This window comes from Aedes albopictus, chromosome 3 (genome assembly GCF_035046485.1).
Source record: "Aedes albopictus strain Foshan chromosome 3, AalbF5, whole genome shotgun sequence".
In the NCBI taxonomy this organism is placed as follows: Eukaryota; Metazoa; Arthropoda; class Insecta; order Diptera; family Culicidae; genus Aedes; species Aedes albopictus.
Window position 1 is genome coordinate 124,372,350 of NC_085138.1, and position 60,948 is coordinate 124,433,297.

Genomic DNA, 60,948 nt, shown 5'->3' on the forward strand with positions numbered 1-60,948 from the left:
ACGCGTTACGCATTCTTCTCCCGACGTTCCAAAGAGTTTTCATCGAAGTCTCGCGCGACAAGCCCTCGACGAAGCGACGCCAATAACCGCTTTTCTTCGCCTTGATCAAGTTCTTAAACTTGCGTTCAAGGGAAGCGTACCGCTCAAAGTTTTCGACCGTACCGCGTTTACGAAACTCTTTAAACGCCGCGGATTTCTCGCGATAGATTTCTGTACACTCACTGTCCCACCATGGATTGGGGGGTTTCCTACGAACCGACGGACCTGGTACTGGCCGACGTTGTGCCTGAAGCGCGCTACCGATGATCAGTTCTGAGAGAAACTGATACTCTTCCCGCGGTGGAAGGACTTCTACAGATTGCACACCGTCGATGATTGCTTCCGCGTACTTCCCCCAGTCAATGTGTTTCGTGAGGTCATAGGTGATGTCAATAGATGGAGGCTGCTGTGGGCCATTGGAAATAGAAACAACGATCGGCAGATGATCACTACCATGGGGATCCTGGATAACCCTCCATGTGCACTCCAGCGATAGTGAGCTCGAACAGATTGAGAGGTCTAATCGGCTGTCTCTAGGACTGCCATCTTTAGCTGGAGGTGCCACTCGCGTAACTTCCCCAGTGTTCAAAATTGTCATGTTGAAGTCGTCGCAGAGGTCATATATCAAAGATGAACGGCTATCATCGTACAGTTCCCCCCAGCCTGTACCATGGGAGTTAAAATCTCCCATCAGCAGCCGTGGCTCAGGCATAACCGAGCAGATGTGAGCGAGATCTCTGCGAGATATCGCAGTTCTCGGTGGAAGATAAATGGAGGCGAAACTTAGGCTTCTCCCCCGGATAGTCACTGCACATGCGACGGCTTCAATGCCTGTCATCGGGTGTTTATCGACTCTATAAAATGAGTGCTGCTTTTTGATCCCTAAAAGCACCCCTCCATACGAGTCGGATCGATCAAGGCGGATGATATTGAAATCGGTAAAAGGTAGGGTCACATCAGGTGTCAGCCATGTTTCGGAGAGCGCAAAAACATCACATTGTAAATTGCTAAGTAAAAATTTAAAAACGTCTAATTTCGGTACTATACTACGACAGTTCCAGTGTAGCACAGAAATCATATCTTCGACCTCGGTGGTTAAATTAGCCATCGAAAGATACGATTGTCGCAAGAAGAGGCATTTTAGAAGCCAGCTGCTTCAAAAGAGGGGACACACAAGGAAGAAGTCCTTTAATAATGTTCTTCACTGAGTCGGGAGCATTGAAGAAGTTCAGAATGATGTCTACGATGCCAGACAGCGTAAACATCGGAGCACCAAGGGGTTGTTCCTGGTTCTCTGAATGCTGTCCCTCTGGCTGAGAAGTCGAAAAAATTGGAACATCTGGGATTTTTGATGTTCCTGGGAGCGAAGGAAAGTCCCGTTCATCTTGGATTTTGAATCCAGGAGGTGAACGTTTGGTGCCTTTCTTAACACTCCTAGAATTTGTCACGGTGGGTTGGGGGTCACTGCTAGGCAGATTCCGAGGTTTTTTGGTTGGTCTCTGGAGCCTCATCCGTTTCCTCGTTTCACCTTTGAAAACAAAGGGAACCCCGTCTCCAACCTCAGAGTCAGAGCCCTGATCATCGAGAGACAAAGACGAGTAGATGTTGCGTGATTCAACGACCGGAGCAGCTTTCTTCAGCATCTCGGCGTAGCTTCGCCTTGAACGCTGCTGCAACGACCGTTTTTGATGTTGTTTTTGCTGTATGTACTTCGGGCAGACATTGAGATCATGTGGACGGTCACTGCCACAATAAACACACTTGGGCGGCGTTTTACACGCACCGTCCACATGTCTCTCCCCGCATGTTGCACAGCGAGGTTTGTTGCCGCAGTACTGGGCAGTGTGGCCCAGCTGCTTGCAATTGGTGCAGTTCATAACCTTTGGTACATACAGCCGCACAGGTAGCCGAAGTTTGCCAATCACCAGCAGGTCTGGTAATGCTGATCCGGAGAAGGTCACACAAAACTCATCCGATGGTGTGTAAACCTTTTTCTCGCCCTCCTGGCAGACCGAATGCAGTTGCCGGCAGTCCAGTATCTGGACAGGAGGAAGAGAAGGGTTCTTGAAGCGACCACAGCCTTGCATGATCGTTTCGCAGGTCAAAGATCCCTCGGCGACCTTCCCCGAGATCTCGACCTGATGGCTTGGAATGTAAACGAAATATTCAAGTGTGAAGAGCTCATAGGCCACAATCTCATTAGCCTGCTTTCGGTCACCAACCGAAACCCGAAGCTTTCCTGTACCAACCATGTCAATGGCGATAACAGAAGAAAACCGCTTTGTCAAGTCCTTGCTAATCTGAACGGTGTTCAAACGTTTGCCTTTGGGTCGGAAGAAAACAACATATGGCCCGCCAAAGTCGGGAGGGTAGGCCTTGAGGCGGGGGGACGTCGAAACAGATTTACTGTTGGTGTCCATTGCAGAAGCGTCAGGGTGAAGGGAGACAAAGGGATTAGCATTTACATCGCCATGTTGGCTCGAGCAATCCGATGCCAATAATGTAGCTTCGTTAATGCGGTACGACGTACCCCCGCCATCTTCATCATCGCCCATTGTGGTAGCTAACTACCACCACGGGGCACTCAAAAATTAACACTATCACGGGGACGAGGAATAATCGAAAAACAAGGGACAAAAATAACGCTACAGGAAAAGTGAGAAAAAAATGCTTATATACCAAATTAAATCTAATCAAAGAGTCAGTGGAGAGGGGGAACAACGAAGGGTAACTTTATGTACTTATCTTTGTGCACTCTGTATAGCCACAGGCTCGACGACGACAGCGATCGGATCGCCCGCACTGGGAAGAGGCGAGCTGCTGCTGAGCGCCCGTCACGCTCTCTGCTCTTCTCTCGGTGGGCTGCTGCTGTCGACGACGATGAGCTTGGGTACTCACTGGAAGAACCCGATCACGGCCGCGCGAGCGGCGTGGTATGCGGGGGGCGCTGCACTGCTGTGCTCGAAAATCGGTCAATCCGCCACGTGATACAATAAAAACGTGAAATTTTCTCAAACTAACTGAACTTTTGCGGCAAAAATAGTGGCCTAGCCAACCGCACTCGTCCCACTAGGGATAACCACTTAAACACTTGATCACTCGGAAAACTAGCGCTTTGGAAATTAGCTACCGAACTGGGAATATCTGGAGACAAACCGGACGAACGAAAAGTTGCGACTGTCTCACACGAACGCTCGCCAAAGAGTGAATTTGAAATAGTATGATTTGATTAAATTGCTTTGATCATGATTTTGTTCTCTTGCATATATGAAGATTTTGACCAGTTGCAAATTCATGACGATGTTGAATTCGGAATTACAAGATCACGAGAGGAGTTAGACCTTTGATGTCAAAGAACGAATTGTAGAACGGAATAGGGGCCACAAATTTGCCTAGGAGAAAATTATTTGCTTTAGAAAACTAAGTTTTTTTTAACTAAACCAATAGATTCAAAGATCTTTTTTTTGGGTAGAAAATTTAATAATCCTTCGGATGAGGGCTAGAAAGCTGTGATAAGATTGACCATTTTCAAGTTATAGCCAATTTAAGCATGATGATTGACCAAAGCAATCGAAATTGCACAAGGAACCAATGAATAGGTTTTCAAGTTATAGTCAGTTTGAGGCATGCAAGCCAAAAACATGTAAAGTTCAATTACTACGTAACGGTTGAGATTTGACCATATGTGTAGAATTTTTTTTTCACCATTTATGATCCTCTATCACTCCTTAAAAAGTTTGCATTCATGAGCCTACCACCCTGTATGGTCTGAACCTATTTGCTTACTAACGTTCATAAGTTTATCAAAAAAGCCGCGCTTTGCTGTGTCGCATGCATAGGTTTGGTTCAATTTTATATGTGGCCGCTTTCGGAGGGACACCCGGAACTAGTTCCGGCACTAGCGGCAGTCCCTAATGTGATCTTAGCCTACTTCCTTGATAACCAGTCATCAAGCCGTTATTTGTTGTATCGCATACATGGGATTGGTTCTCTTTTATATAAGGCCATTTCCGGTGGGACACCCGGTAACGGTTCCGGAACAAGACCGGATCAGATATGGTCTGAGACTATTTTCTTGCTAACCATTCGTCAGGTTATCGGAAGAGCCGCTTTTTGATGTCTCGCATGCATGGGCTTTGTTCACTATTATGTTCACACACTTTCGACGAGACATGCGGAACCGGTTCCGGAACACTACCGGTTCAGATATGGTCGGAGACTAGTTTCTTGCTAACCTTTCATTAGGTTATAAAAAAAGCCGCAATTTAATGTGTCGTATGCATGGATTTGGTTCACTTTTATATTTGACCATTTCCGTCGAGACACCCGGAACTGGTTCCGGAACACAACCGGCAGTCCCCAATGTGGTCTGAGCCTACTTCCTTAATAGCCGGCCATCAGGTTATTGGAAAAGCCGTGATTTGATGTATCGCATGCTTGAGTTTGGTTCACTTTCAATTTGACCACTTTCGTCGGGACTCCCGCCGGAACCGGATCCGGAACACTACCGGTTCAGATATGGTCTGACACTATTTTCCTGCTAACTGTTCATCAGGTTACCGGAAATGCCGCTGCTTGATGTGTCGCATGAATGGGTTATGTTCAATTTTATATTTGACCACTTCCGGCGGGACCCCCAGAACCGGTTCTGGAACACTACCGGTTCAGATATGGTCTGAGATTATTTTCCTGCTTACCTCTCATCAGATAAACGAAAATGCCATGGTTTGATGGGTCGCATGCATGGGTTTGTTGCATTTTGCATGTCTGACCCCTTCCTGGGGAACCGGTCCGGAACACCTAAATGGCCATAACTCCGGAACGGCTGGACCGATCCGAACAATTTTCAATAGGAACCAATGGGACCAGATTCCGCGTCGAATGAACCATCGGTCAATAAAATCGGTTGAGGTTTACTGCCAAAAAGTGATGTGTACACACACATACACACACTTACACACATACACACACACAGACATCACCTCAATTCGTCGAGCTGAGTCGATTGGTATATGTGACTCGACCCTCGGGGCTTTCTATCAAAAAGTCATTTTTGGAGTGAACATATAGCCTTTCCAGTACACTTAGTGTACGAGAAAGGCAAAAACATCGAGAGGTCTTTTCGGTATCAATGCTACTACTTGCTCTAGAATTGCAGTAATGTACTATCACCGTCAATTTTCATAAAACAAAACACTTCTTCCATTCAAATCTTGCAAAGGTCTGTAGTTACCCCTCATGTAGCCATGCTTTGCTTTCAACGCATCGAACAACTTCATCTGAGCTGAGCTGATCGTCAGTGGTTCCTTCTGCACGATCCACGACACCGTCTCGTAACAAAGTGGAGTTGTCAAACTTCCCGGATAGTAGAAGTACGGTTTCACTTTTCTGCCGATAATTTTCTCCAAATTCATATAATTTGGATGTACGAAGGTGTACTTGGTCCCTGCCTTTTTCACCGACTTCAGCGAATCAATCCACCGTCGCGTTGCGGATCCAGAACGTACCTCGAAAAAGTGTCCCAGTACGGCCAAACCATTCGGCTGGAATTGTGCCTTGTGCACTGAGCCGTACTCCTGGTTGTAGAAGACCATGTGCATTTCAAGGGGAAAACGCTCCAGGTCGATCGTGTGTTCTGAATCCCAGTGAAAATGTAGGCTAGAGAATTTGAATGTTCCCTCCAGGGGACCTCCTCGCAGCATCACACCTTTTGAAGCTGGATACGTGAGGCTGAAAACAACTGAATTTTGTGAATCCCAAATGAAATATTTCATTGAATTGAAGCAAAGGCCATTACCTGTGTGACCATTGTTATACACTCGCACTTTGGTTGGATTCTGGCAAATATTCAGAAGTTCTAGAGGTTTTCCATCCGCTACAGTTTGCGCCTTCTGCGTGTCCAAATCGACGGGGCTTTGTCTATCTCCATCACAGAATTTGCTGATCAGACCCCATTGCTCGACTCCTGGCCCATATGTAAAATATACTGAAAAAAAAATATTTTCAATCTTTTTGAGAATCAATCGAATAAAAAACACCACACCATCACAGTCCACTGCAACAGAAAATAATGCGAGCAGTGCAAATGCTATCCAGCTCATATTTGAATCTACTGTTGGATGATGGTCTCTGGAACTGTAATTACATTGGTAGGAGAAGTGGAAGCTATTGCGCTAAATTGTAACTTACTGAGCTCTGATTGAAATTATCACTACTTGATAAGGAAGTGAACGTTTAAAGCGATTAGGCACACAAGTGAGAACAAATGCCTTTCGAAATAAATTTACTGTAGCGTATGTCAACGTTGTATGGGAAAATTGGAGTTTTGTGGGCTTGGAGGTAGGGGCTACCGCCCGACCATCAAACAGAAAACCAAACCGACCTCATTCTAATCGGAAGTAAATTCATCTAGGATATACTGCGCATTGCGCAGTTATAAGTGCGACGAGGAAGTGCGGAATCTCAAATAAAAGTGCGATTTGGTGTCAGATCGTTTCGGTGTCTTCACCGCACTTATTCATTAGCTCATGATGAATAAGTGCGGTGAAGACACCAGAACGATCTGACACCAAATCGCACTTTTATTTAAGATACCGCACTCTGTCGCAGTCCAGTTGGCTATGCAATAAACTATAATAAATGTCCGCAAATACCGCATAGCAAATATTGATTCGGATCACTACCTAGTCGCTGTATACAAGCGCTCAAAACTTCCGACGGTAATCACGACGCGTCGAAGTCGAACGCCGCGGCTCAACATCGAGCGGCTGCGGAACGTAGAAGTGGCTCAAGACTACGTGTAGCAGTTGGCAGCGGTCCTACCAACCGAAGAGCAGCTTGGCGCAGCTACACTTGAAGATGGCTGGAGGGACATCGGATCCACCATAGGTAGTACCTCGGTTGCAGCACTGGGCTTTGCGACTCAAAATCACAGAAACGACTGGTACGACGGCGAATGTGAACAGTTGGAAAACGAGAAGAATGTAGCATGGACGAGAACACCGTACGAGGGCGAATGAGGCACGTTATAGACAGGGGCGGAACAGGCAGAACTCTGTCTTCCGGATGAAGAAGCGCCAGCAGGAAGAACGAGATCGCGAAGCAATGGATGTGCTGTACCGCGCTAATAACACACGGAAGTTCTACGATAAGCTGAATTGCTCGCGCAGAAGCTTTGTGTCACAAATGGAATGTGCCGAGACAATCACGGGAATCTTCTCACGAGCGAGCGTGAGATGGTCAAGAGGGCAACAAGTTGGATTGCGGGAACTATCACGCGATCACACTGCTGAGCGCTGCCTACAAGATATTTTCTCAAATGTTATTCCGCCGTCTATCATCGATAGCAAGAGAATTCGTGGGGATATATCAGGCTGTATTCATGGGTGAACGCGCTACAGCAGATCAGATGTTCGCTATCCGCCAGGTGTTGTAGCAATGTCGCGAATACAACGTGCCCACACATCACATATCCATCGATTTTAAATCGGCGTATCATACAATCGATCGAGAACAGCTATGGCAGATTGTGCACGAATACGAATTCCCGGATAAACTGATACGAACGATTGATCAAGGCGACGATAGATCGAGTGATGTGCGTAGCTCGAGTATCAGGGACACTCTCAAGTCCCTTCGCAGAGGGTTACGGTAAGGTGATGATATTTCGTGCTTGTTAAACGCTTGTTACTTTGAACGCAGAACTCTACGATCGAACAAAGTCCGTCGTCACACGAAGTTGGCTATCTACAAAACCTTAATTACTGATTAGACCGGTAGTTCTCTATGGGCACGAAGCATGTACTCACGCAGTTCAAGCACACAACCACAGGCTTTGGTGAACCTGAAAAGTACTTTTTTGTTTTTATATTCATTTTGAGAAAGTTCCATCTGAAGCTACTTAGAAGGCTATCTAGCTTTCTGACGTGAACATTCAAGTTCCGTAAGTACATAAAAACGAAGCAGCTAAGAAGGCTAAAGAGCAACCTCTAGCAAGCTGCTTAGCTCATAAAGTACCCTCTTATCTGAACATTTGATTACTTGGGCGACCATAGAGTTTCCCCAAGTACCCTAGAGAATTGGAACTTCCAGGCTATAATATCAGCTACAACTTCGCCGTAGACCGCCTCATTAGTTGGCTTCTGATTTTTTTCCATAATGGATTTCATTGCTAAACTAGACTAATTTCATTATGTATATGATCTTACTTTTTATTTTCTCATGCTTTATCAAATTATATTCTATTATTGACTATATATCAGCTATGGCGTTGACATTTTATAACCCCAATAATTCTCTGCCATACCATCAAGGCCGTGAAAGGACTCGCCAGCGAATGATACTCAATCAAATTATATAGCTTATTTCATATCATTACATTTCATTATTTAATTATATTGATTATATAATAATTCATCATAATAAATTAAACTATTGACTACATAACTATGCGGGGTTGGGAGGGTGCATCAGGGCATCATTGAAGTTGTGACTGTACGACGGAGTGGTTGCCAACCGAAGTGAGGTGAGAAGTAACTGTAACATCCTTGTAGATGGGTTCTTCTATCCCAACAGTTGCAATGGATTTGACGCGCCCTTCTTATAACAAACCATCCCGTAGAAAGCTTGACAAGTAATGTAAATTTCATTATTCACCCTGTTGGATCATTCTGTTGGAAGGAGATTCTCTTAAACCCGCGGATTTCGCGTAAGTGTCTCTACTTGCGGGTCCGCCACACCCCCTTTTGGCCCTTCATACAGCGGTATGTTGAATTCAGAGTGGTAATGAAATTAATCTTTACTGTTAAGTGGAACTGCATGCAGAGCAAGACTCAAGCTAGGATGGTGGCTACCTACATACATACATAATGGATTTCATTGCTAAACTATTCGATGAGAATCACTGCTATTGGCAATGAAGCATTTCTTTGTGCTATATTTGACTCCATATGTAGCAATGCGGCCTGCTGGGAAGCTGAAAGACCACTACTAAAGCTTCTCCAGTTGAATGAAAATCGATTACTAATTAATGAGGCGTTTAGTGTAGAATTAGAAATTAGTTAAAATACAAAAAAAAAAAATAAATGAGACGTTCAATTTGAACGTGGTCTTCGCTAAAGTTCCAGCTGGAGTACCGTCGATCAAGAAACTCTCTAGGGCACTAGGGGAAATGCTACGGTCGATTGAATGAAAAACATCGTTTTCGCATAGTAATTCCCATACAAACTTTACAGGGCTTGTGCAGTCTCAATTTACGACCGAATTAACTCATTTTTTTGCAGAAGGCATAGAATATGGGTACGAATTGAATAAGCGGTGTGGACCAAAACGATTTTTTGAATTACGCTAGTAAGGATAGCAGTTGCTGCGAAGGAACTAATGATCTCAATGGGGTAAACGTGTATTTCACGTGACCCAGCCTTGACCGCACGGTTCAAACCTGATTACATCCAATGAAGCAAATTATCAACTCACGAGTGCTCATACAACTTATCAACCGTATTTTTATCGCGTGCGATTGAACTGTGCACTGATCATCGATGATCAGAGGCAAAGAGGTGGCGAAACGAACATGATGTAACTCACAAACGATTTTGCACACATTTGATAGTGCCGTCACAAGCTCGCACGAACAGCCGAACCACACCGAATGGGTTGGTTTTAGAAGCTACGGCACGAACGCTCGTCACGCACACAGAAGCAACATTCGCATGTTCTACCGATACCATACCACTAAAGTTTCCAGCCAACGATGCATCGCGATAAGTTATCAAAAAGCATAGAAAGTGATGAAAAGAAAGGCTTGGCTGGAACGCAACGGCGAAAAGGAACAGCCAACAATGCTGATCAGCGTTGAGTCTGTTCGTGTGCTATTCGTTTAGGAGGTTGATAGGATTAAGCGAGGAAGGGTGAAAACGTGTTCGTTGTCGAAAGCAAATCGCATAATTTCGCGAATGTTTTCACCAAATAGTAAGCTTGTTTACATCATTCATCTGCTTCTATTCTAGATCATTAATATGAATCCGACTACATTGTTTGCCTTATCGCAATTGCTAGTATATATTGCACTTGAAGCAAGTGTTTGTGATGTCCTGAATTCATGTTCTTCAGATATCTGAACCAAAGCCTTAGACAGAATGTAGCAGGGTGATGCTCTTTCGAACTTACTGTTAAATATATCTCTGGAGAAGGAGTAATAAGAAGAGCTGGTGTGGAAAGGAGCGGAACCATTAACACAGTGTCACACGGTCGCGAATGATATCGACATCATTGGGATCGTCCATCTGGCCGTGGAAGAGGCGTTCATATCTTTTGAAAGAAAGACTGCGAAGATTGAATTTACGGTTAACACCACAAAGACTAAGTCCATGATTGCTGGTGATCAACGTCGGTCTGGCCATAGAAATGGTGACGTAGTGATGTTAGGTGGTGAAAAGTTTCATGTTGTGGACGAATTTGTTTATCTTGGTACTCTAGTGACGCGCGACAATGAAGTTACCCGCAAGGTGTGTGTGTGTGTTGTTTACTTGCTATAGCTAGATGCTTCTTCTCTGTGATGTGGGCATAGTCCGTGATTTGAGTTGAAATCAGTAGCAATTAACCCGGTAGCGGTCGCGTCGTGTACTGAGTACACGCACCATGAAAAAAGTTCGCTTGTGGTTATACAGCGTGTGCGTGATGTCGCTGAGGGTGGCCGAAGACACGACTGCTCCAGGGTTAATTAACGGTTTAACTTTCCGTTGATGTTTAAACCTCATTCGCGGACGTGAATAATAAAATAAATAGCTATAAAACCAAATTACAAACGTTTTCATCGAAGTTTAAATTGCTTTCTACCGTACGGATTGAGAGCTACCGTGTGACGTATTATTGTTGTCTACATTGCCATTGTTCATGCTTCTCAGATTTGAGCGCCAAGCCATCTGCCGTCTAGTAGAAGAAACCGAGTTTCAACCAAATAGGGATTACGATAGCGCATTATGGTTCTCTCTATTTGCAATCAGTGTAAAGACACGATCTCGTGCAATGATCCTGTGGTTACCTGCAGCGACTGTGAGAATGCACTCTTATTTCATGCAGTGTGCGTAGGATTGTCAGTAGCAGAAGGAATCGCATGTATGAATCCAAATATTCTTTGGATATGCAACAAATGTTGCAGAGCCAAGGTAGAACGCAAATCTTCTCAAAAGGCGAGTATCATTGATAGATAGTACAACCACCAGTGACATCGCTGAGCTTAAAACGGAAATGGAAAGAACGAAAGTAGTGCTGGATGAGCTAAGTCATAAATTCGACAGCTTGAACGCATCCTAATTTCAGTCAGAAAAAAGTGGCGATAGTCAACACGTATTAAACTCCTCACTGTTTACATCTACAAGACTTGATCATTCCATCCAATATCAAGGACACTTCAATACGTCACTATTCGTCCCCAACCGACGAAGAATTTAAACGAATGGTCGAAAAAACTGTCGGACCTGGAAATATAGTTTCGTTCAAATGTTTGGTGCCAGCGTGGAAACAAAAATCAAGCTTGAACTACATCTCCTACAAAGTCTTCGTCAACGTCAAACACGGTACTGCATCAAATGCTGTTAAGGACAAACGTCTTGAAATCCCGCTTCAACAGTGCATCAAAACTTTAGACGCACAATTCTCAAGAAGCAAGCTTCAAACAACATTGCATTTTATTATTCTGTTCTTGCTCACTTGTAATAAGCTTAAAACAAGAAGCTCAGGTGCGCTTGTTTTGTTTACGAAGAGATTTGTGCCCTCAAAATCGTGAGTAGGTGCCAAAGTCTGCCATTGTGGCGGCCATATTGGGATTCTAACAAGTCTGTCCTTAACTGGCCCAATGGAGTGCGTTGCACAAAGTTTGTTAACCGTCTTAATGAATCGTGGCGACCGGCCCATCGTATCGTGTAAATTGATAAATTCATTTTTAGAAAATATGACTTTGTTGAATCTCTTGTTGTTAAATGTTTGTTTTACTGCAATGTTTCTATTCATGTATATCAGAGGTTCCCAAACTTTTTGCTACCGCGGCGCTTTTTAAAATTTTCAAAAATTTGGCGGCGCACCAACAACTGTTTACATAGAATTTTAATAATATTAGCATTTTCAGTTCAAAATTTCAAATATAAATCGTAAAAAAATCTTTCAATGTCATATTTTCTTATAATTAAAAAAAATAGATTTTTAAAATGCTTCTTAAAGAAAAATTGCTTGAAGATTCACAGAACTTAACACAAAGTTTAGGTTTCTGGAGGACTGCATTGCAAAGCTTTTAAATTTGTTAAATAAAGCACGTAGATAACCAAATTTTAGGGGAAATATATATAATAATGTATTCAGATTAATGGACAAAATCGACATATAAATTGTCTCAGATTTTGTTTTACGATAAGTGATATTTGATGTAAGTAAAATATCGTCCCAGAACGTTTGAGACAGCACGAAGACCTGGAGATTGACAGTAATTATAGATGATAATATTATGGAAAGAACTTCAAAAAAGTTTGTTGAAATATTTACTTTGAATAACAAATAACATCGAAAACTAAGCAAAATCATAAAAAGTTTAACAATTTGAGTCTTTACAAAACATTTTAAAATACCGGAAATTTAAAAACTTTGTAAAAGTCTAGATGTTTCATAATAATATTAGAAATTCGGAAAACATTCGTGGACTTTGAAATGTTTGCTTTTAAATTGATAATTTAGAAGAGGGAAAATCCCTTTGAGTGATTTTCTTTTAAAGTCTTCCTCAAAAAGACAGGACATTGGTATAGAATACAAAAAAGTCTGTGAGGTGACATAAGTTTTACTAAATAAAACATAAACAATAAAAAATTTGTTCTGCCTTTAATAATAAGAGTTTAATCTTTGTGTTTTGGCTCAAGAGCCTGCGGCGCACCTGAGAGATGTTCACGGCGCACCAGGGCGCCGCGGTGCACAGTTTGGGAAGCACTGATGTATTTTACTATCAATCATTATTGGGGCAAAACTATGTCTGTTGATGTAACCAATTAAATAAAGGTGAGAAGACGTATTGCAGCTGTGAATCTGGTCTTTTTCAAACTCAAAACTAAGGCAAAACTTGCGTTGTACAAGACTATGTTTCTTCCGCTCGCTTTATACGGCCATGAATCGTGGACGTTGAGAGAAGCTGATCGTAGAGCCTTTAGAGAGTCTTCGAACGTAAAATGCGAGTGCAAACAATATTCGGTGATAAACTGGAGGACGGTATCTGGCGTCGCATGTACTACAAATTATTAGTTTATAATGAAATAGATAAGACGAAGCGAATGAAACACGACAGGCTGCCATAGGCTGAACACGTAGTTCGTATACCGGAGGAACGACAAGCTAAAACTATATTCAGCAGAGAAACAAGAAGAGGCCGTCGGTTTTGTGGTAGGCCGCGCACACGGCTTTTTGCAGTTGAGGAGGCCTTCAGGACTCTAAAAATTGTGAGTTGAAGCGATTGGCCCAGGACCAAGACCAGTGGAGGCGAGTGTTGCATTGGTCATAGAATCACCGCTACAAGTTGTAGCCCATCAAGTACGTAAGACCAGTCTGGACTATCAACAAGGCATACAATTTTATCTACTGATCCATAAAAGCATGGACTAGGAACTTCTCAGAACGATCTCAGTTAAAGTGTTGCACGTTGTTGCAGAAGTTACAAAAGAAAGATTGGCTGCACAATATACTAATGCGTAGCACTTAACAATATAAAAACCCCATTTTAAATTCAAATTGAAGGTCAAATTTCACAACACCCTAAGCGTATAAATATATTTTAACCCATATAAATAAATAATACTTGCCATCTGGTATACGCGAGAAAATTCACAGTCATCATCGTGTACGAGTTGACTTGACTGATGGATGGCACGAGGCGTCATCAGGCCCAAGTCCTCTTCAACGTAGCTGTCGTCGGTTTCAACATCAAACAAACGAATAGTCGATCAAAATAAGAATGTCGAATAGCCTTTCCTCACCATCCCATTTGGCTTTGACCGTGGGTGCTGTGCTGACGCAAGATGGGAAAATTATAAACCTATGGGGTCCAAATCTGATACGGTCCATTCTCGTATTCAATCAGAGCTTTTGGATGAGCCAGCAAAACGGTAGCAAATAGGGCGTTGAAAAGAACGATACAAATGTGTTTTGGTTGGTTTGGTAACATATTGTTTGGAGTTTGGATGGGGCTTTTCAAAAACACAATTCAATTATTGGAATGTCTATCAGGAAAAATTAATTTACTACCTCTCATAAGAAAAATCGATCGTTCCATTTCAAGGTGCACCATTTCCCATTAGTCTTCTTTCCGGGCAATGTGTTTTGCGGCTGCATAAAGCTACCGTTAAGTGGCTACGAGAGCATTCGGTCCAAATGCATATTACGGTCACCATAGACCCGAAGCAAAAAAAAACCCTATCATCATTCCATCCATTTTAAGAGCATTCAACAACCTCATCATCACCTCTCTCGATCCACAGAGCTAGCGACGACAACGACGACGACTCCAAAGGCGGCTGCTGCGGCGGTATCGGATTGCATCAGGCTTTCAACGCACACGAGACTTGCTTGGCTCTTGCCAAGAAAATTCATTATCACGGCCATTTCCATCATTGTCCGTGGCATTGTGAAGCTCACCTCGTGTCATACTCACCACCCAGTTGCAGCATCTTAGTATCTGTAGTTTTTCATGGCGAGTGCGGTTCATTCTAATCTCACTAATTTGAAAAAAAAAAACAGTAAATATTTTATGTTGGAAATTGTCTCAAAATCTTAATCGTGAATCGCTTGAATGCTGGATATATTCAAACGCCTAGTTAAGAAACAGTGACATGATATCGACGAATTTGGTACAAATTGCGAACTCCTCAGTTTATAATCTTCCGTGTAATTTGAGACATGGTTTGACGGAATTCGTGATCTTCGAACCAACACTGTAGTAATGTTATTGAATCATTCTCGTGTCTTGGCATCGCGAACCGTTTGCTTCTCCTAACGAAGTCTGCTGCACATGCACAATGTGTGCACTTTCTTCCTGTGGTTTGGAGATGCAATTGCAACGCAAGTAAAAACTAGGTGCAGCAGACATCCAACTAAGCATTAGGTAGTGTTGTTGTTATTGCTGCTGCTGTTGCTGTTTCTGCTCATCGATTCGAAGTGCATTTTTGCGCATGACTCCACCATTAGCAGTAATATCGTAGTGACACACAATTTATGCGACGGCGGCATCCCCAGGGGTTAGGAGGCTAGGGAATTCCTATGCGGATTGTTTAGGATCGGTGTGCTGGGTTGGACCTCCAATCTTGCACATATGTGTCAAGTAGTTCAGTTAATTGGCTAGAAATAGCGCACCGTAGTCGGAGGTAATAATTAAATACAAACTAATGTACAGGTATGTCACTATTTTATAATTTAAAAATATTTTATGGAACATATACACAGCTTCTGTTTAAAATAAAGTTATAGAAGAATTGCCACACTCATTACAGATTCAAACAAGAAGTATTTTGCCCATCTAAAGCCCTTAATGAGATGCTAATGGAATTCCAGGGTGTTCATTCACATTTGAGACTTGAGAATTCCTTCAAGGATTCGTCCTTCAAATCCTTTGGGAATTCATCCTAGAATTTCTTAGAGAATCATTCAGGGATTCCTCTTTTGGGACTTATCATAGATTTCATTCGGGGATTGCTGGTGGAATTCCTTCCGGACTTCTTCCGGAATTTCTTGGAATTCTTTCGAAGATTTCCCTCGAAAATCTTTCGAGTATTGGTCTGGAAATCCTTCGGAGATTCCTGCTGGAGTTCCTTCGTAGATTCCTTTTGGAATTCCTTCGGGAATTTCACATGGAATTGCATCGGAGATTTCTCCTCGCATGCTTTCTGGAATTCATTCGGGTATTCCTCCTGAAATTCCAGATTTCTCCGGAAATTTCTTCTAAAACCCCTTCACAAATTGCTTCTGAAAATCCTTCGCAGAATCCAGGCATTTCTTTGGGGAATCTCTCTGGAAGTCTTTCCACCTGGAATTCCATCGGAGTATTTTCCTGGAATTTTTTCAGGGATTCCTTCGAATAATCTTCCTGAAATTCCTTTAGGGATTATTCCTAGAATTCCTTCAATAACGCCTCCTAGACTTCCTCCGGGGATTCCTCCTGAAATTCCCTTGGGGATACTTCCTGGAAATCCTGCATGAGTTCCTTCTGTTGGAGTGGAGTAGTGGCAGACCCCCGGTAGTATATGGATTGAATGAATAGTAACAACAGCAGTTGTAAATATATGTTTTTCCGCATCACGCAACCACAACGCACCATCACCTTCTAGAAATCCTTCGGGGATTTCTCCTGGAATTCCTTCGGAGCATTTCCTGGAATATATTCTGAAATTTCTCCTGGAATGCCTTCGGAGAATCCTCCTGGAATTTTCCGGAGGATTCCTCTTGCAATTCCCTCGGAGATTCATCCTGAAATTCATTCGAGGATTGTCTCTTGATATCTATCGGTGATTACTCCTGGAATTTCTCCTCGAATTCCTTTGAAAATTCCCGCTGGAAGTCATTTGGGAATCCTGCTGGAATTCCTACGGAAATTCTCCTGGACTTTTTTCGGGAACTCCTCCTTGAATTCTTTCGTGGATGCTTTCTGGAATTCCTCGAAAATTTGAATCAGAGATTTCTTCAAAAGTTTCAGCATGGACTTCTTTCATTTCATTTATTAAGTATCAAACATAGTATTAAATTCAAGATTAGACTGGATCAACAAACAATATTTCTCCACAATACACGGTTTGTGGCTGCCGTTCTCCATCCTCGGTCACACCCGATGCTCGCCTAGTCACGCTCCACCTGATCCGCTCTTCGTACTCTCTGCGCTTTACGCCTTCTTGTGCCAACCGGATCTGTCGCGATCACCAACTTTGCAGGGATGTTGTCCGGCTATTGGTTAGCTCTCAAAAGAGCTCAATATGATATGCTGATGTTGGCCAAGGAGTAAATTTTAGCTATTGTTTTCAGTACTTCTACTCTTATGTCAAACAAACCAATATCACTTTTTGATCTCCATATCAAAACATGCTTTCATTGAGTGTTTTTCCTCTTCTCGGGAAGCAAGGCTCCTTCCTGAGATTCTTATGGCGATTCCACTTGGAATTCTTTCGGCATGCCTCACGGAGATTTTTCAGAGATTCTTTCAGGAGTTCTTTAAGAGGTTCCTCTAAGTGTTCCTTCAGGTATTCCTACAGAAGTTTCTCCAGAGATTGATCCAGGAGATTGTTCGAGAATTTCTGGAGTATAGTAGTTTTTTTCAGGGATTGATACAGAAGTTTCTTCAACGTTCTCTCCAGGAGTGCCTTCAGGATCTCCTGGGTAGTTCCGTGAGGATTATAAGGTATGCCCCCAGGTGTTCTCTCAGCTATTCCAATCGGACTTCCCTCAGTTATTGCTCCAGAAGTTCTTTCACGAGGGTTCGGAAATGCCTCCAGGAGATCCATCAGAATTCCTCCAAAATTTCCTCCAGGATTTACTACAGGAGGGCATTTAGAGATAAGTCTAGGAGTTCCTCCGAAAATTCTTTCTTCAGTTCCTACGGAAATTGTTACAGCATTTCTCCAAAAGTTCCAGGGATGCGTGCAAATACTTTTCCAGAGATTCCTCCTGGAATTCTTTCAGGGATTCCTCCAGAAGTTCCTACAGAGACCTCTTCAAAAGTTCCTCCAGGATATCCTTCACATATTCTTACAGGAGGAATCAAGGATTCCTCCAGGAGAGTTCAGAGATTCCCCACACAGAAGTTTATTCAGCGTTCATTCTAACGTTCCTCCGGCAGTTCTTTCAGAGAATCAGGGATGCCTCTAGGATTACATTAGAGATTTACCAAGAAGTTCTTTCAGAAATCCCTACGGGAGTTTCTTCAAGGGTTCTTATAGATCTAGGAGCTCCTACAATAATTTCTATAGGACTATAATCAGACATATATCCAGAATTTCTTATAAGAATTCATCCAGATTTTCTTTCAGGGAATCATTTAGGTTTTCCTTCTGCAATTCCTCTACGAATTATTTCAAGGCTTCCTCCTGGAAATCCTTCGGTGATTCTTACTGGATATCATACGGAAATTCCCCCTGAAAATCACTCAAGGATTCCTCCTGGAAATCCTTTAGCGATTCTTTTTGAAAATCCTTCAGGGATTCACCCTGGAAATCCTTTAAAAATTCATTAAAAAAATCCTCCATGCTGAAATTCTTTCGGGAAATCCTCCTGGAATTCCTTTGGGTCTTCTCCTAGAATTTCTTCGGGGATTTCTCCTGGAACTCGTAACAATCGACAAGCTTAAACAGCCCTTCTTATTACTCTGGGTCGGCAATTTCCCGTGGTGTGGCCTATGGTTGACGGATCCAGTGGACTTGCAGTCCCAGATCGAGCAATGGGCTGTGGTAGTGGGGAAAAGTTATAGTTACGGCACTTTCCCACGTGTGCTGGTTCACCTTCACTGGGTCGGGCTATCACTTCCGATCTTTAAGGTTCCGCTGGCCGGGTCGGTTTTTCTTATCACTGGCACTCGCGGAATCGATTACAGACGGCTTCTTTGGGTTTCGAGGCGTTTTTCTACTGACGCTACAGAAACACTCAGAATTGGCTGAAGAATGATTACGGCGGCGACCGTCTAACTTCAAGCGTTTTCTGGCATCAACTGCCGAACATCTGTTTCGTTGTCTCCCTCGTACTGACAACTCTCCCCCGAACATTTCGCTCTCTCCGTTTTCGTTCGACATATGGAGCGGATATTGGGTTGCCTGATTGCTCCAACGGGGTGAACGTAGAGATGTCAGCCGTTTTGGGACGTTAGAAGGTACGAGGGATTTAGCCGCTTATTAAAATTTCAAATGAAATCCCCTTGCAAAAAATTTTCTTCATTGGTGGTTAACTGTGCTATCCTTCACATTGGCTTGTTACGGGTTCTGCTGGTAACAAATTATTTTGGAATTTCTCCTAGAATTTCTTCGGGGATTTGTCCTGGATTTCCTTAGGGGATTTCTCCTGGAATCCCTTCTGGAAATTCGCCTGGAAGCAGAGAGTTCCTAGAATTCTTCGGGGATTCCTCCTGCACTTGTTTCGGGATGTCTCCAGAATTTCTTCGGGGTTTCCTCCTGAAGTTCCTTCAGGAATTTCTCCTGGAATTCTTTCAAAGATTTCTCATGAAAATCCCTCAGGAACCAGGAAATTCTTCGGAAATTTCTAGTGAAATTTCATCGGAGATTCCTTCCTGGAACCATTCCTGAAATTCCGTTTCGAATTCCTTTAGGGATTCCTCCTACAATTCCTTTGAGAATTCCTCCTAGAATTCCTTCGATGATTCCTCTTGAAATTCCTCCGAGGATTCCGCCGGGGATTGAAATTCTTGAAATTCTTTCAGTGTTTACTCTTGGAAATCTTTCGGGGTTTCTTCCTGGAAATCCTGCATGAGTTTCTTCTAAAAATCCTTTTGGGATTTCTCTTGGAATTCCTTCGGATCTGAAAGTCTCTATAATATAGCTGAATCAATCGATCCTTTGGAACTTCTCCTGGAATTCTTTCGGAAATGCCTACGGTGTACCCTTCTGGAACTTTTTCGGGAATTCGTCTCGCAATTTCGGAGATTCATCCAGAAATTCAAGGATTCCTTCTGAAATTCCTTCAGGGATTTCTCTTGCCCTTGGATATCTTTCGGTGATTATTCCTGGAATGTATTCTCGAATTCTTTTGGAAATTCCCGTTGGAATTCATTCGGGGATTCCTACTGGAATTCCCATGGCATTCCTTGTGGGCTTCTTTTGGGAACTCCTCCTATAATTCCTTCGGGAATTTGTTCTGGAATTCCTTCGTAGACTCTTCCTGAAATTCCTCTAAAATTCCAATCAGGGATTTATTCAGAATTTTCTGCAGGAATTTCTGTAAGAGATATTCTATAAACACAAAAGATACCTGCCGAAGTTTCTTCGGGGTTTCATACATCAGTTCCTGGGATTAGTCCAGTAGTTTCTTCTGGTTTTCTTGCAGTTCCTTCAAGGTTTCTTCAGGAAATTATTCGGGGATTCCTAAATATTGCGGCCTTATTATCAAAATTGATAGCTTCTGAAGCTTCTAGAAAAACAGAAAAAACGTATCAAAATCGATACTTTATTTCCCTTTAGTGACAATGTAGTAATGCGACATGTACTACACTAAGGATTTGAGTAATCTCATAGTAGTTCTGATAACTGGTAGAAGTGACGGGCCCGAACAGAACGAAATATCTCCGAATCCACGCTCCACCTCTTTTGTAGCTCCAAGACGATGTGGGTGATAGCCAAACGTATCCCTACACATCCTCTGGACAAGATTGCCCGGAGCTGTGTCCACCCCGCATATGGCAAGCATGCAGCCACGCGATGTATCAAAACGCGGGCACACGAACAAAACGTGTTCCACCGGTTCCTCCAAACCAGCACAAACCGAACATTCAGGAGAACCCGCATGTCCGAAACGATATTTTCTTAAAAAGAAAATCGCGTTAAGTACTGTTCCTTTGAATTCCTCTAAGAATTTGCATCCTTTGACAGATACGTATTTCGACCTCAACTGTAAGGTCGTCTTCAGTGTCTTGTACTTGACTCGATATTTTCTTGCAAAATGAGTATTAATTCACAAAATTTCTTATCTTCATGGAAAAACTTCACCTGTCCAATAAAATGAATGATTGTTTTTAATATTTCAATATCTTTAAAAAAAAATCTGTCATACGTTCCATTTTTCAGAAGAATTTGTTTTTTTTTCCACATTTTTCAAATTTTCCTCAGACTTGCACTTGCCCATCAAAATTAATATTTATTTTGCTAAAATTTGATCCGCAGATTTCATATCGAATTTAAAAATTTCTGTAGCATGTGCAGCTTTTGAAAAAAAAATGGGGATTTTAATTACAACATACATATTATTTTTAAAATAAACTGATTTATCACTAATATTTAAAATTTTGCTCGTTTTTTTTTTTTCAATTTATGATTTTTCTCCCGCTGATTCAAAATTTTAAATTTTAAATAGTAAAGAGAAATAGTTAAGGTAAATATATAATGACGCCACACTTCGAATTTTCAAAAGCACAAATCTGTAGAACCGAGGGTTGGTTTGCGCTGAAAAGTTGATCGGTTGGTTACCACCAGCGGGTCACCAATCGTTCAACTTTTCAGCGCAATCCGTCTTTTGGTTCCTCAGATTAGGCTCTTGAAAATTTGAGGTGTCCCGACTAGAAAATTATATCAAGATTATATCATATTGTGTTATGATGTTATAATATTTTTCAATAACTTATTGTGTTATAAACTAGATGCAGGATAGGACGATGTTAAAATAACAAAAATTGTAACTAAAACCACACTGGTCTTATCAAAATAATAACCTATTTTGTTATAATCAGATCATAATTATAACAGAATGTGATATGAATATTAGCTGCAGGATTTCTAGTTTCTATCAAAATGTGATACAATTTGGTAACGTTATTGTCCAAATGTTGAAGAATCAAAACTAAATTATATTACAATGAGTTGTCAAAACACATTTATAACATAATGTGTTATAATTGAGTTATAGTATTTCAAAATCACCAAGGATGTTGAACATGATTATATCACAGTGAGTTATAATTATGTTATGTTTTTGTTAGAACTTTCTAGTCGGGGTGGCTTCGTTATATATTCACCTTAATTTCTTTTTATAAAAATACTATTTTTATAAGATCTCATTAAAAAAAAATTGCGAGTTACAATAATTCTGATGTCAGATATGATATCAGCAGACAAAAATCCTTTGAATACAATTGTTCATTGCATTGTAATGATCTACGGGGTATGACTGGATTTGCGTAAAACTTGGTATTTTTCGACCAGTGAGTCATTTTTTATTATACCGTCTACCCCCGTTGGTTTGAACGACACCGCATGCAAACCAACGGGGTTCATTTTTTTAATTTGAACTTCTAGTAAACCTGTGGGCATCGAAAAACACACTGGTGGTAACCCTTTTCGCTGTTTTGTTTTGATTTTGCGTTCCGTTTCATCCCGTTCCATGAGCAGAATGACGTTTGAACGACGTTTAGTTTGAACGATGTGCAGATTAGAGGGGATAAAATTAAAAAGTGTTCAGATTAGATGAGGTCAAACCCTCAAACCAACGGGGGTAGACGGTAATGGGGATTAGACTGGGTCAACAAAGGTGAATTTTCGGAACAAAGCTTTTTTGATTCCTTTTAGCGTCCAAAACAACTGCGCAAAATTTGGGAGCGATTGGTTGCTTCCCCGTATTTCGCATTGCGATTGAAATTTCTATGGAATTTAGTACGGGAAAACATGCTTTTTTGCATATTTTCATAAATTGAAATTTTTCGTCTGAAACAATCTAACTAATGACGTAGAAGTATAGCCTAGGATATGCCGAAAAACTTTGCCGAAGACCGCAAAGTGATCCAAATTTTGCACAGTTGTTTTGGACGCTAATATAGATTGAACAAGTTTTATATCACTTTATTTTTCTCAAAAACTTTACACATTACAAAAATTCCCAAGTAACATTTTAAGTTTTATTACGCTCTATAAGAGATTTTTGTAATCAACTTCCAATAAAACTGATTCATACATCAAAACCTTTTTATCACTTCTTTAAGAGTATCACCGGCTAAATGGATCATTAGCATTAGGGAGCGATATTTTAGAAGTTACGATGTTCTGTGGTTTGCATAGCATTCACTTTCACCGTTATTATTGGGGTTGTAGCAGCATGAAATTAATGCGCCTTGAAAATATTGAATATTATTATCATGAAATAATTATTTTCCATTCGTGTTCTCTAATTCTTCAACATCCTCCTAACATCCATAATTGGAGAAAACCGAACGTAAGAAAGATGACCAGTTTTCTCATAATTTCTGCCTATCTAACAACAGATGTCATTCCTAATCGAATGGAACTCCATCTGTTGCCAGTTCTGTCAGTTTTAATGCAGCTTTAAATAAATAATAAAATAAATTTTACACATTGAAAAGTTTTGTTTATTCTTGAATTTATAAATAACTTCAAGAATGCTTTAAAACCTTTCAACAATAGTTTTGTTTAAAGCAGTCATAAAATTGTTTTTTAATAAAACCTTATTTCATTCTAAAACTGTAATTTGATATGGAATCAGCAGGTCAAGATCCAATAAAAGTAATTATGTACATTACCATGGGCATATGTAAAATTCCAAATGATAAAGCAAAAAAAATCCATGAAAAATGTTTTTTTTTAAATAAAAACTCATTTTTTTTTTCAAAAACTGAGGTTAAATTCGGAATCAGCGGGCCAAAATTCATTGTAACATTAAATTTTGTTATGGGATGAAAACAAAAAAAAAAATAACAGGGGTTTGGGACCCTAGAAGTGTCACAGTGAAAGAATTTTTGAAAAATATTGGACCGGGCCTTCACAGTTCAAAACCGAAGTTTGTATGGAGAACTTGGGGTGTTCAATCAATGTGAATTAGAACGCGCCGTGCATATATTAAGGCGTTAGACAACAACGAATCTAACCCAAATACCGAAAACGCTCAAAAATATGCACGGCACGTTCCAATGTACATATCAATTGAACACCCCAAGTTCTCCATACAAACTTCGGTTTTAGACTGTGAAGGCCCGGTCCAATATTTTTCAAAAATTCTTTCACTATGACACTTCTATGGTCCCAAACCCCTGTTATTTTTTTTTTCATCCCATAACACCAAATTTTGTAAAATTTTGTCGAGCAGTGTAATCTCCACAATTGAACAAACATCAAATAATTCATTTTTAAAATGTTCAAAAGGGAAACAATTCCTAAATCAATTAACAATCCAATGGAGAGAGAAAAAAATGTTAGGTTCCATTCCGCTCGAGAAAAGCTCCCCAAGATCTCCAACACTCCGTGGCTTGTGATCGCAGCTGAAATAGAAATGGGAAACTCGAAAGAATCCAATCGACCGCACCGCGGCAACACTCGCTGGTACTACTGGTGAAAAGACTTGGTGCGCCGGTCCCGACCGTTGTTGATGTGGAGTTGTCGGATCGTGCGGGAAGGAGGAAGAAAAATCTAGGTTACGACACACATTTTTCCTCTGTTATTGGAAGCCGGTCTGACTGACTGACAGACTGTTTTGCTGGCTGGGTGCTGCTTGTTGGTGCGGCGTGTTCACAGTGGTGGCGGCGACGAACCTCAATCTGCGGGCTTGATGCGGAGCTGAGTTCCCTGGCTTGGTGATTGCTGCAGCACAGTCAGTGTAGACACTCTGGGAGTTTGAGAGTTGGAGTTGTTTGTCGACAATAATGCTTGAGAAATGGCTTCAAGAGACTGTTCGAGTATGTGTTTGCGCTGGAGTGTAAGTGTTGATGAAGAGCTGTGGGGATTTATGGGTTTGATAAGTTTCGTTTAGAAAAATGGGCTAATAAGCTTAAGTATAATTGTACGGAAGTCAAACTTAAAAATAACTATAACAAAAGAAAAACAGACAAGGACTGAATAGATGTAGAATTTCTGCGCAAAAAAAAAAAGAAAAGATAGACAGAAAGAGGAAAAATCATGATTTGCAAATTTACAAACAGATTTTAATCCAGGTTCTGAAAGTATGCTAGTTCTACTTTAACTCAGTCTTCGTCACGTGCCTGTTGATTTGCCAGTTAATGTTTCCTAAACCATAAAAATTTCCATTACTGAGCTATGCAAATCCACGCTAAGCATTTATTTACCACGATAAGTACCGATGCTCTTCACACAAACCCACATTGCACATGCAGCTGGTCTCACAAGATTCATCGTACCCATCTTGATTCTCAATTGGTGTTAATTTACCCTGACGACAGTAAATTGATTTCCCCCAGTTAGACCACGATCAAAACATTGGATACGGCACATCAATCACAACCTAAAGACGCAAGCTTGGGGTCTATTGGATTAGATGCCGCCTTCAGGAAAAAAGTGTCCCATGATGCTCCTCCATTCGGACTGCCGGTGATGATGCTCAAAGACCTCAACGAGTCAACATCTGACCTCTTTCTCATCACCACCGACCGTCATCGTCATCTGCAACGATTTTCTACTCTTCTTTTTCTAATCCCCCCTCTTGATCTCCGTCCGAATCAAAGTCTTGTGGCAGGGAAGCTGCCGCGCGCCGGTTCCCCAGTCTCAACATGATGGATTTTTGTTGGTTTGACGCTCTGGCTTCTGCCGCACCGGAATGGATGGGATCGGAACAGGTTTGACGATTTATGTGCCCTAGCCCAAGTCGTCGTCGGCAGCCGCAGCCGCAGCCGCGAGGTTCCGAGATCCGTGGAGGTTTAGAATTGAAATGGAATAACTTTTAGTGGGAAATTACCCACGTAATGGGCACTGATGGGGGGCTTCACGCACTTGGGGGTTAAGATTCACTCCGTGATGGGGTCCATGAATGGTATACGATGGAATGCGCTGAGTTTGTTGGCTGCGCGTTGATGGGATCAATTTTATGCGCTGAGGAAATCCGTCGACATTAATGCCCGGTTTATTTGCTTCAATTTCGTTTTGTTTGAAAAGTTGTGCGTGCGTCATAATATTGGTCCAGAGTCCTGATGTGATCGGATTGATATCATGTGAAGAAGTGAACGATAGATGTACAGCACAAATGCGCATATTATTTTGTACCTCATTGGCAGATAATATCACCCATCATAAATCAACTTCCTCCTGATTAACACTCTACTCTACCTTACTAGTAAAAGCTTCCTCTCTATAAAGTTTATAGTATAAACTATGGAGATGGAGAAATTGTTATTAGAATCAACTCACTATTACTGTTTATTTGGTAAAATAAATTGAAATAGCCACTTTTAATAGCAACCATCGTCGAGTCGAGTAGTAAAATGGGCGTATTCAGCAAGACCATGCTGAGGGTGACGTGTGTGATTTCTGGTAAGTTCAGGATATGAGAGTACTCTTCAATTTTCAAGACGGGCTTTTTGGTCTAGTGGCTACCGCTTCTGATTCGTATGCAGAAGCTCCTGGGTTCAATCCCTGGCCCGTCCCTTTTCTTCTACTATGTATCTTTCTGTTTACTTTCTCCCTTTTTTCTACATATTCAACTCATGTATATTCTCATAAGTTGATAGCCATCGCTAGAGCAGAAACGGTTTGAAAAATCCTTTCTCTCCCTTCCAAACTTTCACAGTACATTGCCAATCTATCATACAACGCCTAAGAGTTACATACGTACATTTCTTTTACCTTACCCCTGGCATCCACGCACCAATGTGTGAACCTACTGCCAACCATATCCCACCGGCACTCCGACATCCGCATGAATTTGTGCAGACGCAGATGTATATTCGGTCTGGTGTGGATACAAATAGTTGCAATTATCACTTCCTTCCACTTCCCCACAATGATCTGTCACCTAAAAATAGAAGATCACCAACGCTCACACACCGAAGATGCCTGGTAGTCCCCAACAGATATCTCATTGGATCCTTGTGTGAGCGTAGCTGGTCTGGCGATACAGGAGTAGCATCCACGGGCGGACAATCAAGCGCAAGCTCAATCAAATACTCTTCAATTTCATTTTTTGCTGTACATCAAGATTATTTTTCATAAAATTCTCGGGAATTCACGTAGGAAGTCCTCAAAGATTCTAGCAGGAGCACGAGTTCTTCGGGAATCACTGCAGGAGTTTCTCGGAAATATTGTTTTCAATAGTTTCTTGAGAATTCCTCCAAATATTCTCTGGAAATTACTGCAGGAGTTCCACAAGATTTTTCTGAAAGATTCTTGTGGATTCCTTCAGAAGTTAATCATCGAGGTTTTTCAAGAAGTCCCTAGGAAATATATCCTGCAGTTCTCCCAGGAGTTTCCTGAAAACTTTTCCCAGAATTTCTCGAAAACTTCGTCAGAGGCTCCACGGGAATTCCCCAGGAGTTTCCCGGAAATTTCTGCAGCAGTTCCTTATGAACTCCACCAATAACTTCCTGATAATTCCTCCAGGAGTTCTTCTTAAGGTGGTCCAGGAGTTTCCCAAAAAAAATCTTTCTGGCGTTCCCCAGGAATTGTTTCTGAAGTTTTTCGGGATTCTTCCTGAAATTTCAAGACATCCTCTGGAATTTACTCCAGGAATTATTCGAGATTTTCGACAGGAGTTACTCAGGAATTTGATTTCTTGGGTTTTCGGCTTGCATCGAGCCCTGAGGAAGGTCCCATACCTGGACCGAAACGTCGGCGATGATCTGAAATCTGTCAACGCAATTTTTTCAGACTGCAAGCCGAAAACCCAAGAAATCAAGCACCCAAATCAGTCGATATTCGTAACCGTTACTCAGGAAATCTTCCCGAAGTTCCCCGAGAATGCCTTCAGGAGTTCCTCGAAAATTTCTTCAGGAGTTCCCCAAGAACTCCAGCTGGAGTTCCCCGCGAACTCCTCCATGAGTTCCCAAAAAATCGTCCACTGCAGAAGTTTCTCGAAGTTTTCTACAAAAGTTTCTCAGGAATTTTTCATAAAAAATTCAGGAGGAACTTCTGAAGAAATTTTAAAATTCACGGGAAACTCCTGAAGGAATTCTCGGGGAACTTTTGGAGGAAATCTCAAGAAATTCCTGAAGAAATTTCCAGAGAACTCCTGGAGGGATTACCGAGGAGCTCCTGAAGAAATTTCTGAGAATCTCCTTGAGGAATATTTGAGAAATTTTGGGAAAATTTTCGAGGATCTCTTAAAGAAATTCTTGAAGAATTTATGAAGAAATGCAGAAGTTCTAAAGGAATTCACACGGAACTACGGAAGATATTCTAGGGGAACTCCTGTAGAAATTGTCGAGGAAGTTCCCTAGGAATTCCCGATGAATTTTCGAGATTCCTTGATATATTCCTGGGGAAATTTTCGGGGAACTTCTGGAGGAATTGCCGGAGAACGTCTGCATGAATTTCTGAGGAACTTCTAAGGGAGTTACCGTGGAACTACTGGAAAAATTGTCAAGGAACTCCTGTAAATCCTGAAGAAAAATAAAAAAAAAGAGTTTTAAGAAATCACTTACAGTTACCTTTAATAAAAATTGCAGCAATCACAGTTGAAACCTGGAGCAATCTGAGAATGAACTCGCGGAAGAATCCTAATAATGGAAGCCTTGTTAGGATTATTCCAAGAATTCGTTCTAAGATTGCTGCAACTTTCATAAAAGGTTACTGCAAGTTATTTCTGAGATACTCTTTTTGTTTTCTTTTCCTTTTTATTTTATTTTTTTAATTTGTACAGGATTCTACAGGAGGAAGCTCAGATGGAACACCTGAATTATGAGAAATGCTGAAAGAACTTCAATTGGAGTCGCGGAAGAACTACTGGGAACAGTCCCAGAGAGGACTTCTGGAGGAATCGCAGAAAAAAGTTCTGCCTAGTGGTACTGATGTTCTGTCATTCTGGATCTGTAGTAAAACTGCCGTAGACCTTTGTTAAACTTTGTCAAAATATTTAGAAACAAAAGAGAATTATATAACAAATTGAAGCTCGCTAGTTGTTCTATCGAATCATGGTCCAAGTACTGACGTAATATTTTTTTATGCTTCAAATAACTGGTTCATGGCACTTGGACACTATGGGTTAAATTGTTTTAGTGAGCATATTACTGGTATTCCCAATGAAAGGAACTCATTTTTGAAGAACATATTTTAAAACTTTAATGACAAAAAATCCAAATTTTCGTTATAATTTGCATTACACCACGAAACCTAACCTCCAGGATGTTTGAAAATTCTCAAGACAAAAAAAAAAGCTTCTACTTTACTGTCGTACTTTTTGCTTATGTTACAGGTGTCATAATGACAATTGTCAATCGTTTGGAGATTAAGTTCATTGGCGTAATGAAGAATTACATCAATTAGGATTTGAATTTTTGTTCGGCTATTCGTTTTGTTAGATAAGAAATAGGAAACTAGAATGTCAATCATCTCTAATTCAAGTTTTCATGTTAGTAATTGTGATGCGTTTGGCCTTGATCACGCTTTTACCAAACTAAACTAAACTGAATCATAAATCCAAGCTTTTGAGCTAATTGTTCTAGATTCATCAAATAATCTTAATTAAATGTTCAATTCATGTAATTATTTGTGTGGCATGTGAATATAGTTTACTGTTATTCCCCGTGCGTGTCCATCCCCTAGCACCCAAGCAACACACATGTTATATAATAGCTACGAAGGCGCAAGTTTTGGTTGTAAAGAAGTTTATTAGACGTTATTCCAACACAATGTTAGAAATACGTCAAATAAACTTATATACAACCAAAACTTGCGCTGTCGCAGCTCTTATATAACATGTGTGTTGCTTTGGCAAGCATCAGTGACAGCCAGCACCATGATGACGGCGGCAGTGTGGAGCTGCCTCATTGAGGAGAGGAGCTTTGGCGGAGCAAGTCGCCTTCATCGTGTCGTTCCGGAATATGCCAAGTGATTCTACTGTAGTTTGCTAAGATGGCGAGGAACGGATGGATCCAGTGAGTTACGCGATATTGCAATATTTTATTCAAACTACAAGAACAATTTCTACTAGGTTGTCTCAAAATTGTCAATAAAAGCTCTTCACAAATACATGCGTATTGCATATCACTTTCTGCAAATAATACAAAGTTTGAAACGGCAATATCCGTAATGAGTTTCAATAACGAGATTAAGTCATCGAATACATGCATAACTTGTGTGTTTGAATGAAATTCATGCATGCACATACTCAACTCATGCAATTATATGTTGTCAAGTGGTGATTTCAATGAATGTTCAATAATCTGTGGCCAAGAGTATAGCTCTTAGGCTCTACATGGTTCTACTATCGCAATCAGTCTGGAACATCTTTAATCTCTTCTGAAACCCCCTTTTTGAGGAATCAAAATGACTATTTTAGATTTGTTCCTAGTTTCGTCCACTAGGATTTTTTCCATAGCTCCATCTAGAGATCCCACCAGATATTTCTTCAGGGATTTGTCCTAGGATATCTTTAACAGTTCCCCCAGTGATTGTTACATTGTTGTTTTCGAAATTTTCTTTAGAAATTATTCCACAGATCGTTTAAGGTATTTCTGCAGGTATTGCTCCATAGATTTCTTCAGGGATTCCTTCCAAAATTTTGTAAGAGAATGCTCCAAAGAATCTCGAAGAATTTCTGAAGTCTTCCGGAATTTTTTTCTGAAAATTTAACTAGAGATTATTCAAAAAATCATCCAGAAATTGCTTAAATATTTTGTACATTAAGTCCTTTGGGAGTCCATCCAAGTATTCCAGAAATTATAGCAGGTATGAATTCCTACTAATTTTATATCCAGGGAGTCCTACTATAATTATTTTAGGAATTTTCTAAGAAAGCTCTCTTGACATGCATTAAGGAATTCCTCATGGGGTTTCTTCAGGAACGCTTCTATGAATTTCCAGGCATTTCTGTAGGAATTCCTCTACGAAATCCTCTATGGATTGCTCTAGGAATTCCAGGAAATCCTTCATGAATACCTTCAAGCATTCCCACAGGAGTTCCTCTTTCAAAAATTCCTTTCGAAATAAATCCTGGGATTCCTTTAAAAATCCTCCAGGAATTCCTCCCGGAGTTTCTCCAAGAATTATTCCAAGAATTCCTCCAGGGGTTCCTGCATGTATTTCTCCTGAGGTTCCTCTAGGAATTCCTTCAGAGATTACTTCAGGAGTTCTCCAGGAAATCCTGCAGGGATTCTTTCTGAAATTCCCCTAGGAATTCTTCCCGGAATTTTTCCAGCAATTATTTCAGGTATTCCTATAGAGTTTCATCCAGGAATTTCTCCAGGGACTTCTCCAGGAATTCCACCAAAAAATCCTCCAGGAATTACCCCAGGAATTTCTCCAGGAAATCCTCAAGGGATTCATTCAGGAATTTGTCCTTTTCTTCAGGAATTCCTCCAGGAATTTTTCCAGGGATTCCTCCAAAAAATTATCGAGGATTTTTTTTCTACCAGGGATTCCTCCTCAGATTCCTTCAAGTGTTATTTCACGGATTCCTCCAGAAATTCCACTAGGAATTCCTCCAGGAATTTACCAAGAATTCCTTCAGAGATTCCTCTATAGATTCTCTCAGAGATTCCTGCAGGAATTTCTCCCGAATTTCTCCCGAATTTCTCCAGAAATATCTTTTTCCCTCCCGCAATTCATGTGGGAATTCGTCTAGAAATTTCTTCACAAAAGTCTGCAGGGATTTCTCCCAGAAATGCTCTAGAGATTTATTTAGAAACTAAACCAGGTATTTCTTCAGAAATCTTCCATGAAATTCTTCAGGAATTGATCCAGGAAATCGGAAAATTTTCAGCAGTTTCTCCGGGAATTTCTGCAGGAAATCCTTCAGAGATACCTTTAGAATTATTTTCAACATTTTTTCAGGAATTTCAGGAATTTTTCCAGGGATTCTTCTGGGATTTTTTTCAAGGGGTTCCTCCAGGAATTGTGCTTTCAGAGATTCCTTCAAGGATCCCTCCAGAGATTCCTCCAAGTACTATTTCACGGACTTCTCCAGAAATTTTATCAGGAATTTACAAAGAATTCCTTCAGGGATTCCCCCATAGATTCTTCCAGTATTTTCTTCAGAAATTCCTTCAAGAATTCCTACTGAAATTCCTCCGGGAATTCCTCCAGCAATTTCTCTAGTAATTTCTTCGGAAATTTCTGCAGGGTTTCCTCCCAGAATTCCTCTACAGATTTGTCCAGGAATTCATTTAAGGATTGCTCCAGAAATTCTTCCAGGAATTTCTCCAGGAATTCCTCCTGGGATTCTGCCAGATCTTTATTCTGGTATTCCGACAGGAATTTGTGCAGAAGTTCCTTCAGGCAATCCTCCTGAGGTTCTTCCAAAAATTGCTTTAGGGATCCCTCCAGGAATTTTTCCAAGAACTCTCCTAGGTATTCTTCCAAGAACTTTTCCAGACATTTATCTAAGGATTTATCCAGGAGTTATTTAAGAAGTTTCTTCAGAAATTAATCTAATGATTTTTTTAAGATAATTTTAGAGGATGCAAGAATACCCCCTGCTGCTCCTGTGGTTCTTTCAGAGTCACTGTGACTAACTTTAAACATGTAAGTACTTACATACAAGAAGCGCTTTCGGATATTTTTCCAGGAAATCCTTCAGGGATTTGCCCAGAGAGAACTCTTTCGGAATTCTCTCAGGATTTTCTCCCGGATTTTTTCTAGAAAATGCACCACAAAATCCTCTAGTAGGAATTCCTTATTAAGGCGGAACTGGATTTTTTATTTTTCATTATATACCGAAGCAATTTTTCGAAATCGGTTTTCATACACATTTAGGTATCTTCTGACTTTTTTCCTAGTGGAAAATGTTTCTCATTTCTTTAAAAACAATTTTTCCAAATTTTGTTAAAAAAAATGGTGAAATGGTTGATCCTTCCTCTACATGTGTATGAAAACCGACTTTGAAAAAATGCTTCATTGTTGAATGTAAAATCAAAAATCAAAAAAATGAGGAAATGCATCCAGATTTGCCTTTAATTCCGCCACCCATTTTTTTTTTCAAATGCATTCTAGCTATTTGTCCAGGAATTCCTTCAGGTGAATTCCAGGATTTTTTAAGAATTCAATCATTTGAGAGTTTTCCGGAAACCCCCAAGAAATTCTTCAAGGAATTGTCCCGGGGCTCCTTTTAGAAATTCTTGCAGGAATACCTTGAAGGTTTCCTCCAATGATAGTTTCAACGCTTTTACGAGAAAACTTTCAAAAACTCTTACAAGAATCCTTCTGGGAATACTTCGATTAACATAATAAGCTATGTTCTGAGATGAGCATATGCAGTATGCAATAAAACTGTTTTTAGAGAAATTCCGTCAAGGATGTACTCAGAACAATACCACTGAATGATTATTCTGAAAGCTTTCAGCCTCTCCCCCTCTAGCTACGCCAATGCCTGTAACGTCTCTGAAACTCGCTGAAAATCCTCTTAATCTTTCTGAAATACCACCGAAACACACCCCCCCCCCCCTCTCTTCCTTCGGAGCTCATGTAACGCATTTGAGACCTTTCGAAACCCTCGAAAACGCTCCTACAGCCACAGATTCGTCACTGTTCATGTAATCTTATTCATAGGAATATCCTTAAGTTTCAGCGAAAGAGGGGCAGCTTCACTCATAATTTTTCACACGATCCATTGATCAACTGTCGAACTGGTGCCAAAACTAACTGCTTTTGACAAATTCAATGTCGCCTGACGCGTTCTCTACCTCCGTTTGTTATCGAACATTCAATCTGTCCCCTCTTGTTGTCTTGTTGAATACATATTCCAACACGACTCAATTTTCGGCGTTCCGAATGGCATCATAAGCCGATTATATGCGTGGCTCATAAAAGTCCTATAACAAGTTGCAAGCGAAAATGCCAATCCTGGGGACTGGAAAGAACCGTTACCAACGCTGTCGGCAAGTGGATTAACGAAATGTTCAGCGACGTGCGTGCGATGCGTATCAGTTGAATTGGAACTGGGTTATCGACGGGCACTCAGGTGTGGAAGTATTCTGGACAGGGGAAAAGGTTTTTGCGACAGCATCTTAGAAAAAGTGCTTATCATTTCAAAAACTCCTATTCTGTGTATCATACGGTGTCATAAACTAGGCTGCCATTCTACTACAACTCGATTGCCAGCAATCCCTTTGGGTCCAGTGTTTTAACAGCTCCGCCAATAAAGCGATCACACAAAACTGATTGCTGCTGCTCCCATATCATAACGGTCACAATGACGTGCGTGTTTGGTTGGTTTACTTTCTGGATTCCCGAAATGAGAAGGCAAGAAAACCCCTCGGGGCCTTTATCTCTCCCTGCATGTGGACCGGTTTCTCTCTCAATTGGGCCGCCAATTTTAGGTTGTCAGTTGATTTGAGTCCCATTTCGGTCCCCGCACGGTTAATCGCGTAATGTTTGCATGTTCTTTTGCCACGGGGATTTGTTAACCTGGGACCCAACGGGAGAGGGCTTCAAAATGCCGACACAGCCCCGCAACGACTGCTGCACGATGCTGCGCGGAGATTGATGGCAAGAAAATGAACCCCTTCCCTGTTGGATAATAGAAACAAATGAATGAAGTAGAGATATTCGACAGCTTTGACATGTTCCGATACAGTCGATTTGCGTATGATCGAGGATTTACGGTTCTCTCCACCAGGGTGCGATGACGTCACGTTTTCGATTCCCGCATCTTGTACCAATGTTTAGGGAACTCAAATGCATTGTCAATGGGGGAACCCAATATTGATGTTGGCTGCAAACAATCCTATTGGGTGGGAATAGGGATGTCATATACGTGGTTCTCTCTAAATCATGAGTATGATTTAGATAATTAGAATAACATTGTCAATCAAAATCAAACTGCCTTGAGGAGATGAATTTCAGAATATCGCATGGTACTCGGCTCAATAGGGAGCGCTTCGGAGTGGCACGAGTAGAAAAGGAATCCATCGCAGCAAAAAATCATGGGCACGAAAAGAATGTGATTACTAGCATGGGACAGAAATAGTAGTTTACGCAACAAGGTGCAGAATGACGATTTTTACAGCACGAGTCGTACATTTATCCAACGAGGCTTGCCGAGTTGGATAATTACGACGAGTGCTGGAAAAATCGAGTTCTGCGCCGAGTAGCGTACAACGTTTTTTGCAATTTCATAAGTTACCCTTGAGAATAGTTTCAAACAAAACTTTATCATCAAACTGCACACTGATGTTCAAAGCCATGTTTAAGAAAATCTGATCATAACAGGTTATACTGCCCAGTTGTCACAATTTTTCCAGAAAGCATCCAAAAGTTGATCAAAACTGAAAACAGTGCTGTAATGGTTCATTACGAAACGCAAATCAGTGCTGTAATGAACCATTACAGCACTGTTAATTTGGTGTAGGAAAGTAGGCCTTTTCCTGTCAGATTTGCGTGAGGTAAAACAGCCTATTACGATGAGAAATTGCAAAAAAGACATTTCACTCCTGTACACTTTTTGAATTGGGCTGCTAAACGGTGAGTCGATAAGGAGAGCGTCCAACATAGCTCTGGTTCTCACAAGTTCCTACCTCATGCTTCCACGGGTCAAGCGATGACAAAGACCGCCAGCTATGAGTTGTGTGCTTAGCTGCTAGTGCAGCCTGGGCACTATTGTCCTTCTGACTTTAGCTAGATTGAGGAGTAACGATCCGAGCGTCTGTTCACCAAGGAGGTGCGGCTCAAACAGCGTCTGTTCTGGCATCCAGCGGCTGAGTAATAGACGCTGCACCACGCCCAGCTAGATCCAAGGTGGTAGCCCCATCAGCGTGGTCGTCCCAGTGTTGGTTGGGGCGTTAAACAGAACTGGCACGATGGCCCTCCGGCGAGACAGGAGTGTTGGCGTAGGCCCAATAAGCCATCCGTAAAAATCCCCATTGCGAATAACATAGGAGAAAATACGACTCGATACAATCGGCAAAGACCCACGCGACGAAATGAGGACTACGATTGGAAACTTGGAACATGGAATTGCAAGTCACTAGGTTTCGCAGGATGTGACAGGATAATCTACGACGAACTACATCCCCGCAACTTCGACATCGTGGCGTTGCAGGAACTTTGTTGGACTGGACAGAAAGTGAGGAAAAGCGGGCATCGAGCGGCTACCTTCTACCAAAGCTGTGGCACCACCAATGAACTGGGAATAGGATTTATAGTGTTGAGCAAGATGCGACAACGTGTGATCGGGTGGCAGCCGATCAACACAAGGATGTGCATGTTAAGAGTTAAGGGCCGTTTCTTGACTGCAGCATCATCAACGTCCACTGCCCACACGAAGGGAGACCTGATGACGAGAAAGAAGCGTTCTACGCGCAGTTAGAGCAAACATACGATGGTTGCTCGCGAAGTGACGTGAAAATCGTTGTCGGCGACATGAACGCGCAGGTAGGAAGGGAGGAAATGTACAGACCGGTAAAACCACGTTCTAATCGACCGACGGTAAATTCTTCTCAGATATAACCAACCCCCCCGTAACTTGACAGATGAGCTCAGTTTCGCGTACCTACTTGCAAATCGCAGATGTCGCTACTGTTCGTAAACAACGAGTCCATCCTTCACTGACGCTACCATTTTTGTCCGAAAACATCTTTTTGTTTCGTGGTGAGTGGAAGCCAACAAGAGGCTAGCGTTTTGTATGAGAAGGACGTATTCAACAGAAGCACAAAAACTAATGTTCATTAAATTGAAATTATTTTGATTTTTTTTTATGTGTTGTAAGAAATGTAATAAAAGCACATGTTTAAACGGTCTTCCATATTATTTGGTGACTGCGCTTGCTAGACCAAAACGATGATCAAACTCGAAAAAAAAAACATCTGCAAATGATTATTTTTAACTTCCATTTTGGCTTTGCCAACAGATATGTAGCTGTAAAATGTTAGCATAAGTAACCTAAATTATTACTTTTTTTTTTACTTATTCGTTTATTTGGAAGACTCGGGCGCCACTTGGGCATAAAATTATTACTTGCTGGTGCTGAATAACCGCACTAGAAGAAAACATGAGTTTCTTATTAATTTTATGAAAGCCGACTATTTTGCCTTTACCCGTTTTAGATATAATTTTCGCTTCTAGTAAACAAATTCATCATGCCGCACTTAATTTACATTTATCTACCACAAAAAAAGCGGAAACAACAAATTAAGTTTTCTGTTTAATGTTTTAATATTTTTTGTGCGGTTTGTTATTGTCGGTTTTCGTCCTTTTCAAAGGTAGCGCTTGCCGCTTTGAATCTGACAGTACCACCCGGACCAAAATTTTTAGGTACGCTGACGTTGTTAGGCAGCTGTCAAGAAGCTCCCGGGTTGGATATAACCAACGTCCGCACATACCGCAGTGCGAATATAGACTCGGATCACTACTTAGTCGCTGTATGCATGCGCACAAAACTTTCGACAGTTATCACCACGCGTCGAAGTCGAACGCCGCGGCTCAACATCGAGCAACTTCATAACGTAGAAGTGGCTCAAGACTACGCGCAGCAGTTAGCAGTGGCCCTACCAACGGAAGAGCAGCTTGGCGCAGCTACACTTGAAGATAAATAAGAAGAACAAGACAAATAAAAAAATTTGTATGGACTAATGACCACGCGGGGGGGGGGGGGGGGGGTGGGGTTGAAAAGTCCCAAAAAATGACCACGTGGTTTATGGACAGCCCCTAGGTAGTACCTTGGCTACAGCGATAGGCTTCGCAACTCCGAATCACAGAAACGACTGGTACGATGACGAATGTGAACAGTTGAAAAACGAGAAGAATGCAGCATGGGCGAGAATGCTGCAACACCGTACGAGAACGAATGAGGCACGTTACAAACAGGCACGGAACAGGCAGAACTCAGTCTTCCGGATGAAGAAGCGCCAGCAGGAAGAACGAGATCGCGAAGCGATGGAAGAGCTGTACCGCGCTAAGGACACACGAAAGTTCTACGAGAAGCTGAACCGCTCGCGCAGAGGCTTTGTGCCACAAGCCGACATGTGCCGAGATAATCACGGGAGTATTCTCACGAGCGAGCGTGAGGTGGTCGACAGGTGGCGGTAGCATTACGATGAGCACCTCAATGGCGACGTTGCAAGTACCGAACGTGGCGTGGTAACAGATCTAGGAGTATGTGCACAGGACGAAAGACTTCCGGCCCCTGACCTTCAAGAGATTGAGGAGGAGGTTGGCCGGTTGAAAAACAACAAAGCCGCTGGAGCAGATCAACTACCAAGCGAGCTTTTAAAATACGGTGGAGAAGCACTGGTGAGAGCACTACACTGGGTCATTACCAAGATTTGGGAGGAGGAAGTATTACCGGAGGAATGGATGGAAGATATCGTGTGTCCCATCTACAAAAAGGGCGACAAGTTGGATTGCGGGAACTACCGTGCGATCACACTACTGAGCGCTGCCTACAAGATACTCTCTCAAATTTTATGCCGCCGTCTATCACCGATTTCAAGAGAGTTCGTGGGGCAATATCAGGCTGGATTTATGGGTAAACGCGCTACAACGGACCAGATGTTCGCCATCCGCCAGGTGTTGCAGAAATGCCGCGAATACGACGTGCCCACACATCACTTGTTCATCGATTTCAAATCGGCGTATGATACAATCGATCGAGAACAGCTATGGCAGATTATGCACGAATACGGATTCCCGGATAAACTGATACGGTTGATCAAGGCGACGATGGATCGAGTGATGTGCGTAGTTCGAGTATCAGGGACACTCTCGAGTCCCTTCGAATCTCGTAGAGGGTTACGGAAGGTGATGGTCTTTCGTGCTTGCTGTTCAACATTGCTTTGGAGGGTGTAATAAGAAGATCTGGGATAAACACGAGTAGGACTATTTTCACGAAGTCCGTTCAGCTGCTTGGTTTCGCCGATGATAGTGATATTATTGCCTGTAAATTCGAGACGATGGCGGAAACGTACATCCGACTAAAGAGTGAAGCCAGGCGAATCGAATTAGTCATTAATGTGTCGAAGACAAAGTACATGATGGCGGGCTCCAGGGAAGAATCACCGCGCCCGCCACCCCGAATTCATATCGACGGTGATGAAATCGAGGCGGTTGAAGAATTCGTGTACTTGGGCTCACTGGTGACCGACGACAACGACACCAGCAGAAAAATTCAGAGGCGCATTGTGGCAGGAAATCGTGCCTACTTTGGACTCAGCAGAACTCTACGATCGAATAAAGTTCGCCGTAACACGAAGTTAATCATCTACAAAACGTTGATTAGACCGATCGTCCTCGATGGGCACGAAACATGGACCCTACGTGCAGAGGACCAACGCGCCCTTAGAGTTTTCGAACGGAAGGTGTTGCGTACCATCTACGGCGGAGTGCAGATGGAAGACGGGACTTGGAGAAGGCGAATGAACCACGAGCTGCATCAGCTGCTGGGAGAACCAACCATCGTCCATACCGCGAAAATCGGGAGGCTACGGTGGGCGGGTCACGTCATCAGGATGTCGGATAGCAACCCGACTAAAATGGTTCTCGGGGTCATCCGACCGGAACAAGAAGACGTGGAGCGCAGCGAGCTAGGTGGGTCGACCAAGTGGAGGACGATCTGCGGACCCTACGCAGAGTGCGGAACTGGAGACAAACAGCCATGGACCGAGTGGAATGGAGGCGGCTACTATGTACAGCAGAGGCCACCCCGGCCTTAGCCTGACCGGTAAGGTAAGTACTTAGAGGAAGTCCTCAAGAAGTCCTGAAGAAAATCTTGGAGAAATCTGCGGATAAATGTCAAAAGGAACTCTTGAAGGAATCCATGGAATACTCTTGGACTTCTTCCACAAATGTGTGATGGGAAAAACATATTTTCCGAATGATCTCTTTACGTTATTATTTACGCACTAAAATTTCGTTTGTCGTGACGTTCATTTCTGCCCGTCATCATCCAACATGGATCTTGTGGGAAGGTGCGGAAAGCCTCACATACTGCTTGACTAGAAATGGAAACCATAAAAAAAATCTATACTGAGCAATAATCATAACAAACGTGATCAGACCGCGCGTTCCATTGGCAAAGTGGTTCGCTACCCGAACGAGCAGCCTCAACTCCCCAGTAAAACCAAATCGAAACCAAGCTAATCGAAATTGAAACATTTTTCCGCTTGATCTTTTTCCTCCGCCTTCACCTCCCGTCTCGCCCCAGTTTGTGAGCGAAAATCAATTTCGTCTACTCGGTGGGGCCTAAATCGCGCGTGCCATAAAAACGCTCTCGGCTAGCACCACCCCGCCAGTCAGTGGACCAGCAGACCGTTCGAACCCACTCTGGAAAGAATCGAACCATTATTAGGCTTTATGGATGCACATTTGAGCACAATAATCGCGGAGAGTCTGTGGCCCATATGGCTCACCGTGGCGGCGCGCGGCGACGACGGCGGCCGTATGCATCAATTTGAGACAGTTTTTGTTTTCCATTTGAGCGTGTGGTGCAATTTTCGGTCGACAGCGTAGATCAAACCATTTGGGCGGAAAATGAGTAGCGGTGGTTAATTTGGTTACACTATACTGACTGACTGTTTTGCGGTGGAAATGTGTTCCACTCACTCTCCTCCACTCGTTTGATCCGCAAGGTTTGTCGCTTGCGAAGCGTTTAAGTCGTTTGGTTTTAGCGGTTTTAGTCGGGTTGGAATTGGGTAAGCTAGCTGGCTGCAAGTGGCAACATTATGTTGGCTAATGCTTTTTTGGAAATTGATTGGAGATTATCTGAGGTTTGATTACTGGAATGAATTGCCAAACGAAATTTACTTTTATGCATCACAAAAGACTGCCACAGAAAAGTCTGTGACCTACTGGATATACTTCTATCTATCCACACACAGGATAGCTCAGATCAATCTTCAGCAAAAAATTATCCAATTATTATCCATTCATAAAGCCCTACCATCACACAGAAAACCAATCGACCACGTTTGAAAGGTGGCTGCGGCATTTCGATGAGCACCTCAATGGCGAAGTTGCAAAAACCAAAGGTGGTGTGGTAACTGATCTAGAGGTACGTGCGCAGGACGAAAGCCTGTCGGTCCTTAACATCCAAGATATTGAGGAGAAAGTTGGCCAGTTGAAAAACAAGATAGCCGCTGGACCAGATCAAATACCAAGCGAGATTATAAAATACGGTGGAGAAGCACTGGTGGGAATAGTACACTGGGTCATTACCAAGATTTGGGAGGAGGAAGTAGGAGGGAGGAGGAATAGTTGGAAGATATCGTGTAACCCATCTACAAAAAGGACGACGAGTTGGATTGCTGGAACTATCGTGCGATCACTGTACTGTGCGCATCCTACAAGATACTCTCTCAAACTTTATGCTACCGTCAATCACCAATTTCAAGAGAGTTCGTGGGGCAATATCAGGCTGGATTCATGGTGAACGTGCTACAACGGATCAGATGTTCGCTATCCGCCAGATGTTGCAGAAATGCCGCGAATACAACTTGCCTACACATTACTTGTTCGTCAATTTTAGATCGGCGTTTGATACAATCGATCGAGAACAGCTATGGCAGATTACGCACGAGTACGGATTCCCGGATAAACTGGTACGATTGATCAAGGCGACGATGGATCGAGTGATGTGCGTAGTTCGAGTATCCGGGACACTCTCAAGTGTCACTTGTGTTGCCGATGAAATAATTCTTTACACACAATTCAGATTGCACTTGGATGTCTGTTCTCTATGGTTTAACCTTAGTAAGGTCTTAGGGTCTTTTTGACCTTTTTCAAATTTCAATTCTTTGAAGCTTTTGTTTGGCAAATCCTAGCAATCTGAAATTTTCTAACATTTTTTTTCGCGGAAATAAACATTTCTCAAAAATCAGTAGCTTGTTCGATTTCGGATCTCTTTGGCTCAAATAAAAAGGGCACATGTCTAGTTTTGAAAACTACCGGAGAAATCCGGATTCGGTCACTGTGGCTGCTTCAACTGAAAACTGCCGCTTTAAAGACCCTAATTTTGGCAAGCTATAACTTTACAACTAAACAAATAATTAGGACCGTTCAAAAATCATTGGGAAGGTATACACGAGGACTTTGATTAAATATATTAATACTCATCAATGATTATTGAGAACCGGTTCCGGAACATCCGAAAAGACATTTTCGCCTTTCTCGTACACTAAGTGTACTGGAAAAGCTATATGATCACTTCAAAAATTACTTTTTGATTGAAGGCCCGGAGGGTCGAGTCACATATACCAATCAACTCAGCTCGACGAATTGAGGTGATGTCTGTGTGTATGTGTACAAAAAAACTCGCATCACTTTTTGGCAGTAAACCTCAACCGATTTTGATGATCGACGATTCATTTGACGTGGAATCTGGTCCCATTATTTCCTATTGAAAATGGTTCGGATCTGTCCAGCCGTTCCGGAGTTATGGCCATTTAGGTGTTCCGGACCAGTACTCTTGGAAGGGGCCATACATAAAACATGTAACAAACACATACATGCGACACATCAAACTGTGGCATTTTGGATAACCTGATGAACAGTAAGCTAGAAAACATTCTCAGACCATATCTAAACCGGAAGTGTTCCGGAAACTGTTCCGGATTTCCCGCCGGAAGTGGCCAAATGTAAAATGTGAACCAAAGCCACACATTAAATTGCGGCAATTTCGATAACCTGATGAACAGTTAGCAAGAAAATAGTCTCAGACCCTGAACCGGTTGTAATCCGGAACCGTTTCCGGGTGTCCCGCCGGAAGTGGCCAAATATAAAAGTGAACCAAAGTCATGCATGCGACACATCAAATTGCGGTAATTTCGATAACCTGATGAACATTTGTTGTGTTCCGGAACCGATTCTAGATGTCCCGCCGGAAGTGGCCAAATACAACAGTGAACCAAATCGATGCATGCGACATGTCAAAGCGCGACTTTTTTGATAATTCAATGACAGGTTGGCAGAAAAAAGACTCAGACCATATCTAAACCGGTAGTGTTTCGGAACCGGTTCAGGATGTCCCGCTGGAAGTGGTAAAATATAAAAGTGAACCAAACCCATGCATGCGATACATCAACGTGCGGCAATTTCGATAACCTGATGAATAGTTAGTAAGAAAACAGTCTCAGACCATATCTGAACCGGTAGTATTCCGGAACCGGTTCCGGGTGTCTCGCCGGAAGTGGCCAAATATTATAGTGAATCAAATCCATGCATGCGACATAGCAAAGCGCAGCTTTTTCGATAATGAAAGCTTGACATGAAAAAAGACTCAGGCCATATCTGAACTAGCGGTTCCGGAAGCTCCGCCGGAAGTGGCCGTATATAAAAATTTTCAAAACTTTTGCTTGCGGCACATCAAATCACGGCTTTTCCAACACCGGTTATCAAGGAAGTATGCTAAGACCACTTTATGGACTATCAGTAGATTTTAGGTAACATGATGAACAGTTGCAAGAAAATAGTTGCAAGCCATATCAATGTGTTACGGAACGGATACTGGGTGCCCCGCCAGAAATGGTCAAATGTAAAAGAGAACCAATACATGCGACATCTGAATGACTTCTTCAGTAACATGATAAACGGTTGGCCAACAAATAATCTCAGACCATATTTGGGAGAACCAGTAGTGTTCCAGGACTGGTGACGAGACGATCATCGGTATACCCACTAAAATTTCCGCAGGTAATTCCTCTAAGAGTTTACTGAAGAAACTATTGAAGGTATCCCAGGTCGGTCTCCTATAGGAAATCTGCTGGAAAAGTTATGGAAACAATGTTCCGAGGAACTCTTAAGGTAATTTCAGGACGATCGCGTGTAGAAATTTCCTGAAGAGCTACTGAACGAAATTCCGGAGATCCACTGAAGGAATTTCTGCTAGAGAGATTACCGGTAGAAACCCTAGAAGAATTTTCGGTGGAATTCCTAAGAGGATTCCTGTGGAAGTCCTTGAGGAATTCCTGATGGAACTCCTACAGGAAGTTGCGGTTAAGCTCACCTAGTCTAGTCTAGTCTAGTCTACACATACACAGCCATTCATTGAAAGAATCCTGGAAAATGATGGAATCGACTAATTCCATCATTTTTCTTGTCTTTATTAATCCTTGCAGCACATCTGAGATGTATTACAAACATTAAAGCGGCCAGGCCTACTGCGCAGCGTTGTTATTGTTAATGAAATCAAAGAACGGGGACATCTCGTACCAACCGTTCCGTATACGAAGCATGAAAATGAAATGTTAACGGTGGGAGTGAAGTTTCTAAGAAGGTTAATGTCACTCCTAGGTCCTTGGAATTCTGGGATGGGACACAGGTATTTACTAGACGTGTGCGCCGCCGCGCCGCGCCGCCGTCGCCGACGATTTTTCCACGCCGCCGCCGCCAGTTAAATTGACCCGGCGCGCCGCTGTTCATATTTTTGCACGCCGCCGAACAAAATTTCCCACGCCGATGAGAAAATAACAAAGATTTTTTTCTCATCAACCTATTTAAATCTGATACCAATGACAGTGATAATATTTGAACAGATTTTTTTTTCCTTATGCATATGTATTAGGTCATTCCTTTGGATATTTCTAGGAACTGGTACAGTTAAAATATTCTTCTAGACATTCTTTCAGGGATTCCTTTAAAAATATGTTAATGAATTCATCCTGGAATTCTTTCAACTTCGTCCATGAATTATTGTCAGAGATTTCTCTTGGAAGATTTCTAAATATTTTTTTTAATAAATCCTTGTAGGACTTCAATTAAGGGTTTCTGAAAGAGAGTTTTCAGCAATTTGTTTAGGAACTCTTTCTAGAACTATTTCAGAAAATTCCCTGAGATACTTTCATATAACCCTGCAGGGATTCGTTCAAGAATATCTCCAGGGATTTCTTCAGGAATTAGAAAGACAATTTATTCAGAAATTACTCCAACACAGCTAGTTTTGAAAGAGAGGCAGGCCAAGTTCCGATGCGAACGTCGAGCAATAAAGAAGAAGAAGAATAACAGCTAGTTTTGATTACCGACTTCGGTAATATTTTACTGGGTTTTTGAACTGCTGAATACCCAGTAGTTTTACAGTTACCAAAAGTCAGTAAATTGAAAAAAAAATCGATTGTCAAAAATTACCGAACAAGTCAGTATATTTTGTAGGGAAACTTTACTGGCTTTCGCGGTATTTTGTTTGTTGATTTTTTGTTGTGCTGTGCTTCTCAATTTTCCGGATGATTTTCGGAGCCCGGTTATCCGGTTCATGCATTATTATTCCAGATCTTCTTGCCTTGCTGGGTGAAACAAAAATCAACGACGATCGGAGTAGAACATGGGAAGCCACGCAGCTCATACCACAGCAAGGGCATGCAGCTGTAGATGCTTATATGAAGTAAAGCCTGCTGAAGTGCCGGATGATCTTGTTGACATATAAGCTGCGTCTGCTTTCTATTAGAACCTATTAGCACAATTACCTATCTTACCTGTCTGATGTTATGATCATTGATTTTTATTACTTACCCAGATTGGAAAGGAAATTGCAAATGCAGCTATACTTCAAAAAATATTGTAGTGCTGCTGGTACTCTTGCTGTTTGACAGCTGGCCCAAGAGAGAAGTATGTTTTCATTTGTTTTAATGAAAGTTTGGTGATGATGATGATGATGATGATGATTGTGTACCCACCATCAGCGCAAGGATTACCTATGGCTGCAGAGTCATACCGGAACGGAATGATCTACCTGATGGTTTGTTGTAGCAGGGTAAGCTAAATTCACTGGAGACCTTCGGAAAACAACATGATAGTTGTTATCTCGTGACAAAGTCTGGCCACCCCACGAACATTTGCCCGGAAACCAGTTCATTTAACTTCCTTAGGCTACCCCTCCGAAATCCCCATATATGTCATGTCCAAATATAAAAAGTAATAATAAGGAACGAACTCACCGGATAATCCTGACCAGCTGGTTTTCTATGTTTGGCTTTGGGCTCAGCATGCAAACGGTCCAACCATATTAAATGTGCACTCGTTCACACCACTCGCTGATTCTTCGATCGTCCATTGAAGAATCCGAAAAAAATACATAAGCGAGAATACCCGACGCACTGAAAAACAATCTCTTGGATACTAGCATTTCCGAACTCGGAATAACGACGGACACGAGCACCACGATGCGGGCAATGTGGTCTCTTGCCACCGAGCCATCGTCGATCGTTTACACAAAGTGCGAACGAAAAACACAAAGAAAAATACGAAAACGCAGTAAAGACGAAATGCGGCATGTTTCAGCCTCCGCGCCCTGCTTGTCACTGACGACCGACAACCGTTCGCTCTTCCATCAGCGTTCCACTCAAGTACGAACGAAAACACAAAGAAAAATACGAAAACGCGGGAACGACGAAATGCGGCATGTTTCAGCCTCCGCGCCCTGCTTGTCACTGATGAAAGTTTGGTAACCAAACAAAAACTACTGAAAGTCGGTGCATTCAGTAGAAAAATTAGTCACAGAATGTCAATGTCGCAAGTATTCGTGTGACCAACATCTAGTTTGCCACGCCCTTACAGCGTCAGTATCGGTCCTAGAAGTGTCAAACCAATTTTTACAATCAAAACAAAAGATCCACAACAACATCTGTATTCTAAAATGATGGATAAATACAGCTGAGGTATGAAATGAAATAAATTATTTTACTGGCTACAGCGCCATTAGCGATCTAATTTCTCATACATCTACTGTGCATTCCTTTGCTGATTTTTTACTTTATTCAGCAAAGTACCACAACATTTCAAGTTCAGTTTCTGGACTGTACTCAGGAAAAAGCAATATGTTTTACTCGCAATCGGAAAAATTTTCATAAAATTCCCGTTTTGTAGCTAATTCTGTGCCCTAAATTGCAAGCACAGTAAAATAAGTTAATACTGAATTTCTAATTCTTGAATTCTTGAATTATTTTCAGAATTTTCAGAGAATTTTCAGCGTTTTTTTTTCAAAAATATTTCCTGGGGTTCCTTTAGAGACTCCTCCGGGAATTCTTTGACATATTTCTCCACAGATGTTTACAGAAGTATTTTATGAAATGACGTAAACCATGTTGGAGTTACTTTTCGAAGGTTACTTGAGAAAAGTTCTAAAAAAATGTTCAAAAAACATCCTGATGAGATTTAGTTTTATTGAAACTATTTCAGAAACAATTCTTGGGGGAGCTCGTGGAGAAGTCTCTTGGGAATACCTGGAAGAACTCCTGAGATTCATTACAAAAGGACAAAAGTTCAGTTAATTGAACGCAGTGGCTTAATTTCCCCAATAGAGGGATGAAAAAAATAATCCTGAGAAGGCTTTGGAGGAATTTTTAGTAGAATTTTCTGAGAAATTCTGAAGGGCATCTTTGAGGAGTTTCTGAATTAAATCATGAAGAAGTTTCTGAAGGAATCCTTAAAAAACTCTACAGAAATCCTTGAAGAAATTGTAAACAAAGATACTAGAAGAATTCGTGAATAAATCTCCTAATGATTTTTTGATGAATGATTTGGAACAAACCCTGAAAGAACTCTTGGACATACTTCTTGATTCTTTATGAATTTCTTGCGCAATTTCTGAATGATATTAGTGGATAAAATTTCCTGATACAATTTCCCTAGAAGAACTTATAAGTATTCTTTAAGGAATCACCAAAATAAATTTCCTAAAATGTGCATTTTTAAAATGAATTTCTGATGCAATGCGTGGAAAACTAGAGAATGCTGTGCAGTAATTCCAAGCAGAATTCCCTGGAGAAACGTTAAGAAATACATCCTGAAGTGATTTCTAAAGGAACTCCTGAAAGAAACTCTGAAGAGATTTTTTAAGGGTCACCGGAAAAAAATCTGAAAGAATCCCTGAAGGAAGGATTTTAAAAATCTCTAGGGTAGTTTACGATTCCACTTTTGGAGGAATATCTGAGAATCTTCTAGAAAGCCTTTTGGAGAAACTTACAGAAGAATCTATTCAGAATTTTCTGAAGAACCTTTAAACCTTTTATACAAAATAGATGAAAATAATAACACAGCGCAACATTTTTTTGTCTCAAGAGCAAACTTATGTGTCTCCGAAGGATTTTGGGCTGCTAAATCCGAATCCGGGCTCAGATTTGCTCCAACACGTCACAATTTTGAGCTTTACCTCAATTTATAGGGCAAAATATGCGATTTTGGGCTTTTTTGACTGCAAGCCATTAAGCATGGAAATATTTTTTTTTGAGCAATCATAAAGTTAATTGGTCAATTAACATCTAAATTAACGACTCATGCAAAATATTTCGTTTTACCTAATCAAATTTGATAGATTTAAGCAATTTATGTTAGTATGAAAACTTGCATGCAACTTTTGGAGGGTGACTTGTATGGGAAATATCGTACCTAACATAAATCGCTTAAAACTATCAAATTCGATTTGGTAAAACGATTTTTTTTTGCATGAGTCGTTAATTTAGATGTTAATTGACCAATTAACCTTTAGATTGCTTAAACAAATATTTCCATGCTTAATGACTTGCAGTCAAAAAAGCTCAAAATCGCCTATTTTGCCGTATAAATTGAGGTGTAGCTCAAAATTGTGACGTGTTAGAGCAATTCTGAGCACGGATTCGGATTCAGCGGCCCAAAATCTGTCAGAGACACATAAGTTTGCTCTTGAGACAGACCAAAAGTCAATTTTTGTTACGCTGTGTAATTTAGGCACAAAAAAAAACAATTTTTTCTGTATTGACGTTTTTTAACGACTATAAATTGCACTTCACTAAAGAAATAATAATAAAAAATTTGGTCACGCCGATTACGCCGCCGCCGCCGCCGCCGAATAAGATGTACGGCGTGGCGCCGGCGTCGCCGCCGCCGCTGCCTCAAATTACTATACACGCCGCCGCCGGTGAAAACTTCTTCGGCGCACACGTCTAGTATTTACCCTTTATGCCCTGGCCCTTATGCCTAGGCTTAAGCACCTTTACTCGCTCAGGAAGTTGCGGTTGAGCTCATCTCTGGCGAAACTCCTTTATGATTTTTTGTAGGAAATCCTAGCAGTTTTCCCGATGGAAAGCCTAGATAAATTTTCGGTGAAAATCCTGGAACAATTCTCTAACGCTGGAACTTTTTGAAGAATCTCTAGCGGAATTGCTAGAGGACTTTCCGGTGAAACTCCTCAGGGTAGTTTCCGGTGGTACTCCTACAATAATTTGCTCAAGGCACTACTGTGGGAATTTGCGGTGGTACATCTGAAAGAATTTACGGTTGAACTTCTTTTTCTGTCGTTGCGACTCTGAAAAAAAAAAATCGAATGGACTGCAAAGGAGAATTTCTGGTGGAGTTCTTAGAGGAATTTTCAGTAGAGCTTTCAGAAGAATTCCTATTGAAGTTTCTACAGAAATTTTCCAGAGTAACAATAGGAGAAATCATTTCAAGAATTCTTGAAGCAATTCCCTTCGAAACTTCTAGAAGAATTTTTGGAGAAATGTTGGGTGGAGAAAAATTCCCGGTACAATTTCCGCAAGAATTTCTGCTGAACTTCCCCGTAAAAATTCGAGAAATATTTGGTGGAGCTCATAGAAAAATTCTCTTTGGAACTCCTTGATAAATTCCCGGGTGGAACTCCGAGAGAGATTCCTGCTGTAATTCCTTCTGTAATCTCAAGTCTCAAGTCAAGTGGAAGTCTTAGAGAAGTTCCCATCGGATCTTCTGGAGGAACTCACGGTGGATTTGCTGGAGGAATTCACGATGAATCTCCTACAACAATAGTTGGATATGAGTGAAGGAGGATCAGTGAAATTCTCACAGGAATTCCCAGAGGAAATCCTAGAGGAATTCCCATTGGATCTTCTTGAGAAATAATTTGTGTAACTCAAAGAAATATGATGGAACTCCTAGAGAAATTCACTTTGGAACTCCTTGCAGAATTCCTAAAAAACTTTCGGTGAAACTGCTAGAGGGTTTTTCTAAGGAACCCCTAGAGGGGAATGCTTCTCCCAGTGGAACTTCCAAGGAAATTGCCGGCGGAAGAATTTCCGGTGGAACTCCGAGAGGAATTTCCAATGGTTCTTTTGGAGGAATTTTCGTTGGAATTGCAAGAGGATTTCTTCACAGGACTCTTGTAGGAATTTGAGGTAGAACTCCTACAAGAATGTTTGTTGTAACTTCCTCTTTCGATCAGAACTAATGAATTAACTACTACCCAGACGGATCCGGTCGTGTTCGGTTCTGCCTACCACCAGTCCGACCTTTGCTGCTTCACGTTTTAGGCGGGTGTACAGCTCTGCACCCGCTCCAAATGTTCTGGCAATAATGTCCATGTCGCCCGCAAAGCACACTAATTGACCGGATTTTGTGAAAATCGTTCCCCGGCTGTTGTACCCGGCTCGTCGCATCACACCTTCCAGAGCTATATTGAAGAGTAGGCATGAGGGTCCGTCACCTTGTCGCAGTCCCCGGCGAGATTCGAATGAACTGGATAGTTCACCTGAACCCCTAACGCAGTTTTGCATACCGTTCATCATTGCTTCCATCCGTCTAGTCAGCTTTCCATGAAAACCGTTTTCGTCCATGATTCTCCATAGCTCTGCGCGGTCGATACTGTCGTATGCCGCTTTGAAGTCGATGAACAGGTGATGCGTTGGGACCTGGTATTCACGGCATTTCTGTAGGATTTGCCGTACGGTAAAGATCTAATCCGTTGTCGACCGGCCGTCGATGAAGCCGGCATGATAACTTTCCATGAACTTATTCGTTTTAGGTGACAGACGACGGAAGATAATCTGAGATAGCACTTTGTAGGCAGCATTCAAAATAGTAATCGCCCTGAAGTTCTCACATTCCAAATGGTCGCCTTTCTTGTGAATGGGGCAGATTACTCCTTCCTTCCACTCCTCCGGTAGCTGTTCGGTTTCCCAGATCCTGACTATCAGCCGATGCAGACAGGTGGCCAACTTTTCTGGGCCCATCTTGATGAGTTCAGCTGCGATACCATCCTTACCAGCTGCTTTGTTGGTTTTGAGCTGATGAATGGCATCCTTAACTTCCCTCAGCGTGGGAGTTGGTTCATTTCCGTCCTCCGCTGCACTTGCGTCGTCGTTTGCGCCGTTGCCGTGGTCTCCCGTGCCTACGTTCTCCACGCCATTCAGGTGCTGATCTAAGTGCTGCTTCCACCTTTCGTCCACCGTCAAGAGGCCTCCGTCTTTATCCCTGCATATTTCGGCTCGCGACACAAAGTCATTGCGGGATGCGTTGAGCTTCTGATAGATCTTCCGTGTTTCTTGGAAACGGGACAGCAGTTCCATTTCTTCACACTCCGCTTCTTCCAGGTGGCGCTTTTTCTCCAGAAAGAGGCGGGTCTGCTGTTTCCGCTTCTGTTTGTAACGTTCCACGTTCTGTCGGGTCCCTTGCTGCAGCATTACCACCCTCGCTGCGTTCTTTTCCTCCAAAACCGTTCTGCACTCTTCGTAGAATCATTCGTTCCGTCGGTTCCGTTCCACGTACCCGATGCTCTCGGATGCGTCGTTGATGGCTGCTTTCACTGTACTCCAGCAGTCCTCTAGAGGGGCCTCATCGAGCTCGCCCTCGTCTAGCAACGCGGCCTCGAGATTCTGCGTGTATGCTGAGGTGACATCCGGTTGTTTCGGTTGCTCTAGGTTGTACCATGGCGGTCGCCGGTACCGTACATTGTTGATGACGGAGAATTTTGGGCGCAGTTAACTATCTACAAAACGCTGATTAGACCGGTAGTCGTCTATGGACACGAAGCATGGACTCCAACGTGCCCTTGGAGTTTTCAAACGGAAGGTGTTACGTACCATTCACGGCGGAGTGCAGATAGAAGACGGGACTTGGAGAAGGCGAATGAACCACGAACTGCATCAGGGGCTGTTCATAAACCACGTAGACCAAAATTTGGCCATCTCAGACCCCTCCTCTTCCCTCGTAGACTTTTGTCCATACAAATTTTGAAATTTGTGCGGAGCGTAGACTTTGGCCAAACCACCCCCCCCCCCTCTCCCCAAAAAGTCTACGTGGTTTATGAACGGCCCCTCAGCTGCTGAGAGAACCAGCCATCGTCCGCTGCGAAAATCGGGAGGCTACGTGACCCACCCAGGTAATCAGGATGTCGGATAGCTACGTGGTGCGCAGCAAGCTGAGTGGGTCGATCAAGTGAAGGAAGAGTGCGGAACTGGAGACGCACAACTATGGACCGAGTAGAATGGAGACGACTCCTATCTACAGCAGAGGACACTCAGGCCTGATCGGTTAGGTAAATAAGCAAAGCTTTCTCTCTCTCATAGACGCGAATAATTTGAAACAGTATTAATCATCAACTCATATCGCTTAAACAAGTTCCAACCATATCGTTCTTACTAAAGATTCCATTTCACAATCGCCGTAGAGCATAAATACCCCCGTTCCAATAGGTGACGATGCATATCAGAAGCTGTTTCATGCACCAGCAAACGCCCAACCGCTCATTAGAGCACAACGCGCGACAAAATTATTGGAATCAGCATTTTTCCACGGAAAGTTTCACTTTTTTCCTCGTCGTCTACCCACCGATCGTCAATAAAGTCGTGGGTTTATCTTTAGAAATAGAAATAGAAATAACCCGAGCCAAGCGAGCGTAATTCAGTCAACTCTCGATCGATTGCGCTCCGATTATTGTTCCAGTCGAAGTCCGCAAGGCAATCTCTCTCTGGCATTTATGCTGAAACTAATTTTCTATATGGCGGCCACAATAGATCAAACCACGTACGATCATCGGCCGGTGCTAATCAATAACCGCCACCAGCCTGGATGAACACGATCCAGTTGTGCTGTGATGTCGAAAGTGATTGACAAATAAACGACCTGTTCCCACAACAACGGACGGTCGAACGAACAACGGTTCACTGCTGTTTGGTTGGTGTCTTTGCAGACTCACGTCGCGGTGCGGTTAAGGGTCTTATATTGGCCCTATTGGGGCCAATCGGTATACAAACAATCGCCATCGGACGACTTGTTCCAATGTCATCGTCGCGGCGCACTGTCGTAACGGGGCTGAAGCAGGGAGAGAAGAAAGCCCAATAACCTAAACTGGGTCAATTTCTAAATTTGTATTCCACACTCGAACGGGGGGACGGATCGGCTAATGTTGTGGTGGTGGTAGAAACTAATCGGATTGGGATTCGCCCGTCATCGTCATCGCAGTACGCGCGCTCAATCGTGTTCGTCGCGCCATTAGGTCACGCAAATATTGACTGCGAGACTTAACGTTCTGGGAATTGGAATTGTTGGACTAGGGAATCGAATTGAGGGATCGATACAAGTGGAGGCAATGGAGAATGCCGTCCATGTAGCCGTCGTTGGGGGCTGAGAATGGGTCATTGTCATTATGCATTATATTACTTACTAATACTTTCAGTTATGAACACCTATGATGGTACCGAGGCCAAATTTATGTAGGCTTCTTGTATTTCTTTGTTGACGCTGTTGGCAACGCACGCCAACACCAACACTTTCACCAAACACAGGAACAACCGGAGCAGCCAGCCACCGATCGGTCTCGAGCGCCAACGGTGCCGAACCGCTCAAAAACCTTCTGCAGAGATTTGGCCAAGCACTACACTATCTTTGCCCTTCGATCGTCTACCTTCCAATTGCGTGTCCTGAAAAGGACTCTGAATAACTCTGCTAACTCTTGTGATAATGGAAGGTAGCGAGAAATGTTGGCATCTGATAGCAGCAGCAGCAGCCAAACGATGAAACCACGCAGAAGCAGAATGGTTATGAGCGGCGGCGAAATCCAGTGGAGACGATCGGTAGCTGCATCCAAACTGGAACGGGGAAGCAGCGGAATTCAAACTGCGGCGGAATCCAAGCAGCGACTAGACCAGCAACTGTGTGCTTCCATCCGCAGGGCTCAGCTTTCTTGGAGTGATAACACCACAACTTGATTTTTCACGTTTTATTGTTCACTGTGTAAATTACAAAATACGAATGACAGATTTTCGGAGCTAGATGCTCTTTTATAGTTGTCGTCGGTGAGAGAAAAAAAAACAAAAAAAAAGCTTATTCAAATTCATTTCTGATTGGTCCACCAATCAGAGACCTTGTTTGTTCGGGTTGTACATTATTGAGGAATAGCGTCGTTTACGCGAGCAATGTGTTAGTGGGAATGGGTGACCGTACGCCCGCGGCCGGCTCGGGGTTAGTGTATGTAATTTTTATATGGATGGGAATGGGAAAAGGATGAAGAAACAAAATAGGTGCGTTGCTCTTGCGCTGCTGTTACCAGGGCGGAGTACGGCTCGTCGTGATGATGGGTCGTGCTATTTTCGCTATCGCGGACATACACCCGCCGCGCAAGAGATGAGTGTCCCTCATTTGCCACCGTTGGGATCCTGGTCGGATGACCGATTATCTTCTATAGGTAGGAGAGAAAGTTTATTAATTGGGCGTCGATATACTGAGTCACCTACGCGAACATCAACTGCTCTAACCAGTTCGTCACTCCCTGGATACACTGTGACAATTCTGGCCATCTTCCATTGCTGCGGAGGCAAATTCTTGTCTTCCAGTAAAACAACCTGACCTGGAACCACATTTGCGGCGTGACGATAGTTTTTCCCTCTTGGTTGTAGACTGGTCAAATAATCCCGCACCCACGATCTCCAAAAATGTTCCCTCATTAACTGTAAGTGCTGCAAGCGGCTCAAGCGGTTTGTCTTAACCGAGTCATATGAAGGCTCAGGAATCGCATTCATCGGTCGCCCAATGAGAAAATGCGATGGTGTAATCACGTCACCGTCGGAAGGATCGTCGGAGAGAGAGAAAAGCGGACGTGAATTAAGAATAGCCTCCACCTGCGCCAACAAAGTACCAAATTCCTCAAAAGTCAGGGGAGTATCTCCTACAATCCGCTTCAAATGATACTTTGTACTCTTCACTGCCGCCTCCCAGAGACCTCCGAACTCCGGAGCTTCAGGCGGGATGAAGTTCCATGCTATCTCCTTCGATTGACAAAACGAACCAATATCCTTAACAAAAGCTTCGTCACGAAACAACAGAAAAAGATTGTGCAGTTCTGCCTTGGCACCCCGAAAATTAGATCCGTTGTCGGAATGCATTTCGCGTGGAACACCCCGCCGGCTAACAAATCTTTGTAAGGCTGCTACAAAAGCAGCCGTAGACATGTCCGACACCAGCTCAAGGTGAAGAGCTTTGGTTGTCAAACATACAAATACAGAAATATATGCCTTTATGACCACAGGTTTTCTTGTCCCTTGTTTCACCAGAAATGGCCCAGCATAATCAACACCGGTCACCTCAAAAGGAGCTTCACAAATTACCCGGACTGACGGCAAATTACCCATGTATTGTGTAACTCCCTTGGGCCGTGAGCGAAAGCAACGGACGCAATTTCGTGTAATTTTTCGAACAGCAGATCTAGAACCCATCAGCCAAAAACGTTGTCGCAAGGCGGACAGCAGACCTGTCGGTCCAACGTGCATATTCTCCTCATGATATGCACGAATGATGAGGTCCGTTAAGTAGTGTTTCGGAAGAATGTATTGGTGCTTCATTTGCAACGGCAATCGAGAGTTTTGGAGCCTGCCTCCTACTCTCAACGCACCATCCTGGAGAAATGGACCTAACATACCGACCACCCTACATGGTTCATTGTTCTCCACGCGATGCACCTCATCCAACAAAGCCTCGTGTTGAATCAGCACTACAATCGTATGCAGAGCTGTTCTGAGCTCGGATATTGTAGGCAAAACTTCCCTAACGCGATTTTCAACGACCTTTTCACGACAATTCTTTATGAATCGTTGGACATAAGCAAGAACACGTTGGAGCTTCCGAAAACTACTAAATCGCTTGAAAAGAGGAAGATCGTCGACGTTGAGTACATTGACAAGAACCAAACAAGACGACTTCATTTCCGGGAGCTCGCAGTCACGAATCTCCTCGATCACTGCTGGTTCGTAGTCTTGTGAGTGAAGGAACGTTGGACCATTCCACCACAACGCGTTACCCTTTAAAACATCGGGAGACTGACCCCGAGAGACAACATCAGCGGGGTTTTCCTTCGATCGAACATAGCTCCATTGGGTATGTTGGTTCTCTTGAACAATCTCAACGACACGATTCCGAACAAACGGTTGAAGCACTGTGGGTGACTTACGCAACCAGGCAAGTACTATCTGACTGTCTGACCACAGATGGAGAACAGAAACGTCAACGGAAAGAATCGGAAACACCTTGCGAACCAAACGTGACAGCAGCAGTGCTGCGCAAAGTTCCTTTCGTGCAATCGTCATATCGTGCAAGGGAGCTATCTTACTTTTACTGCATAGCAGCTGAACGCTACATTCACCCTCAGCGCTGACACATCGAATGTAAATACAAGCCCCGTAAGCCAATCCGGATGCATCAGCGAAGCCGTGTATTTCCAAAGCAACGTAGGGGAAACAAAACACCGATCTTGGAACCTTGATTTCATTCACGCCCTTCAAGCATTCACAAAATCGCTGCCAATCAGCCAACAAATCTCCTTCCAAAGGAGAGTCCCAATCCATTTTGGCCAACCATGTTCGCTGCATCAGTTGTTTTGCCAAAACAACGACGGGCGACAGAAAACCAACCGGGTCAAACAGCCTTGCACATTTCGAAAAAACCTGTCTTTTGGTTACCGGAGTAGGTTCTGATGGAGAATTGTCAATAGCGTAGAGAAACTCGTCACTGATCGGGTCCCATATCAATCCGAGAGTCTTAATGACCTCGTTGGCCGATAGCTGATCAAGTTGAAGCAGCTTTTCACGTTCGGATTCGGGAATGTCAGCCAAAATCATTTCATTGTTAGCACACCACTTGTGTACTGGAAAACCACCCTTTCCTAGGAGAGCTTGCAGCTGGTGGCAGCTTTCAACAGCTTCTTCGATTGTATCGGTACCGGAAATAACATCGTCTACGTAACAGTCCTCAACTACTATGCGAGCTGCTAACGGAAACTCAGGCCCCTGGTCCTCACACAGCTGTACCAATGACCGAGTGGCCAAAAACGGAGCTGCAGCTGTACCGTATGTCACAGTCTGCAGCTCAAGAACCCTTAGCCTCTCTGTAGGATTCGAACGCCAAAAGATACGTTGGACGGACGTTTGATCAGGGTGGACACGAACCTGTCTGTACATCTTAGTAATGTCAGCAGTAAACACGAAACGATGCATTCGGAATCTCAGCAAAATACTGAACAGATCGCTCTGCACAGTAGCACCGACCTGCAGCACATCGTTCAGTGATGCGGCTGAGGAACACGACTTAGCTGATGCATCAAAGACAACCCTTAGTTTGGTGCTTGAACTGTCGGGTCGAAGCACGGCATGATGAGGCATGTAATATTTCATCATACCAGGACGGTCTTCGATCTCACGGATCTCCTTGCAATGCCCCAAACGCTCGTACTCTTCGATGAAGGCCGAATACTGGGCTTGCAAGTCCGGCTGTTTACGTAAACGCTTTTCTAGGAAAAGGAACCGGCGGAGAGCCATCGACCTATTATCCTCAAGCAGGTGCAGATTACTTCGGAATGGGAGTTTCACTACAAATCTACCGTTTGAATCCCTTTGGTGCGACTGACGGAACAGTTCCTCACACTCCTGCTGCTCCGTAGAAGAAGCAGACTGAACATCGACTTCTTCGATTTCCCAAAATCGCTTAATTGCATCGTTAAGAGACTCAACTGTTACGGAATTCACTTGTAGAGGATTTACGACAACTGATGATTCGTCTTGGATCTCTCCAGCGACGACCCAACCCAACTCCGTCTCACGCAATTCTGGAAGACCATCACCAATGATCAAATGGCCTGGTTTCAACACTCGGAAAAACTCGGTAACACCGATCAGTAGATCGATGTCGGCTGGGGTTCCAAACTTCGGATCAGCCAACGGAAATCCGGACGGAATTTTCCAATCAGACGTATTGACGGCCTTGGACGGAAGAGCATTCGTGATTTTGGGCGTGACCAAACACTTCAAGGATGAACTGTACTCGGAGTACAGTGACTGGACGTTAACTTCGGCCAACTGAGTTGACTTACTTCGCGCCCCGCTTACGCCGACAATATCCGCGCTGACCGGCGTACTGTCGATGCCCAATTTCTGGTACATCGAAACGGACAAGAGATTTGCCTGAGCCCCGCAATCCAAAAACGCACGACACTGAACGGCACTTCCGTTTTTATCGATTACATTTACGACAGCTGTAAGAAGCAACACATTTGGCAAAACAGCTGAACAAGAAGTCGAGGCAACATTCGTGGATACCGAACTGGCTGAGGTGGACGATTGCTGTGGAGGAGACGATGATGACTGAACTGAAACACTCTGCTCTTGCGGCTTTGGTTCCGCGCGTTCGACGGACTCAACCTTCTGAACTTCCTCGTGTAGAAGGGAATGATGACGCTTGTGACATTTGGAACAGTTGCTCTTAGACGGACAGTTAATCGAACGATGCCCACGGCGAAGGCAGTTGAAACAAACTCGAGACTCTTTCACCTTTGCGATACGGTCTGGGACCGACAGCTTACGGAAATCGGAACACTGGTAATTGAAATGATTACCACCACACATTTGACACGACTCATTGGTTTCTCCAGAAGTGGACGCATGTACCTTCACATTTACAGACTTCGACGCTGACTGAGTCGACTTACCAACGGAGGACTTTGCGACGGCTGGTTGATCGGTTTCACACCGCTCGAGGACGCGACACTGTTCCTTTAGAAATAACAGCGTATCATCAAAATTTGGCAACTCTCCGTGAGTGAGAGATCGTTCCCAATACTTCCGTGTCACAGGATCTAGACACGAAGTAAGAATTTTTGTGATAATCAACCCAGATGTGTCGTCGATTTCCTGATCCATGTACTTCAAACCCTCAACGTGCCGTGTGCACGTGTCTAGCAATTCACGCAACTCACGGTAAGATTCCTTGCTCATGCGTTTCAACGACAGAAGACCCCCAATGTGTGTATCAATGATTACCCGCTTATTTTCAAAACGTTCAATGAGGATTTCCCAAGCATGGTTGTAGTTATTGTCCGCTATCGTTTTCGCATCAATAATGCCTGCTGCTGAACCGACCAACGCTTTGTCAAGATGATGCAACTTAATTGCATCAGAATCAGAACATTTATCGATGATGTCTTGGAACATCGTTTTGAAACGCGGCCAATTTTCGTAGCGCCCATCAAAAGTGGGTATTGGCGCTCTAAGCGGCTGTTGGATAATAACCTGGGGTGCATTCATTTGCGGCATTGTCGGATCAGTAACAGAAATAGGTTTTGTGATTGCTTCGATTAGAGTCTCCACACGAATCATAGCGTCAGTGTGGAGATTTTCAAATTCAGATAACTTTCCATCCTGCTCATCGAGCTTTCCGGAAGGAGTATTTGCCAAAATTTCCTTATGAAGCGCGACATACGTATTGTAAAACGTGTCAAGTTTCTTGGAATACACACGTAGAATTGGAAGACTCACCTGACGCGGATCATCCTCCGCCTTCTCCAATGCTTTGACGATGGTGGTAACGCTGGCCTTCACCTGGCCGCGCTGGTGCACGAGCGACTTCACTTCCTCCATTTTGATTTTCTTCGGTGCCTCTGGTGTGCGTGGTAGTGTCATCGGACAGGGGGAATGCTGCTACGGTAGAGCAACTAACACAAACTCACGATGATGACACTGCTCGACTACGGGAACGCCACCAGTTTGTACTTCGAAACACTCACTTCTTCTTCACGCAAGGTTTTGCATACTTGTATTCAATGTTCACTTTTGCTCAGAGTCTGTTTCTCACTAGCAGTTGCAGTGGAAATGCAGTTCACACACAGTTAATTTTTCCTTCGCACTGCACTGCGTTTCTCACTTCATTTGGACTGTATTGTTCTTCCTTTTCATCCGGTTCGGACGGACCACTATGTTGGCAACGCACGCCAACACCAACACTTTCACCAAACACAGGAACAACCGGAGCAGCCAGCCACCGATCGGTCTCGAGCGCCAACGGTGCCGAACCGCTCAAAAACCTTCTGCAGAGATTTGGCCAAGCACTACACTATCTTTGCCCTTCGATCGTCTACCTTCCAATTGCGTGTCCTGAAAAGGACTCTGAATAACTCTGCTAACTCTTGTGATAATGGAAGGTAGCGAGAAATGTTGGCATCTGATAGCAGCAGCAGCAGCCAAACGATGAAACCACGCAGAAGCAGAATGGTTATGAGCGGCGGCGAAATCCAGTGGAGACGATCGGTAGCTGCATCCAAACTGGAACGGGGAAGCAGCGGAATTCAAACTGCGGCGGAATCCAAGCAGCGACTAGACCAGCAACTGTGTGCTTCCATCCGCAGGGCTCAGCTTTCTTGGAGTGATAACACCACAACTTGATTTTTCACGTTTTATTGTTCACTGTGTAAATTACAAAATACGAATGACAGATTTTCGGAGCTAGATGCTCTTTTATAGTTGTCGTCGGTGAGAGAAAAAAAAACAAAAAAAAAAGCTTATTCAAATTCATTTCTGATTGGTCCACCAATCAGAGACCTTGTTTGTTCGGGTTGTACATTATTGAGGAATAGCGTCGTTTACGCGAGCAATGTGTTAGTGGGAATGGGTGACCGTACGCCCGCGGCCGGCTCGGGGTTAGTGTATGTAATTTTTATATGGATGGGAATGGGAAAAGGATGAAGAAACAAAATAGGTGCGTTGCTCTTGCGCTGCTGTTACCAGGGCGGAGTACGGCTCGTCGTGATGATGGGTCGTGCTATTTTCGCTATCGCGGACAACGCTGTTGTGCCGCTTTCACCCTATGAGCCTGTATTTGCTATGATGTCCTTTTTTATTCTAAATGAATCTGCTCAACAGACACCCGGACAGAAGGCCCAGGTAATATGGGGTTAAGGACCGTCTTCTACCAAAAAAAAAAGTAAAAGCCAGGAAACAAGGTTCAAGAAACGTGCCCTTGGAGCAGACGATTTGAAGGTTAAAGGAAAGAAAGCGCCAGTCGGAGTGAGTTGGACCAAACGCTTGATGAGTGTAGGAACCCTAATACTTGCTTGCAGGTTTCGTTGTTGCCCTAGAGCGTGTTCGCTACACCTCCACATTCGCTCCCGAAGTTTTGTCGTTGCAACGGTTGAGCTCCACATTTGATATAAATTTGTCTTTTGGACTTTAGAAGGATTTAAGAGGAATTCAGGAGTCTTTCAAGGGAATATCAGGAAGATTTCAGTGGCGTTTCAAGATGCTTCATGGCGTTCCAGAGAGTTTTAGAGGGGTTCCTTGGGCTTTAAGTGGGCTTCATAGGCTTTCTAGTGAACTTTAGGGATATTGATTTTGAAGGCGTTTTA

At 42.8% G+C, this 60,948-nt stretch overlaps 1 protein-coding gene across 1 annotated transcript; it reads right to left on the reverse strand.

The window, feature by feature from the left end:
* Positions 1–5,213: 5,213 nt before the first annotated feature.
* On the reverse strand, positions 5,214–59,188 carry LOC109622044 (uncharacterized). The gene is made up of 4 exons (XM_062857462.1): positions 59,087–59,188; positions 55,204–58,147; positions 5,837–6,025; positions 5,214–5,779 (listed from the first exon to the last, which is right to left on the reverse strand). The coding sequence occupies exons 1-4, from the start codon at positions 59,186–59,188 to the stop codon at positions 5,214–5,216; spliced, it is 3,801 nt and encodes a 1,266-aa protein (XP_062713446.1).
* Positions 59,189–60,948: the final 1,760 nt, after the last annotated feature.

What these genes read in the sequence shown, in the direction of transcription:
- LOC109622044 (XM_062857462.1), bottom strand. Translation starts at nt 59,188, where the DNA reads ATGGAGGAAGTGAAGTCGCTCGTGCACCAGCGCGGCCAGGTGAAGGCC. An exon ending in CGGAGGATGATCCGCGTCAG is followed by an intron (nt 58,148 to 59,086) that starts GTGAGTCTTCCA and finishes TTCAATTACCAG; the next exon opens with TGTTCCGATTTCCGTAAGCT. An exon ending in GTATAACAATGGTCACACAG is followed by an intron (nt 5,780 to 5,836) that starts GTAATGGCCTTT and finishes CACAAAATTCAG; the next exon opens with TTGTTTTCAGCCTCACGTAT.